This window comes from Vicugna pacos, chromosome 4, assembly GCF_048564905.1.
Source record: "Vicugna pacos chromosome 4, VicPac4, whole genome shotgun sequence".
Taxonomy (NCBI): domain Eukaryota; kingdom Metazoa; phylum Chordata; class Mammalia; order Artiodactyla; family Camelidae; genus Vicugna; species Vicugna pacos.
The window spans coordinates 15,484,006-15,556,094 of NC_132990.1; the positions used below are offsets into that span (position 1 = coordinate 15,484,006).

The 72,089-nt window shown below is 38.8% G+C and overlaps 4 protein-coding genes across 11 annotated transcripts in view; 2 read left to right on the top strand and 2 right to left on the bottom strand.

Moving 5' to 3' along the window:
• Positions 1 to 14,699: 14,699 nt before the first annotated feature.
• LOC116280223 (uncharacterized) lies at positions 14,700 to 28,375 on the bottom strand. Its single transcript, XM_072960644.1, has 7 exons — positions 28,356 to 28,375; positions 25,641 to 25,815; positions 24,823 to 24,879; positions 23,912 to 24,440; positions 23,707 to 23,829; positions 20,232 to 20,371; positions 14,700 to 15,133 (listed from the first exon to the last, which is right to left on the bottom strand). Exons 1-6 carry the CDS (start codon positions 28,373 to 28,375, stop codon positions 20,337 to 20,339), a joined length of 939 nt encoding a protein of 312 aa, XP_072816745.1. The 3' UTR covers positions 14,700 to 15,133; positions 20,232 to 20,336.
• On the top strand, positions 23,738 to 46,120 carry C9orf72 (C9orf72-SMCR8 complex subunit). 7 transcript variants are annotated; one of them, XM_072959275.1, is made up of 12 exons: positions 23,768 to 23,845; positions 26,100 to 26,306; positions 28,893 to 29,380; positions 30,515 to 30,574; positions 33,650 to 33,745; positions 34,505 to 34,569; positions 35,990 to 36,062; positions 37,858 to 37,974; positions 39,808 to 40,043; positions 43,042 to 43,099; positions 44,102 to 44,211; positions 44,319 to 46,120. In XM_072959275.1, the coding sequence occupies exons 3-12, from the start codon at positions 28,937 to 28,939 to the stop codon at positions 44,503 to 44,505; spliced, it is 1,446 nt and encodes a 481-aa protein (XP_072815376.1). In that variant the 5' UTR covers positions 23,768 to 23,845; positions 26,100 to 26,306; positions 28,893 to 28,936; the 3' UTR covers positions 44,506 to 46,120. The 7 variants fall into 7 exon arrangements, with proteins under 7 accessions (XP_072815378.1, XP_072815376.1, XP_072815374.1 ...); XM_072959273.1 differs by having other exon boundaries at positions 26,100 to 26,200; XM_072959272.1 differs by lacking the exon at positions 23,768 to 23,845 and adding an exon at positions 24,003 to 24,139.
• A 15,239-nt stretch (positions 46,121 to 61,359) lies between these two features.
• Positions 61,360 to 72,089, top strand: part of MOB3B (MOB kinase activator 3B) — a 172,076-nt gene continuing 161,346 nt past the window's right edge. For both annotated transcript variants that reach the window (XM_015248062.3, XM_072959279.1), the window contains exon 1: positions 61,360 to 61,576. The gene's annotated coding sequence lies outside the window, so the exon portion shown is untranslated. The remainder of the gene's footprint in view (positions 61,577 to 72,089) is intronic.
• Positions 66,299 to 66,916, bottom strand: IFNK (interferon kappa). The gene has a single exon (XM_006214486.3). The coding sequence runs from the start codon at positions 66,914 to 66,916 to the stop codon at positions 66,299 to 66,301; it is 618 nt and encodes a 205-aa protein (XP_006214548.1).

The window sequence follows — 72,089 nt, forward strand, 5'->3', positions numbered from 1 at the left end:
AACAGATACATTTGCTATCGTATGGGAACTAAGATTGCCATTACCAATAAGAAACAGAAATAAGACTTTAGAATTAAATAAATGGATCACTCAGGAACCTACTAACAGATTCTTAATAAAGATATGTTAACCATTAGACGGTATGGAGATAACATTTGTAACTTGAATATGACAATTTTATGTGATGAGAAAAATCATGGACTTTGACTTATTGTTTATTGGCACAATTCTAGAGTTATAATCCCAGCATTCTGTCTTTGAGATCTTTGCTTTGAATTAAATCGATGAAAGGGCACATCAGTACATTGTCCATAAAATTGTGGAACAGGTAAGGTGTGCGGTCTCCTCCTGCTTCCCCTCATTTGAGCACCCCTGAGAGAGTCTGGAACCCTCCTCATCTGGTCCTTTACTTCAGGTCCCCCCATCTGTCCCTACACTCTCTAGGGTTTCCTTCCCTTCCCCATAAACCTCCCTTCCTGCAATTTTACAAGCTAGTTCCATCCCAGTGAGTTGGTTTCAGCTTGTAACACTGTGTCTTTGTTATTATGTAACCAAACTGGGGAGCCTCTTTTTCACAGTGGGGTCTCATGACCAGGAGACTCTTGTGAGTCCTTGGCCAGTCTCTGCTAGGAAAGTGAAAAAGAACAATGGAGGCAATTACGCCATTGATTTCAGCTATAAATCCTATTTTGCCTGCGTTGTCGGAATGATGAGTATTCTGTGAAAATGCTGCTCTCTAGTGCAATAGAACTGCAAATAATGCACATCTATTTCTTATAACCCAATATGACATACCTCCAAAGGTTCAAATCTAACAAAATAGAGGTAATTTGGTAATTGAATCATTACGTACTGGGAAGAGGAGGGAAATTTTAAGCATGAGGACTTTGTAGTGGAAGTTTTACTTTTTTATGTGCCTATTGGCCATCTGTATGTCTTCTTTGGAGAAATGTCTATTTAGGTCTTCTGCCCATAAATCTCCTAGTAGAGAACATAGGCAAAACATTCTTTGACATAAATCATAGCAATGTTATCCTTAGTCAGTCTCCCAAGGCACATGAAAAGATGCTCAATATCGCTGATTACCAGAGAAATGCAAATCAACACTACAGTGAGGCATCATCGCACGCCAATCAGAATGGCCTTCATTAAAAAGTCCACAAACAATAAATACTGGAGAGGGTGTGGAGAAAAGGAAACCCTCCTACACTGCTGGTGGGAATGTAATTTGATGCAGCTACTATGGAAAACAGTATGGTGATTTCTTAAGAAACTAAAAATAGACTTACCATATGATCTAGCAATTCCACTCCTGGGCATATACCCGGAGAAAATGTTGGAAAGAACATAAATGTTCACTGACAGATGACTGGATAAAGAAGATGTGATGTGTGTGTGTATATGTGTGTGTGTGTGTGCATACACACACACACACACATATACACACACAATGGAATACTACTCAGTCATAAAAATGAAATGCCATTTGAAGCAACATGGAAGGACCTAGAGAGATTATCATACTAAGTGAAGTACGTCAGACAAAGATAAATATCATATGATATCACTTATATGTGGAATTTTAAAAATAATGATACAAATAAACTTATGTACAAAACAGAAAGAGATTCACAGACATGGAAAACAAACTTATGGTCACCAAAGAGGAAAAGGGGGAAGTATAAATCAGGAGTTTAGGATTAGCAGATATAAACTGTTATATATAAAATAAACAACAAGGTCCTAATGTGTAGTACAGGGAACTACATAAAGGCAGGCAAAGGTTTGAGGTTCCTCAGAAATAAGGCAACCCCTCAAAAGAGTTTAAGTAAGGAAGATTATGGATGAAAGCTACAGGTAAGGAAGATAACTCTAATAGTCACTTAAACCTCTCATCATGTTAGATGATTCTTACATAATCACTAAATTCAGACTCCCAAATTATACCACAAAAATATACAGCTCAGTCCCTCAGTTCAATAAAAAAATAACAGTACGTTCTCATATATCTAATTAATCTTGGCCTCTAGTCAAAGTTGCGGGGGGGTGGTGTTTGTCATTTCTAAATGCAATCTCACAGAGGTACTGTGGTTTTTAACAGGGAGCGGAATAAGAGAATGGAAAGTAAAGTAAGTACGAGGTGTGGAAAAGCTTTCAGATGACGCCATCTGAATTAACTCTCCCCTTTCATTGTCTATAAAAGAAGATGCCTTTTCTTGAAAGCCCCTTGAAATGATGAAGTGCTCGTCAATAAACATCAAGTCCTTTTAAATCATAATATTTGCCAGTTTGTCTCCCTTTATCTTGCCCTTTTTGTTGGCTTGGAATGTGATTGTCACAAATATCTGGGTGACCAAGATTGTGAAATGTAGTCATAAAATAAGCAATTATTTCTAAACTCATCTTTGTCACACATAACGCTCCACAAAGCACCTTTCCCTGGGCCACCACTCATTTTAATTGATCCCATCAAGACCCTGTCTGTATCCTGAGTGACTTCACAATAACCTCTATTTCAAGAGAAGCCAATCAGGTTATGGCTTTGTTGGTAATAAAAATTACTAAGGAGCAGTTTGTGGACAATAAGAGCAATGTAAATTCTAAAGAGAAGTAATAAGAGAAATAATGAGCATCTTCTTCATTTCTTGGAAGGGAACAATCCAATCTCCCCAAAGCAACACTTAACCTATCGTATTAAACAGTAATGGATAAATATTAGAGACATCGATGTCAGCTTTTAGAATCTGTTGGTATCAAAATGTCATTTAAAAGTTAAGTTCTTCTAAGTATTCTTTGTCAAGTTTCTCTCTGCAGTGGTCTTTTCCTACTAGGACATAGCCTTTAAGCCCCAGAAGAATAATTTTGCTCTTGTTTTAATGATTTGTTTACTGGTTCATTTCAGAGTATGAGCCAGAAAAAAAAAGGGAGATGTCCTAAGTAGTTTTTTATGTCCCATGAGTTTCCACTATGTCACTCCTGGTAGCACTGCTCACCGTCAATAAGCATTCAGCAGGTCGCTACGGAGACTTCGTTCTAGGAGACTGTTTTAGGATGGGTAATAGACTTAATGAGTATGATTTACTTGAAGTGAAAGTAAATTAAGGAACCTCTAATCATACCATTTGCCATCCCCTCATTAATATCTGAAATATTACTTTCTTAATATTTTTCTTTAAATCAATGTTAGTTTTTGAAATGTAGGAGGAAGGAAGAGGTCCAGGCTGCACTGGCGGTACTTTGCAAGATGCAACTTCTGGCAAGCAGTGAGGGCTTGCTGGAGAGGAGGCGGGAGTTAAGTGTGGTCAAATATGCAGGACCAGCCTTCTTTCCTCCCACGCTTGGGGGCAGACAGCTGGTGCTACTCAGCCCTGGCACTTTTATCACAACCCTCCTAGATAAAGTGATCCAGGCACCACTACCCATGAATGGGCATTTGCACTTGAGGTGAACTCCATTTGCCATACCTGACTAGAAGCTTAAAAGTAAAAGATAAGACCCGTTTTCCTTTATAGTTTGATTTATCCAATGAGAGAGAGAGAGAGAAAGAAAGAGAGAAAAAGAGAGAGAGAGAAAGAAAGAAAGAAAAGGAGAAAAGAAAGGAAGAAAGAAAGAAAAGAAAGGAAGAAAGGCAGGAAGAAAAAGAAAAGAAGGAAGAAAGAGGGAAAGAAAGAAAGAAAGAGGGGAAGAAAGAGAAAAAGGAGAGAGAGAAAGAAAGGAAAAGGAAAAGGAAAGGAAGAAGGCAAAGCTTCAGAGGAAAGCAAACATGAACAAGTTCATAGACTAATAGGACATAATTATAAAAAAAGGTTGTCAACCCCTGACACTTGAAATGTGCCAGGTATTACGTGTCATTCCTAATCCCCATTATAACCCTTTGCAGTGAGCGTTAGTATCATTTCTCCTACCTGTTTTTGTTGTTGTGGTTGAGGAGACTGGGACTCAGAGAAGTTAAGTAATTTTTCCCAAACCAGAGAATTCGTTAAGTAGAAGATGAGATGAGAACACTGGTCCTCTGATTCCAAATCCCAAATTCACTCTTCTAAGCCATTTCCCAAAATGGGAGATGGTTTTAAAGATATGCATTTATTTAATATGTATCTTTTACTTATGAGAAGTGATAGTAAAATCATTTATAAGTAAGTGATAACAAAATAAAATCTTCCTTGAAAACAACTTACATGTCAAAGATAAATATTAAGAAAGAAATAGCTCAGATATTTACAAGGGTATGGCAAATGACATGATTAAAGACAACCTTTTACTGGTAAGTCGAAGTGAAAAAGCTTAAAATAAATGATCTATACTGACCATTCCTTAAAGCTCACACAAAAGAGGTAAGTGCTCACACTTAGACGTACAAGCTAGGGAAATAGCTTACTTGGCCTGTTGGACTTCCTCTTCTACACTCTTGGGAAACTCCCTCTGTGTTAATCAAGTGCTCACAGGCCTTGCAGGGAGCTGTCTATTCTCAGTACACTCAGATTGCAGTCAGGAAATTAAGAGGTATCTATTCTACACTTTATTCCCTCAAGGTCAGGATCTGTGCTTTTAATAGTGACAATTAGCTAACATATACAATTAAGTCGTGCAAATGAACTACGAGAAAGCTAGGGGAGAAACCTGGGAGCCAGTTTCCCTTCCCAGACATCTTATACAAATAGTCCTCAAAGACGGACTCAAAAGGCGGGGGCTTCTTAAGATGGCAGGAAGGGTAGATAATAAGACAAGTGTTGGAGAGCAAGTAGAGTCTCTGTAGAACTCCTGAAATGACATGATGCAAAATGTCCCCTTTACCGCTAAAGGCTAACTCCTTCCTACTCCCAGTGGCAGCTGATGGACAGCAATATAAATTTCCAGAGTGATTTCTTGATTTTTTTTTCCCACTTTTTTATCTTTAGAGGAAACCCTACCAACATCAAACCACTTCTGGCCAACATCGTCTCTCAATATCATCAACAAATGGCATTAACATGATTCCTGAATTCCAAGATGCACTTTCCCCACCCACACACATGCATTTCAACATTTCTGAAACTGGATGATACCTTCTACCTCAACTGGTACATTCAATGTAGTCTTTCTTTTTCCTTTTTTTTTCTTTTTTTAATTCATTCTTTTTTTTTCCTTCCAGTTTTTTAAATTGAGTTATAATTGACATACTCTGTATACTTTTGGAGGGATTGGTAATTATTAGATGATTTTTTTTTTAATGTGGGTACTGGGGATTGAACCCAGGACCTCATGCTTGTTAGGCACGCACTCTATCTCTGAGCTATACCCTCCCCCTCTTTTTCCTTCTTCTTTGCGTATCACACTTGATCTTCCCTTGGACTTGAGTAAATACAATGCTCACATGGTTCACGGGAATTAGGGTCAGTCATAATTTTAGAAGTATGTCACCAAATATAAGCCTCTCTAGATATTACTGGCTTTGAAGTCGTTTCTTTTTTAAACTATTAAATACTGAAATATTTTGTTAGGGAAAATGCATTTGAACAAGAAACCAAGTTGGTAGAAAGAAAAAAATTTTTTAAATGATCAAAAGAAAGCTACTATGGCCCTAAGGTTAGCGTCACATTACTATCCAGAGAGAAAGTCTAGAGCAAGGAGAACCAGGTAATTCACAAATTGAAAATTCCAGCACTCATTTATCTTTATTTTTAATAATTCCATTTGTGTTCATGTGTTAGATCACAGGGTCGTGGTGTTCTTCTTCATGCTGACTTCTCATGTAAATTACAAATACGTTTTTATGATAATTATTTATGGGGTTAGCTATTCATCCTCCCAACAGAGTCGCCAACAAAGAAACAATTATTCTAGCTCTGAGATGGGATGTCACAAAAGGAATGGTTTCCAGATGCTTTGATTTAAAAAGACTTCAAGAATATATGTCACATAAAATTCTAAAGCAGGCAAAACTAATCCTGTTAGCAGTCAACATAGTGGCTACTTTCAGTGAGAAGGTGGAGGGAGGGGGTGAGTGACAGAAAACGGGCTGAAAGGTCCCTCTTGGGGTGAGGGAGGCTGGTGATACTCTTTTTTCTTGACCCGGATGGTGATTACACAGGTGTGTTTACTTTGTGATAATTCACTGAGCTGTGCACCTGTGAACTGTGCATTCTTCTGAAGATGTGCTATATTCTCCCATTTAAAAAGTTTACAAAATAAATGCAACAGGCATAGGACTTCTTAGACTATATTATTTGTTGATCAGAAGAAAAGGGCAGTGTGGAGGATTGATTCTCCCTTCGAGTAAACTATACTAGTGGCTTTAATATTACACTGATGAGGGGGTAAATGTTGACGCTAGAAACATTAATCTTGATGTTCTCCCAAGTCGTTATCTGTTCTCTAGCATTATCAAAATGGAACATAGCTCTATATAAATGACAATTTCTGATCATTCTCAAAGAATATCACTAAGCATGAAAATCAGAAATATTGATCTTGTGTTGTATAATGATGTTTCTATTGATGTGAAATTGTTTCTGTAAAATTGGAGACTTGCTGTCCTAACACACATAACTGGTCCTGGCATTGCAGTGTTCGAAGACACCCATAACTGGGAGGGACTTTCTTCAGTCAGCAGGTTCTATCAGGATAGCATAGGCATATGGATGCTGGATTTTCTGTCTCAGGTTACTCAGGTCACTGAGGACCAGGAAAGGCTCAATAAATATGACCCTCTTCCTGCCCCCAAAACAGAACAGGGAGGATTCAGCAAGTGGGGAGGGCTTTGGGCAGCGGTGACGAGAAATGGATGGAGCAGAAGACGATTTAGGTCCCTGGGTACCAGTCAAAATGGGAGCACTGAAAATATTTGTTTGAAATCCTAGCATCTGTCAACACGTGTGGGGATGTTAAACTGTCTCAAGCACCGAATTTGCCTGCTCCACCACTGACTCTGGGTGGTGTCTGTTAAAGAGTCAAACAAGGGCAGACAGGCCCCAATATCTCTTCCCACTCCCAGAGTGAGCAAATATATGTCAGTGGGTAAGGGCTATTATTCCTCCAAAAGGCTCTGTACTCTTGTCAAATAATGCCCCCCTCACCCACAAAAGGTACGTCCATGTCAAAATCCCTAGGAGCTATGAATGTTACTTTATTTGGGAAAACGGTCTTTGCAGATGTAATTAAGTTAAGGATTTTGAGATGAGGTCATCTTGGATTACTCAGGTGAGCCTTAGATTCAACGACAAAGGTCCTTTAAAAAGACAGAAAAGGAAAAGGATTGTATGGGAGTGGAGTGATGTGCCCACAAGCCAAGGAAGCCAAGGGATGCAAAAAGCCACCAGAAGCTGGAACGGACGATAGGACTCTCCCCTGGAGACTCCAGAGGGAGCATGGCGCCACCAACACCTTGATTTTGGGCTTTCAGCCCCCAGAACTGGGAGAGAATACATTTCTATTATTTTAAGCCATCCAGTTTGTGGTAACTTGTTATAGCAGCACCAGAAAACGAATACAGCTCCTAAACCCTTAAAGACATTGCCCACCAAGAAGCAGGCAATTCCTTCCGGATTGAAAAATACTCATTCTTTGGTAAGTTCTAGGTATTGATTTTGTCTCTGAGTGACAAGTGGAAGTGTATGTCTTCAGAGAACACAAGGAGACAGAGAGTGTACCAGGGACAAGTCATTGGCCCAGCTTCCCCATGCACAGACCCATGACAGGGTGTAAGTACACACTCTTTCACCCTCTATTTCATTAAACTAATCATCATACAAGTCTGATAGCTCCAAGCACCCCAGAATAGATGATAACTGGTTGCAACTTATGAAAGGAGCCTAATTGTTACTGGCAGTTACCAAGTAACATCCTTGAACTGATTTTCACTGAAAATATAACTACGGACCAGGAACTATAGTGCTCCCCTTGTCTTTTCTGTTTCTGCCCCATCCTTTCTCACTTATCTCAGGCAACACCTCCAGTCTCTGCCCTATTTCTTTGCTCACTCAGCTCATGCTGTTCCAGATCACTCATAGGAACCTTGGCATCTGCTGGGTACATGGAATGGTTCAGCCATTCTCTTCCCTCTCCCTGTCTGACTGGGCCCATGTCTCTTTCACCCCTTCCTCAACACTGAGTCCCACACACCTCCCTTACCCTAGTCCACACATAGAGTCTTTTCCAAAAAGATACATGATCTTTGGTTTGACATCAGGGAAGTCAAACCAAAACCACAATGAGGTTTTACCTCACACCCATCAGGATGGCTACTATTCAAACAAAACAGAACAGAAAATAACAAGTGTTGGTGAAGATGTGGAGAATTTGAAACCCTTGTGCTCTACCTGTGGGAATGTAAAATGATGCAGCCACTGTGGAAAATGGTATGGTAGTTCCTCAGAAAAATTGAAAACAGAATTACTAAACGGTCCAGCAATTAGACATTTGGGTATTGAAAACAGGTTCTCGAAGAGATATTTAGTACACTTATATTCATAACAGCATTTTCATAATAACCAAAAGGTGTAAGCAACCCAAGGGTCCATCGATGGATGAACAGCTATACAAAATGTGGTTTATACATACAATGTAATACTACTCAGCCTTGAAAAGAAAGGCAATTCTGACACGTGCAACAACATGCACAAACCTTGAGCTCATTATGCTAAGTGAAATAAGCCAGTTATAAAAAGACAAATACTGTATGAGTCCTTTTACAGGAGGTATCTAGAATAATCAAATTAATAGAAACAACCCACACTCATATGGGCAATTAATCTATGACAAAATAGGCAAGAATATACAATGAGAAGACAGCCTCTTCAATAAATGATGTTGGGAAAACTGGACAGCTACAAGCAAAAGAATCAATCTGGACTACTCTCTCATACCATGCACAAAAATAAAATTCAAATGGATCAAAAATTTAAGTTAAAGAGCTGAAACCATAAAACTTCTAGATGAAAACATAGGAAGTACTCTCTTTGACATCAGTCATAGTTGTATTTTTTGGAAATGTCTCCTCAGGTAAGAAAAACAAAAGCAAAGATAAACTAATGGGACCACATCAAACTAAAAAGCTTTTGCCAGCAAAGGAAACTATCAATGAAATGAAAATGCCACTTACTGAATGGAAGAAGATATTTGCAAACAATATATCTGATAAGAGGTTAATATGCAAAATATACAAAGAACTCATACAACTTAACATCAAAAAAAAAACCAAGTGTGTATATGTCCATGTATGACTGAAAAATTGTGCTGCACACTGGAATTTGACACAACATTGTAAAATGATTATAGGTCAATAAAAAAAGTTTTAAAAAAAACCCACAAAGAACTTGATTTAAAAATGGGCAAAGGATCTGAATAGACTTTTTTCCCCAAAGAAAACATACAGATGGCCAAAGGGCACATGAAAAGGTGTTCAACATCACTAATTATCAGGGAAATGCAAATCAAAACTACAATGGGATGTCATCTCACACCTGTTAGACAGGCTATTATCAAAAAGACTAAAAATAACAAGTGTTGGCAAGGATCTGGAGAAAAAGGAACCCCCCTGCTCTGTCGGTGAGGATGTAAATTGGCACAGCCACTATGAAAACCAGTATGGAGATCAAACTACCATATGATCCAGCAATGCCACTCCTACAATTTATATCAAGAAAATAAAAATACTAATTAGAAAAGATACATGCACCCCTGTGTTCGTTGCAGCAGTAGTTACAACAGCCAAGATATGGAAGCAACCTAAGTGCCTATCAATAGATAAGTGATAAGAAAGATGTGGTACACGTAAACCATGGAATATTACTTAACCATAAAAAAGAATGAAATCTTGCCATTTGCAACAACATGGATAGACCCAGAGGGTATTATGCTAAGTGAAATAAGTCAGAGAAAGATAAACACTGTATAATATCCATTATATGTGGAATCTAAAAAACAAAACAAATGAACAAACATAACAAAACAGAAAGATCATTAGACATACAGAGAACCAACAGATGGTTACCAGAAAAGAGAGGATTCATGGGAAGGAAAGAAATGGGTGAGGGAGATTAAGAGGTACAAGCTTTAAGTTGCAAAATAAATGAGTCACAGGAGGGAGCGTATAGATCAGTGGTAGAATGTGTGCTTAGCATGCACAAGGTCCTGGGTTCAATTCGCAGTACCTCCATTAAAAAAATAAATAAAATAAAATAAGTGAGTCACAAGTGTAAAATGCATGGTGTGGAGAATATAGTCAATAACTAATATCTTTGTGGTAATATATCATAACCAAACTTATTGTGGTTATCAGTTTGAAATGTATAGAAAAAAATCACTATTGTGTAACAGTAACTAACATATTGTTGTAGGTCAATTATACTTCAAAAACAAACAAACAAACATACAAACTCATAGAAAAAGAGATCAGATTTATGGTTATCAGAGGTGGGTTGGAGGAGGAAGAATTGGATGAAGGCAGTCAAAAGGTACTACAAACTTCCAGTAATAAGATAAATAATTACTATGAATGCAATGTACAAAACGATAAATAAAATTAACACCACTATGTGTGTATATATATATACAAACACAGTTAGGAGAGTAGATCCTAAGAGTTTTTTTAATTTATTATTTTTTGTTTTTTCACAATTAAATTTTTTTAATTTTTATTTTGGGGGAGGTAATTAGGTTTATTTATTTTAATTATTATTTTTTTAATGGTGGTACTGAGGATTGAACCCAGGACCTCATGCATGTTAAGCATGCGCTATACCACTGAGCTACACCCTCCCCCCTCTAAGAGTTATCACAAAAAAATTTTTTTCTATTTAATTTTGTATCTATATGAGATGATGGATATTCATTAAACTTATTGTGATAATCATTTCATGACGTATGTAAGTCTGATCATTATGCTCTATACCTTAACTTACACAGGGCTATATGTTAATTATAGCTCAATAACACTGGAAGAAAAAAATTAACAGAAATAGAAAGTAGAATGGTGGTTGCCTGGAGCTGGGAAGGAGGGTAATGGGGACTTGTGGTTTAATAGGTTCAGAGTTTCAGTTTTGCAAAATGAAAAAGCTCTGTAAATTGTTTGCACAACAATGTGACTATACTTAACAATACTGAACTGTACACTTAAAAATGGCTAAGATTGTAAATTTTATGTGTATTTTACTGCAATTAAAAATAAAAATTTAAAAAGATATCAAATATTTCAAATATACAGAAAGTACAGAGACTAATACAACCACCTACTCCCACCCTCTGTTTTCCTCACCACTCCCTCCCCCAATGTGGGTACATACATTATTTTTCTATTTTCATTTTCCTTCTCTTTACCCCCAAAGAATATGTATTATCCTGACATTCTCAAAAACATATGTTGGGATGGGAAAAAGCAAATTGCAAAGGAAGGCTATTAATTTAAATTAATTTAAAGGCATACTATTCCACAGCAACTTCAAGCATAAGTGACTGTGTCCACATTTATAGACTAGACCCTGCAGAAGCATGCTGTTCTCAGATTTACCTTGATAAAACATATGAAATAACCTGCCTGCTTCTTGGTGAGGCACCTCATTCAGAGTCCTACTTCCCTTCTCACTGGATGCCCCCCTAGTCAGCCTGGCTAAGACCTTAGTTCTCCTCCAGTTATGCTGTCACCTCTTGGCCTGAGCAACACAGTCATAGATGTCTTACCGCAGATTCAATACCCAGCCCCAAGGCCCTCCTGCTTGTGTGTTCACGGCCACAGGTGTCCCAATTCCTGGCCTACCACAGCCTAATGGGTGTGCCCCAGAGACAGATAATTCTGAAAATACGCAGTTTTATTTTAGGCTTATGCTAAAATACAGCTTTATGGATTATGGAAATACATAAACAATTCAACTATCAAAGAAAGGATCAAAACACTAAGACACAAAGCTGAGGACTGGGGTCCTTTTTATGTCAAGAAACTCTACAAGAAAATTCCAATAAATACCATTCTTTGAACTGGAATTTCTGAAAGCTATAGTGTATGTAATGAGAATTTTCATATAATTCCTTTCATACATCTTTTCACTTCATGCGTAATAAAGCAACCTATCTGGTCAGTATTAACATGATTTTACTTTTTATAGTCCCCCTTTAGTCAATGTAACTTGGATCACCCACTTCTAATGACAGAAAAATTATTTCACTTTTGTATAGACTAGATCTTCAGTTTTAATGAAGGCATCATAGTCAAGTAATCTGACCTAAAATAGAGCAGAAAGGCCCAAAAATATGTGACAAGCTTAAATGCTTTTGCTCTTTACTTTTCTACATAAGTGAATTTTCCTGAGCAAATCACTTTACTTCTCTGTGGCTCAGTTCCTCATGGACACAAGGAGGTTAACAAAACCCACCACACATGGAATTGGATGGGTTAACACACATGAAGCACCTAACACAGGGTCAGGCATCTCATTGTTACAAACAAGGTTTAACAGAACTCTAGTTAAACCATTTTGTGAAGATCAAATAGAGGTTAAGGATTTTTTTTTTGATCAATGCTATTTGGGATTTTTTTTGAGGGCGAGTAGGGAAGATAACTAGGCTTATTTATTTATTTATTTTTTAATGAAGGTACTAGGGATTAAACCCAGTACCTCGTGCATGCTAAGCACACACTCTACCACCGAGCTACACCCTCCCCCAACATAAAGAATCTGTTGATCTGGTTTTTGTTGGTTTTGTGTTTGTTTGTTGGTTGGTTTCCGATTTTTGCTGATTTGATCAGTTGTTTCTCTGAATTAACCCAATCAACATACAGGTTTGGCTATTAATATGGTCACAGCTGCTTATAATCAATCCAAATTTAGGGATTACTACTGAGTGACTTTCTTGGAAAAAACAATGAATTTGCATCCCCGCTTTACATTATACACCTGGATAGACTCCAAATGGATCAAAGATTTAAAATGAAACATAAAAGTACTATAAGAAATATGGAAAAATTTTGTAACCTTGGAGAAGGGAAGGCCTTTCCAACTATGACTCATAACTCAGATGTCATAAAATTTAAAAAAGATCAACCAATTCAATTACATAAAAATACTAAAAGAGAACACTGTGGCAAACTCAAAAGACAAACAAAATACTGGAAGATTAATTTCAACTCATGATACAAAGAGCTAATTTCTATAATATGCTGGAAATTTAAAAAAAAACACAGTCCAACAAACTAATAGAAAAAAAATGGGCAAAATATAAAACAACAAATAAAGGAAATACAAATGATGCTTAAACATATGAAAAATTTCAATTGTAGTCACAGTAAAAGGAATGCAAAAACAATACCACACTAAGTTATAATTTCCCACCTGTCAAATTTGCAAACATTCAAAAGATTGATTACACATGTGGTTAGCAAATTTGTGAAGAAATATAGACTCCTCATGCACTACCAGGGCAGCGGAAATGTTACAACATTTATGGAGGGAAATTTGGGTGTAGCTTTTAAAATTATAAATACATTTATGCTAGCCATCCTATTCTGGGGATTTACCTTAAAGATATACCTGCACACTTAGAAAATAATCTATATTTATTACAGATTATTCATGACAGAATTGTTTGTAACAACAATAGCCTGGAAGCAACGCACATGTCCACTTAAAGAGGACTAGTTTTATAACTATGGTTCAGCCACAGAATGGAATATTCTGCAGCCCTGAAAAATAACAAGGAATCCCTCTAGGCACTGACATAGAAGGAAGACAGATGGTTGAGTGAAAAAAATACAAAACTGGCCATGGAGTATTAGATTTTTTATCTAAGAAAAAAAGATGGTGATATGAATACATATTTATATTTGTTTGTATTTACATAAAGAGTTACTAGGTAGACACAAAAACTGTACAGAAGAAAGTGGTTTCCTACAAACGGTAGGAGGAGTAGAGTGGATGAGGATTAGGATGGGAGCTAAACTTCTCAAATGCATTCATTTTAATATCATTTTTTTAATCATGTGAATGTTATCTGTTCATAAAATTAAGCTTAAAATATATCTGTTGATTACCTGCTATGTAGAAAGCCCTGTGTTCAAACCAGCTACAATGAGTATTTATGAACATCAGTGTGCTCCCACAGTGTTCTGAAAAGACTGATAGTGGGTGGGAGAGGAAGGGAACTCATGGCTTATAAATCATGTGATTTTTGTCCTTTCTCTGTTTGATATGGTGTATCACGTTGCTTGATTTGTGTATGTTGGACCATCCCTGTGTCCCTGGGATGAACCACTTATAAGTCTTTGACTTTGTACCTCCCTGCCTTGGGGCCTAGCATGAATATGATCTTTGGGGAAACAGGACACACTTGGATAAAAAGATAGATACAGGGCTAAATACTGAAGGAAAAATGCTTCTAGATCAGAAGAGAAAAATGTCCCATTGCTGAACCCATCCAGAAAGGCTTCAGAAGTAAAACTTGAGCTGGGTTTTTAGTATCATAAATTAAGCGTTTTTCACAAAAAGTTCTCCTACAGGAAAAAGAAGAACTTTTTTCTGTACAAAAAGATTTTTTTTCAGAACCCCCTTGATTATACCAATTTTTTGAACGGGGGTTATGAAGTAGTGGGGGGGAAGATGGGAAGGACATGTCCATAATTCCTATTCAATTATCAAAAAGGAAATAACAGCACAACATTAGTTTTTCCTGGTCGCCTTATCCTTCCCTAAAACAAAAGTGGTGCAAAGAAATCAAGAGTTGGACTGAAACAATTCAAAAAGTCTGACTTTATTTTATTCCTTTCTAATTTAAAATTTTACATCATCCCAGGAAGTTCTTCTCTTTGACAGCTTTGATGGACGGTTTCTCTGCACAGGTTGGCCAGAATCAGGAGAGAAATTGTAAGTTTCCATTCCCGTCCAACATTTACATAGAGGTTTCACTTTATAAATGTTCATGGGGCTGCAGCGATGAAAAGGGGGAACACACCCTTGAAGGAGTCATTCATCTTGACTCATAAGAGTGGAACTGCCCAGCTAATGCCTGATTGCCCTCTTTGGCACACCTGGTCCACCCTTGAACACTTCCTGTGACAGGAATTCACTGCCACTGTCATCTTGATGCAACTCTGACTGTCAGCAAGCTCTTCAGCTGAGATGGAAAATCTCGTATTTTCAACCCACTGGTCTGAATGCTAGCCGCATATCTGCAGGCAAGACAAATTCATCTCATGTGAGTTAAACTTGTCACTCCACAAGAATCACTTGGGTTTACGTTAGTTTGGAGTTGGGATGCAGGGGTAGGGGAGGGTCAGGGAAGGAGAATGAATAATGTTTTTGTTGTTTTTGTTGTTGTTTGGTTCTAAACAAGGCTTTAGCACTTCTGCATTTAAAAGAATGAATTAGGGAACAATGTTAGATAAATTGCAAAATACGACATTACTGCATACTTTATTAAATGGACCATTTAAGCATCTGGTTGACCAAATTTACTTGAAAAATAACCCTTTTAGGAGTGCATCTTACTTAAACATGTAAAATGATAAGTGGAATAATAATTGTCTTCTAAGCATGCACTCTGAAGTATCTGATTAGCCCCCATTGCTGTAGGACCCAGGTGCTGAAAGAAATAAAATTTAGTAGTGATAAATAAGAGACAAGCATACTTATCTTTCACCAGAGTTATGGTCACACAGAAATAAGGTGTTTGAATGCTTTTCCTGGAGAATAAGAATTATTTTGAATAAAGAGCTGTCACCTAAGTTAGTAATACCCCAAGCAAGTTTTATGGCTCCGTAAGGAAAGAATTAGCCTGCCCATTTGGGAATTTAGTGGTGTTTGGAATGCAGAAAGTGACAGTGGGGTTGGAAATGGATTGGCTTTGGGGCTTGTTCTGCTTTATAAATAATAATGAACCTTTCCAACATGAAGTAATGTGAAATGGGAAAAAAAAAAAACCTTTGTCCCTAGAGTATAAAATTACCTCATAACCCAATTTGCATTTCTCCACTCCAAGCACATTTTCTGTGAGTTCTACTTAGAGACTGAAAGCTGCAGCATCATAATTAGTTTTAACAAGTACTTGGCAGACCGAGCTGGACAGTGTACAAGCTGCCCTAGACCAAGTACGAACGTGAAGTGCACTTTTTATGATGTTTTTTTCTCACAATGGCATTATTTAAACAGTTAAAATCAGCTGAGATGCAGCATTACTTTCTTCTTTTCCCCTTCATTTGGATTTTTTCTTTTAATTCTCCTTGAATACACAAGCCGTTTGTAAAAACTTACGAAATGTGGGAGATAATTGGATCTTGGTGCAGGAAAACGACAAGGGTGTTAGGTATTTGCTATTCATCAAAGGTGCCACTTGTTTTTCTTTCTTTTCTCTCCCTGTATTCAGAAAAGTAGTATGAATATCTCCTGACTTATAATGTATTGTTCATTAGCAGAAAAACTGCTTCAGAGCTAGATCCCTGTGTCATTTCCCACGCAGCATCTTCATTCTTTTCTTAAAGCGCCATTTGGTAAAAGCAGGTGATAGTCTTGAGATGCCATGAGCAGACTTCCAGCACTATTTCTCTTTTATATCCCTGCACATGGAATATGGGAAAGCAAATAAAGAGTAATTTCTGAGCAGGAAAATCAATTTGAAAAGACCCAATACTCTGATTTCAGAGTAGTAACTTGCCTCTCATGTATCCATCTAGTTTATTGTTCTATACTAAATGATTCATGCATGTCTGTATGTTTATAATTGATATGAAAAATTGCAAAATCTTAATTAAGGCAAAAAAAAAAGACATTCTGTAATTTCCCAAGCAACCTACTAAAAAGATGAATATCTAACATTTTTTAAGATGAAAAACAGTAACATCACAATTTAGTCCTTTTTACGTTTTTGAAACCAAACTTAATGCTTGTGACTCAGTTGCTTGCTCTCACAAAGAGTCCTAATTAACCTTCAAGATAACAACTCATCAAATTCCATTACTTCTACAAAAGCAATACTTTCTTATCTTTCATAATCGAATTTCAAGCTGATGATTAATGCCATGGGTAGAATTGCCAGTTAAAAATAATGTGTCTGAATCTCTTATCCTTTTCATTTAGCAATGTGTGAAATGTTTACTCTATCTAAAAATCTTGATGCTTAAATGGCTTGTTTGTGTCACCTAAAAACGCAACAACACTCAAGTTAAGCTTTTCCTTATTAACATCACCTGACCATGTACCATATTTGGAGCTTAGTAAAATTCTTTAAAGTCAAATCTACGCACTGATTAAAGGAATCTGCTTAATTTATTCTTGTTTTGGATAAAAATTCCCTTTTTAAAAAAAAAATTTATTGACGTATAGTTGGTTTACAATGTTGCATTAATTTCTGGTGTCCAGCATAGTGATTCAGTCATACATATATATATTCCTTTTCATATTCTTTTTAATTATAGGCTATTACAAGGTACTGAATATAGTTCCCTGTGCTATACAGTAGGACCTTGTTGCTTATCTATTTTATGTATCGTAGTATCTGCAAATCCCAAATTCCCACCCCTTGCTTTTCCCCCAGTGACCATAAGTTTATTTTCTGTGTCTGTGACTCTGTTTCTGTTTTGCAGCTAAGTTCATTTGTGTCTTTTTTTTCCCCCAAGATTCCACATATGAGTGATATCATATGGTATTTTTCTTCCTCTTTCTTGCTTACTTCACTTAGAATGACAATCTCCAGGTCATCCAGGTCAATGCAAATGGCATTATTTCATTCTTTTTATGGTTGAGTAGTATTCCATTATATATATACCACATCTTCTTTATCCAATCATCTGTCAATGGACATTTAGGTTGTTTCCATGTCTTGGCTATTGTAAATAGTGCTGCTATAAACATTGGGGTGCATGTAGCTTTTCAAATTAGAGTTTCCTCCAGATATATGCCCAGGAGTGGGATTGCTGGATCATATGGTAAGTCTATTTTTAGTTTTTTAAGGAATCTTCATACTGTTTTCTATAATGGCTGCAGCAAACTACATTCCCACGAGCAGCGTAGGAGGGTTCCCTTTTCTCCACACCCTCTCCAGCATTTATCATTGTGAACTTTTTAATGACGGTCATTCTGACCGATGTGAAGTGATACCTCATTGTTGTTTTCATTTGCATTTCTCTGATAATTGGCAATACTGAGTATTTTTTCATGTGCCTATTGGTCATTTGTATGTCTTCATTGGAGAAATGTATGTTTAGGTCTTTTGCCCATTTTTGGATTGGGTTGTTTGGGGTTTTTCTGTTATTGAGTTGTAGGGAATTTTCTTAAGTTAAATTGCATTCACCATTTCTTGAGAATCTAACATATGCAAGGCACTGTGCTTAGAGGTAAGGGGCAGACAAAGGTGGATCAGAGAAGCTCCCTGTCCTCAGGAAGCATAGCCCAGGGAGGAGATAAACTTATGTCGGCCTTATGTTGATAAAGCAGAAAGAGCTCACATCTAGTTGTTAGCATACAAAGGTGTTAGTTTGTATGGAACCACACACAAACAAAAACGACCCTGAATCATCAAAGCAATCTGAAGAAAGAAGAGCAGAGCTGGGGGCATCATGCTCTCTGATTTCAAACTATTACAAACCTATAGTTCATTAAAACAGTATGGTATTGACATTAAAACAGATACACAGATCAGTGAAATAGAACAGAGAGCCCAGAAATAAACCTGTGAATATATGGTCATTTAACTTACACCAAAGGAGCCAAGAATACGCAATGGAAAAAGAATAGTATCTCCAATAAATGCTCCTGGGAAAACTGGAGAGGCACATGCAAAAGAATGAAACTTGACCACTATCTTGTATCATATACAAAAACTAATTCAAAATGGATTAATGACTTGAACATAAGAACTGAAACCTTAAAATTCCTACAAGGGAACACAGGTAGTAAGCTCCTTGACAGAGGTCTTGGCAATGATTTTTATGAATCTGACACCAAAAGCAAAAGTAACAAAAGCAAAAGTAAGTATGTGACAGCATTGTTTCCTAACATCATGAATTTATGGTTAAGGAAATAGTGTAGAGAAGGGAAGTGGGAAAGAAGACACTGATGAAAAAAAGGAGAGGGGCTCCTTCACAGCTCCCCATCCACTTTAAATCTGAGTGACCCTGATCCTTAAACAGGGCAATCTTGACTCTTGAATAACGACAAAAGCTATTTTCAAAAGGAGCACTTTCACCACAGGAGCCTGACCTAAGGATAATAATAGTTGGAGTGAAGTTTCAATCAGCCACATGGCATTTGTCAATCATCTGATATGTACTGAAAACCAAGGTGTCAGAAGATAAAATTGCAAGCACTCTGCCTTGAGTCTCAAATAGCCTGGGACAAAGTCGGGGGGCAGAAGTCACACATGAAATAACTGAAGAATCTACTTGCAAAGCAACATCCTAGTAAGTACAATAAAGTACAATTATAAATGCAAAAAAATGCTGAGACTTGCAAGTAGAGGGGTAACCATATGCCCCGGGGCATACTGTGAGGTGGGTCTGGGAAAGGTATGGCTAGGAGGGAGTCATTGCCATTGAGAGTGCTGTCACTCACTCATCTTTTCCTGGTCCACTGTGACTCCGGCGAACAGTAGGGCAGGACCAAACCATCACTGTGTGGTGATTGCACCTAAATTCCATCCAATTATGACAAACTTATCAAGATAAAATTTCATTAATCTGTCTTCTATATGCAATTAGCTAATGATCTTGTCTAAGACTTAAGAAAATGGTAGGCCTCTCTTCCTCCTTTTTCTCTTTCTTGTTGTGTGTCACATGAAGCTGCAGTGAGCTAGGAATTTCTTCCCCCTGGGGACTCTTTATCTGGGGCCTTAGATCACTCACAGCTGTTGCTTGCAGATCACCCATATGGAAGGAACAGAGGTTAATATCTGGTGGACAATGTAATCCCTCCCACTGAGAGGCTTACTGACTTGTTTATAGAATGGTGCATCCCAGGAGGACCAAAAAGAAATATATATTGGATCCTAGTGTTCTCTTGCAGGGGCACTGCCTACACTGAGCATCATTAGAACAACAGACTGTTAGCTCCAAACATGGACCCACTAGAGCTTTCTAAACCATTTCTATCACACTAGCTCACAGGACTAACGTGACATATCCAGGAACCAAGATTCTAACTGGAAGTACCTCAACGGGGTGTTGGCTCATTCTTATTCCAACCAAAAGGCAATGCACCATAAACTGCATATTGATACGTCTGCAATGATTATGGCAACCATATAAAATCTCATTACTTAAAAGAAATGAAACTCACTGTAGTTTATTCAGCAATATTCTTCATCCATGTCCAACATCAGATTGTTCATGTGCCAGTCACAGTTAAATCTAATTTGCTGTAATCTTGGTAAATGGGAGGTAATCAATAAATCCTCAGCTCCAGCATATAATACATTTCTGAAATACAATAATAAAGAGAGGATGGGGAAAACGCTTCCTGACCATAACTAACATTTGTGATGCAGCAAGAAGTTTCCCTGGGCTCTCATATTATATTTATTGGAATTAAAAATATGTACATAGTTTAAGAGGTTTATAAGTCATTTGTTTTTATTATTTCTGTTAGCCCTGCATAGTTACTAAAATTGAGATTAGAGTCCTCATTTCTTTTTTTGTGGGGGGGGAGGAAATATCACTATTACTTTTTTTTAATTGAAGTATAGTCAGTTTACAATGTTGTCAGTTTTTTTTTTTTTGAGAGATAAAACCATTTTAAAATTTATATATATGGGAGAGGGTATAGCTCAGTGGTAGGACTCATGCCTAGCGTGCACAAGTTCCTGGGTTCAATCCCCAGTACCTCCATTAAAAAAAAAAGTTACAAATATGTACAGTTCATTGTTTCTAAAAACAGTTTAGAGCTTTAGCTTTTTAAACTTATATAGGTATCAAAGGAATAAAGCCAACCACAAAATAAGAATCAACAGGATGCAGTAATCCAATCACAAAGGATAGTCAAATATCCTTATACATAGTCAAGAAATCAGTCATCTAAGTTATAAATAATAAGTAGTTCATTTGCGTCCTATTTTTCTTTAGATTCCACATATAAGCAATATCATACGGCGTTTTTCTTTCTCTTTCTGGCTTATTTCACTTAGAATGACAATCTCCGGGTCCATCGATGTGGCTGCCAATGGCATTATTTTATTCTTTTTATGGCTGAGTAGTATTCCACTGCATAAATATACCACAACTTCTTTACCCAGTCATCTGTCGATGGACATTTAGGTTGTTTCCATGTCTTGGTTTTTGTAAATAGTGCTGCTATGAACATTAGAGCCCCCATTTTTTAATGTGCTGTTCTAAATTCTTAGCTTGCTTGATCTTGGGTGAGCCTCACAACAGCACTTTGAGAAATTATTCCGCTTGCCATTTTGCAGCTGAGAAAACTGAGACACAGAGAAGTATTGCCCAAAGTCTCATAATTAACCAAAGGCAGAGACAATATTTACACCAGCTCTACCAGAGCCAAGCTCTTAACCATGAATGCTTCACTGCTCCACTAGTCACATAAGTATAAGTGCTCATTAATTATATGTGAATTGGTGATTAGCACAAACATTTCTAAATAAGGCTTTAGGGGCAGTATTCTGGTTGAAAATGAGGCACTAGGAGTCTTTCCTGAAGATATATTTCGATAGCAAATTCTATTTTCACTTAGTTGGTATGCTTATTTGGGTGGTTTATTTAGGCTGATTAACAGAATTTGGAGGGGTTAAGGGTTAAAGCCCTCCCAAGCCATCCCTTAGTGCTGCTAATATGGATCACAATACTACATACTCAACATCATTTTCTCCTTGGTTCCCTGAACAAGGGATGGGTGCTAGAATGTTTGTTTTCCTATTTTACACCTTCAAGCGTGCAAATATTATAAACTACAGTTCTAAGTCATAACTACTTTTCCCCTCCGACTGGATTTTTTTGCTTTGATCCATTGAAAGACATACATGCTACTACTACACAATGCCTAAATAATTGTTCAGTTAGATGGGGGAGCCAGAATTCACATTCACTAGCATCATGAATACAGAGCCACTTCCATTGTACATCTTATTTCTCATGGTTATGCAGAATTCAGGCCTTGGTGTTTGATTATTTCTCTCTTAGGAAGCATAGTTGTTCTAGGATTGATACTGCATAAAACTAGAAACTTGTTGGGACATGAGAAATTAGTTTGTCTCTAAGGCAGAATTTTGAAGCCGGAAAAACTGTTCTTGGCTCTGTGTTCTTCTCTTGGGCACTTAATCTGGGTCCCGATTTTACTCTGAACTGGAGGTATTAGTATTATCCCCGATAGGTGTTATCTGAGAAAGGCTGTCATCAAGTCAGTACCAGCCTAGTGTTCTCAGGACTCAGTGGGCTCTGGAGTTGCAAATAACTGGTCTGAACAAGCTACCTAGGTGGTCTTGGGAAAATAATTTAATCTCTCCGAAACCCAGTCATATCCTCTGTAGAACAGGGATGACAATATCTATATCTTACATACCTTAACATTACCAACTTGGGTCCTTGGACCCTTTAATCAATAGAAATTGGTAAGAGGCCAGTGAAGAAATTCCCGGCAAGGTTTTACTGGGACTCGTGCTGCAACATGAGGGAACAAAAACAAGTAATAGGTTCCCTTGCTCGCTCCCTGAGGAGGGCAGGCTGGTTCCTTAAACCGGGTGAGGTTGAGGGCAGATCTGAGGTTGAGGGCAGATCGACTGACACGGCTGGAGGGATGGCTTAGGTTGTTGACTCAACCCCTTGTGGATGCAGGGATCACGCCCACGTACCCTTCTTTTGCTCCAGACACCTCAGAAGTAACAGTTGGTTTTTGTCCCTTTTGTATTTTATTGTTCATAATTTGCCCCTACTGCATATGCGTGCAGTTATTTTCAGTTTCTTTGTATTCTGTTGCTGGAAGAGACTCATTTGTCCAGGTGCAAGCACTGTGGTAAAGGGTCCCAGGTCTCAGCCTGTCTCATGAAGATTAAGCATGTAGGGTGAGAAGTACAGTACCAAAGACACAGTAGGAACTAGATAAATGATAGCTTTTTTGGCATTATGACATAAGCATAGAGAATAGGTAAGGGGTCTATTTCTGCAGAGGGTATAAGTTGGAGTCATTTTGTGTATTTCTTCCTCTGTGAATGATAAAGATGTACTATATGATTTTTAAAGATTAAAAATGTTAAGTGCCATTTATCTGTAGCAAATAAGCTGAATATACACACTTGTAGACCAAAAGCCTGATTTAACTCCAGGTTTAAAAAACTTTACAGCACGTCATAGAACAATAAAGTACATTTTCAAAGGTTAAAAAACCCAACCCACCCACATTGTGAAACTATCAAACAGGATGTTTAAAGGTGTGAAAATCATGCTCGAGAAAATGATTACACGTAAAGAAGACAAAAACTGTTGTGACTACGTACAGGGGGAAAGGAAATTACCTCACCAGACTTGGGCTGAAGTTACAGTGTACTAAATTTTGTCAGAAGGAAAAAAAAATCCATTCATTCGTCAAGTATTTGTTGAGCGCCCACTACCTGCCAAGCACAAACAAAACCATTCACAACCACCAATTCTGCTTTGCTTTCTCCGGGCCCAGCAGCCTGCCCCGTTAAGAACCGTACAACTTTCCGCTGACAAGATTCCGGAGCGCGCCATTGAGCAACTCGGCCCCGCCCCCCTTGCACAAGCCCCGCGTATTTACGTAACCTCAATTCGAAAACGTCAAGACGTACCTACGGTGTCCCACGAAGAAATGGCGGTGCTGCAACAGTGACTAGTTCCGCCCTCGTGAAAGATGGCGCTTGATGCGTCAGCCATCCCTACTACCCCCAGGCTCCTTTCTACGGGGGCGGATCCTGGAGACAGCAGAGGGTATGTGTTGAGGTGGTGTGTGGTTTTGTTTTTCCCGCCCTTTCTCCTCTCTCCGTGCTCTCACACTATTTGCTGAGGGTGAACGAGGAGACATGGGATAAAATTTAACCAGAAGAAGCGCACGACGAAGGAAATGACCGCGGCGAGAAGTGGGTTCGGGGGCGGTGGCGCTCGCTGGGGCCGGGCCCGGGGGCGTGGCTAGAGCCGCGGGGGCGGGGCTGCGGTTGCGGTCCCTGTGCCCCCGGCGGCGGCGGCGGCGGTGGCGGCGGCAGCGGCGCGGGCGGCGGCGAGTGGGTGAGTGAGAAGCCCCGGTGTAGGCGGCTGTTTGGGATCGGAGTGTCGGGACCGCGCTGAGGCGGCGGTGGAAGCTCTCCCCTGGGCTCAGCTCGGCTGGTCCTCTCTTTGCCCCTCTCTTCTCTGACCAACAGCCGACATCGGGTGTTCCAGCCCGGCGACTAGTGAAGTTGCCTGCATCCGGGCCCCCTGCTCCCCGGCAGCGCGGTGCAGACACAGGGGAATGGGGATCGGGCCCCTTTCCCGCTTTCCCGCCCGCAGTCCCCGAGCCGGCTTCTTCCCGGGGACCCGCCGTGAGACCCTGAGGGACCCGTCAGAGCCCCTGTGCTGTGGGCTCGAGGGCGAGGAGCCTCGGGCACCGAGAGGCCTGGCCGGGGGAAAGCCAGGGGGCGGGCGGCGCGCGGCTGCTCCGGACAGAGTCGGAGTCCGAGACGCGGTAAAGCGTGTAGGGCGGGGTGGGGTAATATTACACGCCTACAGAGTTTGAAGTTTCTAAGGATTGCTGATGTCTTGTAAATTTGGGCGGCAATTCTGTACTGGGTTTTGCTCCCATAGTGTTTGGCACGATCTGCTTACTTCACTTCTCCGAGGTTACACAGAGTTACTTAAAGGAAGTGACTAGTATGACTTGGGCATCAGTCTTGATTGATGATATCGGTCGCAGAAGGAAGTGCACTGATTACGCGTTTGCGGTATCCACACAGGGTCAGACTGGCCCCGAGGAACTCCACCAGGCTTCTCTGTTTAGAAGAGAGGGAGTTCATGCACTTGCCGCAGAGAGAGATGGCCCTTTCGGCCCCTGGGGACTACCAGGCTTGTCTATTCAGGAGACAGGGAGGTCATGCACTTGCCCCAGAGAGAAATGACCCTTTCAGAAACAATGGAGATTGTTAGGCTCTAATAAAAACAGTCTGGTTGTGGCCCGCGGATAAATTTCGTTTTAAACTTTTCTCATCTCTCATGTGATGCGAAGCAAGAAGACACAATACATGTGGCAATTTAATTTGTACAGAGAGACTGGAAAATACTGCTATATACCATCTTTCTCAGACTTTGGAAAACTTTTAACATAATGGAAACATCACAGAAGCAAGAATATAGTATATGGGAAATTAATAATATGGAGTCAATACTCGAAATATGACTGTGTTATAGCAGTCTAGGAAAGTCCGGAATCAGCGGGAAACTACCTCATGATGACAGTACTCTATACATGAGACAAAAACGGGAGAAATGATAAACCACATTGCAGATCGTGCACTTAGCCAGCACTAACCTGCTCCAGGAAACAATTACATAGGGGCTAAAACTTGAAATCTTTTTTTCCCTTATAAAGTTGATGAAATAGTCTCTTTATTTGGCTCTGTTAGCAGTCCAAATTTTGCTTTCAGACAAAGAACTAAAAAGCCACAGACTCCTCTCTTTCAAGCCTGCCCTTAGGCTCTATTTTAATTTAGTTCTAAGGAGCAGTAGGTTAGCAGTAGGTTTCTCTGCCTATTACCTGAGAAACTGGAGCTATGAGAGATGGTCTGATAATGAGATCATCAACTTTACCTCTGAGTCTTGGAAAGTGTTGTAAACTGTCTGATGTTACAGGCACTTCACTGTCAATAAAGTTGGTCTGGGCAGCTGCTGTTTTGGAAGGTGGGCTGGTTTCAGATTCTGCTTCTCTTAGGCTGGGAGAAAAGAAACAGAAAACATGATTACAAGAAGTATGGGCCTTTTGATGGTTGAATTCTGATTTACAACAGCAGTGGACCAACCAGCTTTCTAAATATCAATCAGAGAAGACACGGCTGATTTTTAGAAAAGGTTTAAGAAAAAGCAAAACTTCAAACCTACCTCTGTGCTAATAGTTTTAATAGATGATAATTAATATAATCTTTATGTCTGCATATGTTGGATTATTTTCAAAAAGTGTATTGGGTACATCCTCATGAACCCTGTTCTTTGTTTACAGGAGTGTGGCAGGCCACTATGTCACCCAATTTGGATCCTGGCTTCCCTCAAAGACTCTTACGGCTTTTGTTTGATAACCCTCTGGTGTAGCCAGCACTGCATGTAAATAAGAAATGTAGATAAAAGACTCTTGGTTTTGAACTGATTTTTTTGAGCCATGTTTGTATGTATGGTTTTTCTTTACCATAGATGATGACCTGAAGTGTTGGTAAACTCATTTTTACTACTTTCCTAACTATACTGCCCTGTGATGTTTCATTTCTCAGGTTATTTCTTTTGGCAAGATTTAAAGCTAAAAAGTTCAACATAATCCTTGTCCCTTATTTTCTTTCTAATGGTACAAGCAGTGAGCTTGAATGTAATTAGTGGTCTATAATAATTGGATTTTCACAATCAGGTAAAAAGTTTTCCCATAATCTAACCAGATTTTGCTCCAGGGCTCAATTCTGGTTAAGGATGTTTTTTATTTTCAATGTAATGATGAAATGTTTGAGTTGCAATATTGCCTTTATGATTATTCACCTTTTTTATCTAAAAAGGAAGAACAAAAGAAGAATAGTTTACAATATAATTGTATGGCTCCATGTTTATTTCATTCATCTCCTTCGCCTCCAGTTTGCTGTTGTTAATGATAAGAGCATCATTACAATTTCAGTTCAAATTATAGTTCTATAGTCTGTCATTGTAAATTGACTGTTTAAATTGTATCCATAACAGTGGATTATTTTAATCAAGCTATACAGTTTATACCCCGTGTAGTCTCTTAAGTCTGTTAAGTTGATATAACACATTAAAAAAAGTGGATATTCCCTAAATGAATTTCTGAAATTAAAAATACACACATAAAAACTGTCTTTTGTGTTAAACCATTTCTGTACATACTTACGACAAAGCATTTTGCCAAGCACTGTGTACCTATTCTTGACATTATGATAAATGTGCTATGCAGTCCTCTAAAATTAGAGTATTTTTTCTGCTTTTCATTAGTCTCTGAACTCTCTTGCAAGACGTAGATGGAATTCCTTAAGTAAAAGGTTTGACTTTGACATGAAATTAGTTATAGGTCAAATGTTATCTCCCAAAGCAATCATACAGGCAAAGATAGGTATATCATGGTTCATCTATGAACTGCTACCCTTTACCATTATGATGAATAGATACCACAATTTTAGACTTGCTTAACTGAAATTGGCTTTTTTTTTTCATTTTTGATGTTTGGATACAAGTATTCAGTTTTAATGTTAGGCAAGAATAATTCATTTTACATTTTTTTCTTTTTCTTTACCCAAATTTTATTATGAAAAATTTCAAACATAAAGTTGAAAAATTGTTACTATTTTACTATACTTGCTTTATCTATCCATTTACCCATTTATCATTTTTTTTTAAATTCATTTTACATTAATATCACATTGAATGTACACTTTCAGAATGATACACTGGGGTGGGTTAAGATATACAAGAGACTTGGATTCTAGCCTGGCTCAGTGACCTTGGGCAATTCACTCTTCTGTTTTCTCAGCTGATTGAAAGGTTGAAAGGGCCCATTCAATTGAAAGGTTGAAAGGGCCCATTTAATCCTTTAGTTCTCTACATGTTTTTAATAGCTAAAACTTTTTTACTTTAGCCCTTTAGAATAGAACTCTCTTTGTAATGACGAAATGCTCCACTGCCTTCTTGAATAGTGTATTAAATGTATTTCTCCATCGTTTGAACACCAGTATTGGGCTTTAGTACCCTGATACCCAAAGAGTGTGTTAAGAATAATTGAGTGAATGGAGGACTTTGCTCGTTTTCTGTTAGGGTTCTAGATTGTTGTGTTCTTGCAATCTTTTGTCTTTCTTTTTTCTTTCTTTCTTTTTTTTTCCCTCCTCTTAGTGGCTTTTAAGGTTTTCTACTGTCAAGTGTGAACTGCCATAACAAAGTACCACAAACTGGGTGATGCAAAACAACAAAACTGTTTTCTCTCTCAGTTCTGAAAGTCGGAAGTCTGAAACACGATGACAGCAGGGACGTGCTCCTCTAATGGCTCTGCGGAACAATCCTTCCTTGCTCTTCTTTGCTTCTGATAGTTGCTAGCAGCCCTTCACATTCCTTGGCTTATAGCTGCATCACTTCAATTTCTTCCTTGCTCTTCACATGGCCCTGTTTTCCCTGTATCTTTTTGTCTCCAAATCTTTCTCTCTTTATGACGATTTCAGTCATTGGATTAGGACCCACCCTAAACCAGTATGACCCCATCTTACCTTGATTATACCTGTTTCCAAATAAGGTCATATTCACAGATATAGGGGGTTAGGACTTGAACATATATTTTGTGGAGGACACCGTTCAGCCCACAGCAAGTGCCATGGTCTCTAGCTGAGCCCTCCCCGTTCCAAATTTGCTTCTCTTTAGTTCCTATGGTTTAGGAACCAAATAGCCAATCATGAGAATTGCACATAGACTGGATATTTAGAAACAGTGAGGCTCTATTGTATGAGTTTTAGTATATAATATTTCGTATTAATGTTCAGAGGTTATTTTTAAGATCATCATTATTTTGGAGTTCCAAGTTTGTGCCCTGAATATCAGTGACAAGTTACTATGTATTGTAAGATTTATCATCATATCAGCAAACACTTACTGTGTACCTGCCACGCTAGTTTAATGTGTATTTCCTGGTAGGAGACATGCTTCCAAATCTTTTTGACTGAAGAGAAGGAAACCATATATGCCTAAAGCTTTTGAATTTTTGATGGATGACTTTTTAAATTGCTGAGCCTAATCATTGGTTGTGTATGTCATTGTTTAGATATCCTTGGAGCTTTTGGATAATGTGACAGTTGGGATGCAGTGATGTCGACTCTCTGTCCACCACCATCTCCAGCTGTTGCCAAGACAGAGATTGCTTTAAGTGGTGAATCACCTTTATTAGCAGCTACCTTCGCTTACTGGGACAATATTCTTGGTCCTAGAGTAAGGCACATTTGGGCCCCGAAGACAGAACAGTTACTCCTCAGCGATGGAGAAATAACTTTTCTTGCCAACCATACCCTAAATGGAGAGATCCTTCGAAATGCAGAGAGCGGGGCTATAGACGTGAAGTTTTTTGTCTTGTCTGAAAAAGGAGTAATTATCGTTTCGTTAATCTTCGATGGAAACTGGAACGGGGATAGGAGCACATACGGACTATCCATTATACTTCCACAGACGGAACTTAGCTTCTACCTCCCACTTCACAGAGTGTGTGTGGACAGATTAACACACATCATCCGGAAAGGCAGGATATGGATGCACAAGGTGGGTGGTTTTGAGCTTATTGAGCATGCTCACCTTGCCCCTGAAAATTTATCTTCCAATGCATTTATATTTAATTTTTTTAAATTGTGTGCAATTAACTCAAATAGTAGCTATTATTTGCTTCTACTCTATCAGGTACAGATAGATCTAGTCTGATATCTGTGGTCTTTGTAATAACCCTGGAAGCTAGGCAATGACAGCTCCACATTGCAAATAAAAAGCTAAAACTTAGAGAAAGTAAGAAACATAATAAGTCTTAGAGTGTGAATTTGTCTTGGGAAACTTTGACTCTCAAAGCTTTTTCTTTCTGCATTGCATGACCGTGTCTTTCCCTTAACACTGTGTGAGGGTCTAAGCAGTTCAGAGCAATTGTTGGGTAAGCCTTTGACCATATAGCCTTTGGGCCCTTTAACTTCTTTGTCAAGTTCCCAAATTGGTAAAATGAAGAAATTGGACCAAATGGTTTTTGGGAGATAATTCCTTTTAATTTTGCAGATTGAGCTAAGGAAATTATTGTTATCCCCTAAATCCTGTAGTTTAATATATAGTGATATTTATATTTCCACATATTGTAATTTTGGCAAAAGAGAAGAACAAATTTAATTTTCCTTTCTGCTTTGCAGTTTGATACTAAAATGGAAGTCCATTAAAGCATTATTAATTTTATAAGGCTTTTACCAGATAGTAAGGAAAAATAGAATCTTTTAAAAGAAGAGTTTTTCTGCCTTGTTTGAAAGCTTGTCTCCTTATCTCTCACATGTTCATGAAAATCATTTAAAATCTGGAAGCCAGATTCCCTAGATTGCTTTTGATCTTATGTAATTTGGAAACTGCCAATCATTAGTTTCCTTTGTGAAACTATGCAGATGTTACATTGACTGTTTTCTGCCAAATTATCTGTTTTAACTGTGGACGAAAAGGGCATTTTTATTTTATTTAGTATTGTCTATGAGAGCATGGATTTGTTGGGTTAATCCTCCCCCACCTTTTTTTTTCTACCCTTAAGTGGAAAATATTTTTCCCATGAAGTAAATTACCCAAGAAGATGCCTGCCATTTAACTGTGTGGTGAAAAAGAAACAAGTACCAAAATGTGGTAGTTTTTTTTAACTTTAATGAATTTTCTCTTGCTCAGGAAAAGCAAGAAAATGTCCAGAAGATAGTCTTAGAAGGCACAGAGAGAATGGAAGATCAGGTAAGGTGCAGATTTCATACTATCAGACGCCACCAAACCCATGGCCTATGTCTCTATAAAGCTAAGGACTGCTCCTGTTAAGGCCTTGAAGACATATTTGTTTGAACACGAACAGAGCCTTTATGAGATACATGGAATAAACTGGATGAAAATTTCCATATCTTAGACCTAGAAGACTTAAATAAATAAAGGATTTTGGTAATTGCATCTATGAATTAATATTTTGCTACTTTTTTTCTGTTTGCATAGACTAAGTTTTGGATAACTTGTTCACAGTAAAAATTAAAAACTCTAAATGAGATTTTCTTTAAGGTATTGCTTCTCAAACATTTCCACAGAAGTAGCTGTAACAGGAGGAGAGTGAGTTCCCTAAAGTATCTGGGGGTGCAGGCACAGCTCTAAGTGTAATACTTCTTTGAAGTCTCATGCTGTATCTTTAAAACTCATGCAATTTACATTTTATTCTGTGATTTATCTATTTGGTTTAATATTACAATTTGCAGGTGATATTCCTCACCCATCAAATCTCCAGATAAAAGTATGCTGTTTTTCCCATGTCTTGGAACATCCTTGGGGAGCAGGCACTAGATTTTGAGAAGCATCATTTGCAAGAGTATGGTTTCCCTTATGGAAATTAACTGCAAAGCATTTCAACCTAGAGCAGGGAAATTCTGAAGGGGAATCCCCAGTGGAGAAAGAGCATTCTTTGCTGTTACTCTCATGGCCTCTGGCCACCCTCATTGCTCCTCTGTTGAAACTCCAATCTAAACAAGCCTTTTCCCTGTTCCTCCTTAGCATTCCTGAGACAAATGGTACTTTAAACAATGACTTATTCTAAAATGTTGTCAAAATAGAGGAACATAAACAAGGAAACTACAAAACCCTATCACACAACCTTCTTTATAATAATGTTATGTTTGTGCTTTTGTAAATAACTTTTACAAAAATCAAAAGGAGGCAGTTTGGGGGAAATGTTTGCCTTTACTCAGAGAAGCCAGGCCTTCATTTGCTGGTCAGTAAGCAGGGTGCCAAGGAACAGGGTGACTTTCACTAACCTCTTGACATAACTGCTTAGTTACGGAGTAATTAGTAGAGTTATCTCAAGATAAGAAAATCTAGGAGCCAGGAAAATTCTACTTTTGCAGGGATATTTTTTTTTTCAAACTAGAAACCTATGCTTATAAAGTTTACCACCTAACATTTAAGTTTTTTTTCTCTTTTAATGAAGGGCTCTTTCTGAAAATGTTATCCTACCTTTTTAGTCAGGAGGAAAGTATACTTGGACAAACTGGAGGTCTTTAAAGGAGAAACATTCTCCTGCTGAGAAGTTCAAGTTGGAGACGTCCAAGGAGGAAAAAACAGAAGGAATTTTCTTTTAGAGCCTCTTCTGTGTTCAGCCTTGTGGGATTTTTTTCTTGTTGTTGTTAAGCCTCAATGAGGATATCCACTTGTATGGTGATAAACGTCTGAGATGCAGCGTATGACATACTATATATGTCTAAACCCAAGGGAAGGTATTTTCCCGTAACTATCCTTTCTAAAAAGGAGTTGCCTGCTAATTGAGTTCTTGCAAATCTCACATCACATGCTTGCAATGACTTTATTGTGAATAAATAGTTTGGAGACGACACATTAGTCTGAAACAACTTTTAATCAGTGCTAGTTTTGGATGCTTATATATAGCTGTCATCTGATAAAATCATTTTACAAGGAAGCAAATTTAACACAGCTTCAGTCATTAATCTTCTTGAATTGCATGTGTTGATTGTTGCAATTGTAAACAAACATTTAAAAATTACTTTAAAAAGCAGAAACAATAAATGGTTTTATGTTTGCAAGTGATTACAGGATGAATTTTTTAAAAATAGTGAAACTTCCTGTGTCATGCACGGGGGCCTATGACTTAGGATAAAATTTCCAGAGACAGCATCACATTTAAATTCTGAAGCAGCTTACCTAATCAGGGGTTCTGAAAACAGAGTTAGGTCACTCAAAAAAAGGGCTGACCATAGCAATGACTGAGGATACACGTAAAGAGTTTGAATAAAATCATTTCGTAAAATGTGAGGGGGGGGGGAAAGACTATTATTAGACTGATCTTAAATAACATGTGATTTTAAAAACATGTTTAGGGGGAGGATATAGCTCAGCAAGAGAGTGCGTACCTAGAATGCAAAGATCCTGGGTTCAATCCCCAGTACCTCCACTGAAAAATAATTAATAAAAACCTAATCCTGCCCAAAATAAAACATAAAATAAAAAATAATAAATGAATAAAAATTGTAAAAAAAATCATGTTTCGCTAAAAGTTGATAGGCATATGACGATTTCATCTGCCTCTCTAAAAGTTTGCATATTCAGGATGGGCACAACATTTTGGAGGAGTGGTGGTGGCAGTGAATAAATTGAAGGAGCACCCATGTTTGAGACACTTTAACATGTGTGATGCTCTCTAGTGAGTTTTTAGTGTCATTCTGGAAACTACGGATTTCCAAATTACAGTTTTGAGATGTAGTAAGTAGTAGTGTTCTCTTAAAAGAACCCTAAAGGAAACTTGTCTATTTTATTGATTGTTGACAATATATGTGATGACTTTGATTTGCATTTGGGTAGATTATCCCTTATATGAATGTAGAGATTGATCCAAGCTTTACTACTGAGTTATTTGCTAAGGATTGCAGTCTTTCTATGCTTGGCTTTCCTCATTTTTAAATATAAAATGCATCAGTGACCTTTGATTAACAAGAGTTCTTCTACCTCAGATAAAATGTCGAAGGAGAGCCTTTCTAAATTTGGCATGGTGACTTAATTATTGCATGTAGATGATAAACCAATGAATCCCTTCTGACCAAAGAAAATTGTTCCTGGAAGAATAAAAATGAGTTTTAGTTAGCATGTAGATCCTTTAGAAACAAATGTTTGGGAGTAGTAGACTTGTTTGAGGCTATGTTTGAACCAGTTATCAAGCATTTCTATCAAAGGGTATTATTATTTGCTTTCAGTTTTTAATTTTTTATTGCCCGGTTTATCCTCTACTGTGTGATTTTCTTCACCTCATTTTACTTTTTTGTGCAGGGTCAGAGTATTATTCCAATGCTTACTGGAGAAGTAATTCCTGTGATGGAGCTACTTTCATCTATGAAATCACATAGTGTTCCTGAAGAAATAGATGTAAGTTCTTGCTTGTAATATTAAGTAGGAGCAGGGTACCCTTTCTCAATTCCCTTGAATTCTATTACTATAATGTATATTAGTAATGTTCTAATTTTAGTAATATACTTTTTTTGTCATACACACTACTCATATGAATTATTAGCCACTTTCATAGAAACACTTAAAATCCTGAATGTTATGGCCAAACAGAGGCTTTTTTGATCAGTAATAGTAATGTGATAAAATTAAATGTATTTAGGCAATTTCCCCACTTTTGTATTTCCTGGAAGTGGGAGCATTTCAGACCTTACAGAATCAATCAGTATTTAACGCAGTACTTTCTGTAACAAAGCAGTGTACAAATCAGTGGCTGCTAATGGAATTTACTTATCTTCACTTATCTGGTTTCCTTGCTCATTCATTGGTTGAGGACATTAGGAATTACACTCTATGCGTGTGTAGAGAAATCTTGAGGCAGCTCTTTTTGTTGTTTCCTGACTTGGTCATTAAGGTTTGTCCCCTGATTGTGACAGCTCAGAAGAGGAAGCTGTGCTTGTAAAAAGTGATTGCTTAACTTGTCCAACCAGCTTTCACATCATCTGTTCTGAAAGTTTATAGTAGTGCACACAGATTGTTTTATGGGGATTCAGAATGGTCAGAAATGAGGGCAGTGTTTTATACTGAACCTGGACTCCAGAAAACTTGTGTATTTAAAGTGTTGTTTCAGCACTATATTATAGTCAGAATAAATTTTTTTTTCTTATTGGTGCATTTTAGATAGCTGATACCGTTCTCAATGATGATGACATTGGTGATAGCTGTCATGAAGGCTTTCTTCTCAAGTAAGAGTTTTATTTCTTTTCATAAAAGCTGGATGAAGGAGATCCAAATCTTATGCTCACCTATGAGAAGATTTGGGAGGAAGAAAACAGTAATAGAATGCCTCCCTAGATTATTCTAGGGTCAGCATTGCATATTTGAACTGTTGCTTCGCTTTATGTTACTTCTTCATTTATTCCATGTCTGTAATATATTTAAAGTTAGTCTTTTTAATTTTTAAAGAAACTGAGTTTCCGTAGCGCCCAGACAAGAATTTTTGGTCCCTTTTTTGGTTCTGATTTCTTGTTTTTCTTCTCATTAAAGCTGAAACTAAGAACCCTTCCAAATTAAGTTGCATTCTGGGTGGACTTATTTAGGCCTAGAAAGGAAAATTATTCATATCTGTACTGATCCTTTCCATGTTACAGTAGATTTTAGTATTTAAGAATGTGAGCTCTAAAGCCAGACTTCCTGGATGACTGCTATGTAACCCTGGACAAGCTACCTGAAATCCCTGTGCCTCCATTTCCTTATCTGGACAATGGGAATAATGATAATACCTCCTTCATAGGGTTATTATAAGCATAGAGTGAGATAAATCATAATAAGAACTTAAAACAGTGCATGGCACATATAGGCACATGATAAATGGCTGATAGCTAGCATTTTCTATATATATTTCTTCTACAAAAATGATAATACTAGTAATAATGGCCAATATTTATTTAGTTCCTATGTGTCAGTCCCTTAATGAAATGCTCTATGTGTATAATCTCATTTTCTACTTTAGGGTTTCTTTACAATTACAGATTATCATAAAATTTTATTTTAAAAAATAAAGAGTGAAAGGAAAAAATATTTGCTTTTATGTCTACAGTCTTCTCCTTTAGGTTCATGATGGAATCTCAGAGACGTGAGTGTATTTAGTCTCGAAGTCTTACGTGGCTTAAATCAGAAGGTCTTTAGTCCTGATTCTGTTGGTGCCAGCCTTTCATAATGTTATTTTTAATCCCATTTGACTTTAAGATTTTTTTTTTTTTTTTGGTGGGGGAAGTAATTAGGTTTACTTCTTTATTCTTAGAGGAAGTACTGGGGATTGAACTCAGGATCTCAGGCATGCTAAGCATGTGCTCTACCACTTGAGCTATACCCTCCCCCCACATATGACTTTAAATAAATCACTTAACCTCTCTACACCTCAGTTTCTTCCACTACAAAATGGTGATGTGCTAACTGCATTGTATTATGGTTCAGGTAGAATCTGTGAAGGCCATGTGGTAGAAAATGCAATGTACTATGGAAATAAAAGATGACATTACAATCATAGCTTTGGTGTTCATCACGTAAAACTATTCAAGCTCACTTGTCTTTAGTTTAGTTTAGTTTAGTTTGTGAAATTGTTTTGCAGCCAATGTTTTTAATCTTTTTTTCTTCAATTTACAGTGCCATCAGCTCACACTTGCAGACCTGTGGCTGTTCTGTTGTAGTAGGGAGCAGTGCAGAGAAAGTAAATAAGGTAACTTATTTTATAACCCAGCAAATGATCTGGCTTTTTAATACTGCTAACATATCATGGATTGTAATTTAAAGGTTAAGTTGGTAAATCAACTATATTTCAATTTAAAAAATACATCTTTTCCCAAAAAAAACCAAAGGTTAGGCTGCAGTCAAGATGATCTACTAATACAAGAAGGCAATATAGTCTGACTAAATTACTGTGACATCCTGTGGCAAAAATGGGTGTAAAGTAAACTGTTTGACTAGGAAGTCATTCAACAGTTTCATTTTGATAATTCATATATATCATTATCAGTATTATATAAATAATTTTGAGAATATTTTAAGATCAGATTTTTAAAACAACATTTGTCTTCTATTTCCTGATGTTATCTTTAATAAATATGAAGATAGCCATGTGCTTTTGGTACTAATTCCAGAGAAATGGTATCTGATCATTCATCTTGATGTCATTCTCTCGCTTTCCTTCCTAAATCTATTCCTTTCAGGGGCCTATTGCTGCTAACCAGTCAGTGGCATTTCTGACCATTTCCTTTAGTGCTACATGAGTTAATAAAGATAATAAACAGCTGCCTTTCCAAGCATTAGGTAATAAACTAAGAGATTATGTACTTTTCTTCACTGACCATTAATTAGAGATAAGGGCACGTATCTATCAATTTAAGCAAACCTAATTTTTTTGGTAAGTTTTACACAGGAAGTATGTTAGGAACGATCATTTACTTCACAAATATATTTGTATTTTTTTCTGTAATAAGCTACCCTGTATACTTCCATAACCCTTGATTTACCAAAATTATCTCTCTTACAGCCACTTATGAGAGATTAGGTTACCTCTATTACTACATTGCACCTAGTGATTTATTATTGTTTCTATTATCCCAAGAAGGCAGCTTTCTATTTGTGTCCTCCAAAGCATTCTGGTTCCCCGGGGACTTTCTAGTTGCTTCTTGGGGAGGAAGAAAGTCTCTGGTTGGGGCTCTGTGTTTTAAAACGTTTTTCTCATCCCACTTCTTCTTCTGGCTCAATACCTCTCTTGTATCTTTGTAATTTGAGAAAAAGGTTGCCATCACTAGTTTGAAACCACTGCTTTAATATGAAAAGCCTGAATGTAGTCTGAATTCCAGGCTAGATAGATGGCTTTTTATTTTTCCTAATGGAGCTGTGATCAAATCCTGTTAGAATCATAGGTTTCTAAACCCCAACCAATTGCTTACTTATTTTAAATTAAATTTGATAGAATTGATTCTCATTCTATTGAAAAATTTGGCCTTTCTTTGATAGTCATCATAATGGGATTTCACATGCAGAGCTATTAAACAGCAGCCATAATTCTGCCTAATTTAACTGCTTTTAGTTTTCTTGTCCAAATTATTTGCTTATTTGAAACATACTTGCTGCTGGATGGAGATGCAATCAATCATTAGATTAGGTTATTCTTTCCCAATGTAAGACTAAGATATGGAATAAGCATACCATGGACAAATAAACTTGAGGAAGTCTGTATATTGTATCAGTCACCTGGAGAGTCACAATATGTATTCAAATGGTAAAGGTCTTGAGATACTATACAGTACATTTATTAGCATTTCCCAAACTTATTTGACCACAGAATGCCTATTTTAAGCAATAGCTGTTTATATCCCATAGACTATTCCAAATGACTAAGGAATACTTATTTCTTAGAATAGATTTGGACAATAACAATTGAAATTTCTATTCAGGTTTCTTTCATAAGCAGACCAGTGGCTTTTTTACTTCATATTTTAATGCTAAAATATTTTCATTTACAGATAGTAAGAACACTATGCCTTTTTCTGACTCCAGCAGAGAGAAAATGCTCCAGGTTATGTGAAGCAGAATCATCATTTAAATACGAGTCAGGGCTCTTTGTACAAGGCCTACTAAAGGTATAGTTTCCAGTTATCACCAGTGAAACCAATTTTTTAAAATCATTTTTGAGGCTTTTTATAAATGTATTTTGAATATTAGCATTTAATGCATCTCATGTTTATATGCCAAGGATCAGATTTCCTTTACACAGGTCTGAGCATGGAGTCTATGTCTAATGAATTTGTAGTTAGTATCAGTGAAACATCACGGAATAGCTTTCTTTGTGTTTCTCTTTGGCTTCCAGTAGCTGTCTGTCTGGCCTCAGGATTCGTTTTTCAATATGTGCTTGAATCAAGTTGTGCAATAAGGGGACATTTCTTTTTTTAATTAAACAGATTTGAATTTTTGTGTTACCATTTTATGTTTATGTACTGTATTCATTTATTGAAAATAAAATTTTGAGCTGCTTCCTGTCTTAAAAAGTATATAGGATTTGAAGATGCCTATAAATATAGTGAAAAAATTATGTTATATTTTTCCTTTATTTGCTTGAATCTGCTTTTCAAGGAGCTAAATAGATAAATATCAATCAGCAACTATTTTCAATAATTATAGGGAATAGTTATTCACTTCATTGAATCTATTACGAATGTTTCAATTATAGTCAAAAATGTGAAGAAGTAGGTTTCCAAATGGTTATGTGATTCATAGTGAATGCTTTCTTGAGGATGTAGGCATAGCAAAATGAAAGAAAAAGTATAAAAAATTGTTGCAAATAAAAATGATATTCAGCTTTTGCATTTTCAATAATGTGTATGCTATGAGCTCAGAATACTAGTATTTAAATACAGAAATGGCTTAAGGGAAACTCATTGCTGATTTAAGTTGTGCAAATCTGAAACCCAGAACTTATCCTATCAAAGGCATAATAAGCTACTTAGTACTTTTATTTCCCCAATACTGTCTCATTTAATTGTATAATTTTATCCCTAAAAGGGACCTAAACCAAATGCATAGCAAAAACTTGAAACTAAAATGAAAAAATATCTGTTAAGAGTTTTCCATACAAGTATACATTGTATAGCCTTCCAGAAAATATTTTGACATTATATGTCAAAAGCCTTAAAACTGTTTCAAGATTTAACCTACTATTTCTTCTTCTGGGAATCCATCCTAAGGAAGTAATTATGTATGGCAAAAGATTCACTTACAAATATGATTATCGCAGTAGTATAAGTGAAAAATTGAAAATAGCCTCTGTTGTTCACTTCACATACCACGTGCCTCACACACAGGAGGTCCTTGTTATATGACCATTCGCTACCCACCTGACTCTACCTGGAAAGAAGTACATTTTTTTACTTATTATAAAAATACATATTCATTGAGATTTAGCAGAACATATGAATAATCAAGAAGAACATAAAAAGTCACTTGTAATCTCATAATCCAGTGAATAACCCCTGTTAATATTTGGCATGTATCATTCTGGTCCTCTTTTCTTATGTTAGTATTTTTTCATATCTTACTCTCCCCTCCACCCTCCCCCCAAAAAAAGTTGGATTATACTCTGCATGTTTTAACCTCCTTTTTTCATAATATATTGTGAACATCTTTCAATATCAACACATAAACATTGGCAGCTTAATTTTTAGCAGCTAATTAAGAAACCATTTTTATTTACTTAATCACTTGTCTTTCTGGATGCTTAAGCTGTTGCTGGCGTTCTACTGTTTAAACCAGTGCTGTAGGGCACACGTCACTCCAGTTTGGCACACAATCATGATTGATTTCCTAGGATACATTTCTAGAACTCGATTTGCTAAATCCAAGCCAGTTTTTTTAATTAGAAGAAACTCCTTCCTATCTGTTGGCATATAAGACAGTACATTTTCTTTCCATTGTGACAGGATTCCACTGGAAGCTTTGTGCTGCCCTTCCGGCAAGTCATGTACGCTCCCTACCCCACCACACACATAGACGTGGACGTCAACACCGTCAAGCAGATGCCACCCTGTCATGAGCATATTTATAATCAGCGTAGATACATGAGGTCTGAGCTGGCAGCATTCTGGAGAGCCACATCAGAAGAAGATGTGGCTCAGGACACCGTCATCTACACAGACGAGAGCTTCACTCCCGATTTGTATGTTGTGCCCTATCTTTTGATATTCTCATTAAGCAATATTATGAAATTGTATCTGTTTTGTAATTTTATTTTTTATTGACGTGTAGTTGATTTACAGTGTTAGTTTTCAGGCATACAGCAAAGCAATTCAGTCATACATATACATACATATATATTTTTTCTTTTCAGGTTCTTTTCCATTATATGCTGATATAAGAAACTGAGTATAGTTCCCTGTGCTATATAACAGGGCTTGTTGTTTGTCTATGAAATTGTATCTTTTATGAGTACAAAAGAAACAAGTCAATGTTTAAAAGGAAAGAAATATTACTAGGAGAATTATGTTTGAAGAAATAGTTGGTTAATCAAGCATTTTTTTCCTGTTTCCTTTTCTTAGTATAATTGTGTTTCCCGTAAGATAGGTTAGGTTAGTCCTTAAAAATAAGTATTTAAGTATTTATTTAACAAATGTATATTAAGCCCCTAGGCACAGTACTAGGTACTAAGGTTAATAGTGGCCAACCAGACAGCCCCGGCCCCAGCTCCTCACTTGGCTTATAGATTAGTATATAAGAATCATTAAAAGGCTTATTAACTAAACCAAAGAAATAATTCTGAGTCTTTTTTTCCTTGATGTAGAAATATAAAATACAGCAAAACTGTCAAAATATATTAATAGAGCATTCTATTATATTTGCATTTTATTCTGTTACTCATTTCTTACCATAAAGGCTGATGAGTAAATTCACAAGGTAAAAACTAATGATAATAAAATGTTGAATGGGGACCCAATTAGAAAAAACATTTTTGATAACTCTGAATTATAAAACACTCAAAAGATGCTCTGAAATCAGAAAAAGAATTGTAGTAAACTATTATGGTTCTTTTTCATCAGTTTAAAGTGCCTGGTATATAGGGTATCCTCAAGAAGTGTTAACTAGTATAATCCACGTTTGAGTGTATAAAGCAGCAGTAAAACTGGAGCAAGCAACCCTGTCCTGTGTCTTTGAGAAAACTTTTGAGCTGAGGCAACAGACATATGAAGCATCAGTAGTCAGACAGAAGGTGTTGTCCAAAAGCACAGCAGAGGAACACCATGTCCGAGGCATCCCCAGCCTCAGTGGCTCTGGATGCAAGAAAGATGGCTTCACTAAGACCCAGCTTTTCCCAGCTCCCCAGTGTTCTTGGCGGTTCCTTACAAAGTTTTAGGGGGATTGGCTTAGAAAACAAATTGGTCAAAATAATAATTCCAGGTCACTAAGTTTTCACACATAGGTAATTTTGGTAAATGTGTCAAAATTGTCAAAATTAATATGAGCTTTTAAACATTTTCTTCTTTCCTAAAGTATTCAGTGTTTGTTTTTTTTTCAATTTTTTGATTGGTTGCTGGAGAGCTCTTTGGAGGGGGATTTAGTGAACTTTAGAATGGGTCTGCAACCATCTTGTATTTTTTAGAGGAGATACGTGTATACTTTTATCGCTTCTTACTCATTTCAGCCAGTTCTGTTTGCTTCACTAATTTGACTGTGATTAGCCAGCTTTTCTTGCTTTGCTGATCATAACAAAAAAAATGCCATGAATTTTTAAAGTTTGTTTCCAGCTCTAAGTAAATTTTCTAAACAGAAACTGTCCCAAAATATTTTCAACCACTAGATTGTGTATTATTAACTTTTATGTTTTATAGACAAATTTTAGTTTTGTTTTTTAAATAGTATTGCTTATTTTTAAGATATTTTAAATTTTAACTTCTAAAAATAATTTCCCTAACTGCCAAAATATGAAAATTCCACTGCTAGAAATAATTCTTTTTTGACACTTTGCTTTGTCTAATTCGCTTATGACCAAGACAATCAATTTATGAAACAGGTATATTCAGAACACTAGACTTAAATAGTTGAATGCTCTCTCCAAAGTCAGAGAATAGGTGCTGTCAGTGCCCATACTGGCCACCAATTGGATAGCCAGTAATCATAAAATGCTGGGTTTTTCCCACTCTGGGTTTCCTTCTTATGTAGTAGGGTACACCCATTTCTTAAAACTAGGAAATTTTAGGTACTTTCCTATTGACCTCTGCGCACACACCTCTTTCCCTGACGCTCCTGCCAGTTGTATGATGATCCCTACTATTTTCAGTCTTTCTTTTCAGTTAAAAATTGCTTACCTTCCTAAATGTTACATTACCCCTCTGACTTGAGTATAATCTAGGATCCTAGTAATTCCTTAGGGAAGTAGAAGGCGAGGAGAGGAGAGGAGAGGAAAAAGAGAAAAGGTCAAAGGGGATAGGGACCTGGGAAGGGAACCATTTTTTTTTTAAGCACCTACTATATCCTAGGTTGTGTCGTAGATGCACATTATCTCAAATGTGAATTACAGCTTAACTTCTTATTCTGATCATTGCCAATTTAGCTAACATTTTCTTGGGTAGCTGATTCACGTTACTTGCCAGATGATGGGCTTGTGGACGCAAACCCAGTGGGCAAGATGTTGCAGATAACCATCTGGGTGTTCCTTAATCTCACTTGAGTGTTTTCTTAGCATTCCTCCTTTTTACCTTTTTTCTTCCTAAACTGCTTATTAGAAGCCATTAGTACATGAAGTTAATCTTTTATATTGTTTTGGTTTTTGGTAGTAATAGTGTGTGTTTATTTTTGTTCTTGTTTTATGTTTTTGAGATGGCAGAAATTGGTAATTGTATTTATTAATAGCCTAAGGCTCTCAATAGTTTTTTATAAGGTCAGGGCACTAATATACATTGGTATTTTCATACAGACCCTTCCTGGAACTGCTTATACTATTTAAGAGACAAATTACATTGTAGCCTGATGAACTCTTATAAGAGACTAATGTATCCTTAAGTTAAAATGTAATACATATTTTATATCCAAATACACACATCTAATTCTTACAAATATGTGTATAATCCCATTTGTAAGAATTTACTGTATCGGCTGGCGTGAGAGACTGTGGAAAGTAGCATTGTATAGCCATTTCAACATCTGGCCTGTTTTCTTCATAGGAATATTTTTCAAGATGTCTTACACAGAGACACTCTAGTAAAAGCCTTCCTGGATCAGGTAAATATTAAACCCGAGATTGTCAGAGTGAATGACACGATGTGTTTTCTTTTTTAATATATCCCACAATGCCTGTACTATATATAGAATTTCACATTAAGTCCTTTTGTAATGTCTCTGATCTTTCTAAAGTGTCAAAATTATTTTTCTTCTGAATTATACAGAGGAGTAGCCTGTACGTTAACAATTAAAGATGCAGCATCCCCCAGTTCAAATGTTTTCATTTTAAGCACTAACTTATAACCCAAGAGTGTTTTCTTTTGGTGAAGAGGGGTATGTGTACAAATTTTTTTTGCCTTAATTGTTCCAAACATGTCTTTAAATTTTATTTAAATAATAGCATCCTTATTGTTTCATTCCTTTAAAAAGATCTATAGATTTTTGAAGAAAATTATAGATTATATAGGTCTTATTTCTTCATATAACAGAGTTTTCTTATAATACCACTCTGGGGATCAGGCCAGGAAACAGTGTAGCTTTGAAATAAGATCTTTAGATTAACTAGAAGTTTGGGATCCAGGTCTGTGTGGTCTGTGACATATTGCAAAGGTCAAGAATAATTGGTAATCATGTAATTCAGTGCTCCCCAAGCAGAAATAAAATCGTCTGACCATTCCGCATGTACCCCACCCCCAATGTAGAAAACTATGAATATCTCAAAACCAGAGTCTAAGCCTGGCTCAGCTTCTGGGAGCTCTAATTTTATTCGAAGATGTGGGCAGAAAGAAGTCAAGTATCCCAATGGAGGTAACTTATATTGGGATTTTTAATAAGAATAAATATGGACCTAGTCTAAGGTAGAATGAAAATTTGAGTCCATTCTTAAAATAGAACTATCAGATTGCTCCCAGACCTGGTCTGTCAGGGCGCGTCTGTGGAAAGGATCGAGGGTCACTGCTCTAACGTGGATATCTGCCAGGCACTGTCAACACTCAGACAGAAACACACTGTCCAAGTACAACGGGAGCAGGTTATTTGTTTAAACGTTTCGTCTTCCTGCAGGTCTTCCATTTGAAACCTGGTTTATCTCTCAGGAGTACTTTCCTTGCACAGTTTCTGCTCGTCCTTCACAGAAAAGCCTTGACGCTAATAAAATACATAGAAGATGATACGTAAGTCAGACTCCTCAACGGGAGAAACCCCCCCCCCACATTGTTTTTGGTTTTGTTCCCTTTGGACATTTTCTGTATCACAATTTCTTTTTTATTATTATGTGTAGGCAGAAGGGGAAAAAGCCCTTTAAATCGCTGCGGAACCTGAAGATAGACCTTGATTTAACAGCAGAGGGCGACCTGAACATAATAATGGCTCTAGCTGAGAAAATCAAACCAGGCCTCCACTCGTTTATCTTTGGAAGACCCTTCTATACTAGTGTACAGGAACGAGATGTCCTGATGACTTTTTAAATGTGTAACTTGTTCAGTGCATTTTGTCACATCATCATTGCTGCTACAGTAGCTCAGTGGTGTTGGGAAACATAATTCCCTAGAGTCCTACTCGGCACTGGCAGTTGGTTAGTTACACTACAGTTGTCACCAAGAGTCTGTAAGGGGATGTCAGGTGCATTGTTACAGCAGGTGCACCTTTTCTTGGATGTGCTCTCTTGGGATACAGACTTATGTTTACAATTATAATAAATATTATTGCTATCTGTTAATGATGTAGGGTATAAACTTGACCACAACTACTGTTTTTTGAAACTTAGGATTCACGGTTTACATGTATCTAAGTAAAATCTGTGTTAGCTTTCACAGATGTAATACTATTTGACTTTCCATCTCTTGGTGTTTCTTGGTATGTGGGATTACTATAATACTTTCACAATCAGCTGAAAATTAGAGCATCAGAATCATTTCAGTTCCACAAAAGGAAGTTGGCTTGGACATAGGTTAAGTTTTAGAAAGAAAATGTTTATCAAGTAGATGTTTTGTTGAAATTAATTATTAGATCCTACTTTGCAGACAGTCTTTCGGATTCAGTTAGTGTAGAAATGTCAGACAGGGTATAGAGTCTTGATGATGGTGAACCACAGTCAGAGTTTTTCTTTGTGTGTTGAGCTCTGTCAAAGAATATTTAGAAAATTGGATGTCATGTTTCAGTAGTTATTGCCAACTTTTTAAATTAATTTCCATTATTTTTGAGCCAAATTGAAATGAGTACCTCCTGTGCCTTTTTTTTTCCCTTGGAAAATAGAATTGCTTGGAAGAAGTGCAGGTTTCACTTGTCAGTCATTTTTATCTTGTTTTCCTCTTGTATAATCTTACTCTGATTTAGCAATCAGTATAACTCCCGAGATTTTTAAATGCAATAGAGAAATACTGACTAGTTAGATTTTTTTTTTCATGAACAAGAATAGTATCTTCTTCCTTAAACTTCTGCCCATATTTTTGAAGTTGTTGCCATGTCTCTTTGCCTGCATCATGTGAGGACTAGCAGGAGAAACTTTATTGATGTGCTGTTTTTCTAGGTGCTACTTTGGCAGAACTAAGTGGTCAATTTCTTTTCTTAATGTGTTTGGACCATCTTGCTAGCTATAAAATAACCAACTAACATAATTCTGTGCCAGAAGAGTGTTGACATAATAGTACACACGAGCATAAAAAATATTTTTATTTAAAACTGTGAAAGCAACATAAAAGGGAAAAATATTTATAAGAAAGGGATAAAAGTGATGGAGCCCATCTGCCCAGGCTCACTAGATTTAACGAAAACCAACATAGGTCCTGATAGCCTTTCACATCACTAATTAGAAAGGTGTCCCAATTTTTAGACACATACTCAACTAGATGATGGATGCTCTGTGGCTCAGTCATGAAAATTACAGATTGCACCTTGTACCCCTTCTTCAATGCTATTTACATGATGGATTATTTAAGTGCTAATTATTTTGTGTTGCTCATTTATTGTACTGTTATATAGGATGCAAGTTGTATAGGGAAATAAGTTATTAAAAGCATGTGTGCACATTGTTATATATCTTCTCCTAGATGGAGAATTTTGAATAAAATATCTTTGAAATTTTGTGTCTTTCAATTATTTATTCAGAAAAGTGGTGCTATGATATTGAAAGACTGATTGGCTTCCTGCTCAGCTGACCGTCATGTTGGATCTAAATGATTTTTTAAATTGATTTTCTCTTTTGAAAAAAAAATATTTAAGAGTTCTCTATGATGCTGTAATCTTATACATATTTTTTTTAAAAGGCTGTCTACTTAACTCCCAGAATTGCATGTTGATTTTTTTGTTTATATGTTACTACTTCAGATGAAAGATAATGCTTCAGTAAATTATTTTATTTAAATTACTGCTATAATAATATTAATACAACCTAAGCTGAAGTTACTCCTTCCAGGTCCCCAGTAGAGGTGTCCAAAATGAAAGTGCAAGGAATCTAAACCTTTTAATCTGGAAAACAAATAAGGTTGGTATTTTTATTCCAGTGGGGGGAAAAGAACTAATTCATAAATATGACTGTTGAGTTGAAAGATTTCCGTAGAAAAAAACTGATTCATTGCATTGATGAGTTTCTCAAAGAAAAAACCCAAACTTCATATAATGCTAGGAAATAAAGATGAGACAGTTACTCCTATGGTCTGTTTCTGTAATGCTTCAGGTCAAACAGGAAAACAGTGAATGTTTCTCTTCTCTAATACTGTTTTGCTTTTGACATGCAATTGCACAAATTGATATTTTTCCTGTGATCTTCAGGTTTTAACAAAGTACCAAAAATTGTTTACCCCTACTTAACACACACTACCCACTGGACTTTCTGAATCTCTCATCATCAGTATGAGGCATGTATTTTTATTTCCATTTTACAAATGAGGAAACTAAAGCTTAAGGAAGTACAAAGATCCATGATCACTCAGCTTGTTAAGCTGAATTTCATCCCAAAGTTACAGGAGCTGTCATGTGGCACAGCACCTGGTACAGTCCCTCCATGTAGCAGGTACTCAGTGTTACTGAATTAGAGGGACACACTCTAGTGCCCAAATGTGAGTCCTTGCTGTGCTACTTGAAGAAGTTACTTAACCTCTTGGAGGCTCACTTTTGAAATATTTGAAATGCGGTCATGATGATAAGAAGATTTAATGAGACTGTCTAAGGTACTTAGCTTAGTACCTGACCAGTGTTTCATAACTGCTTTTTTATCCAATCTGACAATCACTGCCTTTTAATCAGGGTAGAACATTAGAACATTGACATTTAATGTGATTATTGGTATGATTAGGTTAAATCTATTGTTTTGTTATTTGTTTTCTATTTGTTCATTGTTTGTTTTTATTCTTTTTCTGCTTTCTTTGGGATTGAGTATTTTTTATGATTCCACTTTTATCTCTTTTGTCAGCTTGTTAGTTGTAACTCTTTGTTTTTATTTCAGTGGTTGCTTTAGGGTTAGTGTAGATACATCTTTAACTTATCCATCTACATTCACATGATATACTACTTGAGGTATAGTTTAAGAACCTTACAGTGATAAACTTCTGTTTCTCTCTTCATGCCTTTCTGCTGTTATGGCCTCACATTTTACTTCTACATATGTTAAAACCTCCACATTTTATTATTTTTGCTTAAATAGTCAATTATCTTTAAAAGAGATTTAAATAGAAATAATCTAAACACCCCAATTAAAAGGCAGAAATTGTCAGATTGGATTAAAGTAAACAAGATCCAACTACATGCTACCAACAACAAACACATCTTAAAGATAAAGGACAAACAGATTAAAAGTAAAAAAGAAAAAGATACACCATACTAACACTAATCAAAAGAAAGGAGTAGCTATGTTAACATCAGACAAAATAGATTTTAGAGTAAAGAATATTACCTAGAGGTAAAGATTATTTCATAATGTTAAATGGGCCAATTAAGCAAGAGGACAAAAAATCCTAAATGCTGGTTCACGTAATAACAGCTTCAAAATACTTGAAGCTAAAACTGTAAGGAAAAATAGACAAATCTACAATTAGAGTTGGAGACTTGAAGACCTCTTTCAGTGTTTAATAGAGCAAGAAGACACAAATTTTAAAGCTAGATGGTGCATAGGCTCAATTTTAATGAAAGATTTTCCAGGAAAAAAAAATCTATATATAAATCAGTAAGGATATAGAAAACTTGAGGAAGACTATCAACCAACTTGATGTAAGTGACACTTAGAGACCACAGCCGTATCCAACAACGGTAGATTACACATCCTTTTCAAGAGCACACTGAGCAGGTACCAAGATAGACCATATTCTGAGCCATACAAGTCTCCATAACACAAAAGGATTCAAGTCATACAAAGTGTGTTCTCTTGACCATGACAATAAACTAGAATAACTAGATAAATAAACTAGAAACTAATAACAGGTATCTGGGAAAACCTCAAATAGTTGTAAACTCAATAGCAGCTTTTAAAAGATTAGATAATTTCTAAATTATGTGTCTGGAGAACAAGAGGAAATGGATTGGAGAACAGAAAGGGAGGTATCTGAATATTGTGGAATGATTTTACGAAGAGTGGAACTCATCCTGCCTTTGATGTCTCCCCACTATAACACATTCTTCACATTGATAACAGCATAATCCTTCTTAAATTAAATCTGATGATCACTTCCGTTAGACAGCTCTGCATCACTCACAAAATTAAATCCAAAATCTTTGTAACAGTTTCTGTTCATCCCTCTAACGTCACTTCTCACTTTCTCACTTCTCAGGAATTTCTTCTTTTGCTGAATCTATTACACTGTTTCTTTGCTTCTCTGTCTCAGGCTAGAGAACAAATACATGTCTTTTTCATTATTGTATCTCTGTGTCTAGCATGGTGCCTGGCACAGGGCGTGCTGCCAAAAAACTTAGTTGAATGAATATAATGAGTTTATTAAACATTATTTTCTTTGTCCTCTCCAAGAAAAAATTAGTTCCTGCAAAATAAGGAAATTGCCTTCTTTATGTCAGCAGAAACTAATTTTTGCCCCCAGAAAGCTCTTCATTAAAATTGAGCTTATGTACAACCTAGCTCTAAAAGTTCAAAAGATCTTTAGGCAGTGATTTTTATTCTTTTTAAAGTAGTAAGACCCTGTCATTTTCTGTTTCTCCATTTATTCCTCACAATCTCATTTCTCCATTTATTCCTCACAATGTCATCTCTGGCTGAAATGTTCTTTTTAAATTGATAGCTTGATAAATTGCTAAGCAGTTTTCATCAGACCCATTAGGGCAATAGTTAAGTATCCATTTGTGGAGCTGGACATTTAAGAAATCTGATCCAGTATTTAGAAAATCATTCCTGAGCTCAGACTTGGCTCAAACTGGCACCTTCTGGCACATGCTTGTGGGTGGGGAACGTGGAATGCTTTGAAAGCTGAATGGATTTGTCAAGTTTTAAAATTCCCTTAGGGCTGAAGGGAAACAACATTCATTGTTTAAAAACACCATTGTTTGTTTTTCTGCTTTTCTGTTCTTTGGAACCCGAATCTGCAAAAACACTCACGCCCAGCATTTTGCTTCATGCACCTCTCCTACTATGTGTCTGGAGGATGTGAGTGGCGTGGAAACCTTATTACTGTGATTAGAATGTTCAGAACAAACTGAAAAACTCCATTTTAATGCTCATACTGAATTTTATGGGAAAAGACCTATTTGCCATTGTAGGCAGAGAGGGGAGTTGATAGGAGTGTGAGTCCTAGAATCAGACTTCAAAGGTCCAAATCCCTGTTTTTCCACTTCTTGGCTGTGTGACCTTGGACAAGGTATTGAACCTGTCTGTGCTGCCTTAATATCCTCATCTATTCCATGGGGGAAAGAATAGAACCTACACCATAGGGTTGTGTGAAAAAAAATAATTGGGTTAATCCCTGCAGAACGCTTGGAAGGGTAACCGGCACAGAGTAAGCAAACAATAAAATTAAGTCGTGGCTGTTGTCGGTGTCATCGTCATTATCAGCATCATTAAGCAGCTGACTATAGACTTCCCATGTCTGATTATTAAACCACAACAATTCTACAGCCGTGATTCTAGGTGATAGCACCTCAGTAGCAAGATTATTTTATTCATGTGAACCCATCACTACCTCATTTCTCAGAGCAGAGAGCATCGCCCCAGAAGAAGGGCATTCTAAGGGCATGAGACATCCTACCTGGAGGCTTCACCCTGTATTTCAAATCTCTGCTCCAGCTCCACTGCCGTTAATAGGACCTCATCCTTTCTCATCCATATGAACTCAACAGACTCCTCCCTTCTAGTCCTCTCACCCACCAGCCATCCTCCTTTCCACACCCCTCCCCACATCCATTTTCCCCATAGAGGGCAGACTGAGCAGACTTTCCAATATCATCTCCTCTTTGGTCTCACTCACTTGCTTTAAAAATCCCTCAGTGACAAAAAAAAAAAAAAAAAAATCCCTCAGCAACAACCTCTGACACAATAGAAAGCCTGCAATCCTTGGCGAAATACAAGGGCCTTCGGGATCTGACCCTAGAAAACCCCTCCATGCTTTCCTTTCACCACTCATCCCCTTCTACAAGGCCCTGATGAACTGTCTGTGGTTCCCCAACCCACCTTGCTCTCATCACTGGCCTATCCACATGCTGCTCTCACTACCTGGAATACCCACTCCTTCTCCTGGATGTAAGTCAGGATTCCCCTGTGGTTGGTGTCATGTCCCACCAGGCTTCCCCCTCAACTTTTGATCTAGAGCACCTGGACTTTAAGCTTCTGGAGGCAAGGACTGTGTCTGTGCTCTAGTTTATACCTTAATTGCCTGGTACATAATATGTTTATTAAATAAATGTTGAGTTAATTACCCTCTATTCAGGACTCTTGTAGGTTTCTATGCTTATAGTCCTAGCCTAGCACTTAACTCCTAATTTTGAAACTGAGCAGGACCTTGTGGGGTCCTTCTGAGCAAAAAAGCCGTTAGTGTCTCCCATTTCTCCTTTGCCAGGAAGGCAAAAAAAGGCTTCAGCCTCCTAGACCTTCCTGAATTCAGATAGAGCAGATTCAAACAGCTGCCAATGAGGAAAGTAAGAGAATGCAGAAACAAAGGAGGAACAATCAAGAAATGATAGTGCAGTGATTAAAGCGGGATCCTGGTTCCTCCTCTAGTGATATACGTAATAAAACCTTTGAGTTCTTCTGCAGCACTAAGGCCCCCACCCAGGTGGAAGATGGCAACTTCAGGCTGAGCACAGGACTCCTGGAACACCACCCTGACACCTCGCCACCAATCAGTCAGAAGAAAGTCACACACCCTGCAGCCCTCACCCCAAGTTGTGCCTATAAAACCTTCTCCCTGCAAACCATCAGGAGTTCAGGTTTTTTGAGCATGAGCAGCCCGTTCTCCTTGCTTGAACCTGCAGTCAACCTTCCTGTGCTCCAAACTCCAACTTTTCACTTTGTTTGGCCCCACTGCTTTGGGCACACGAACTTGTATTCAGTAACATTAACATCATTATTGTGGGTTGTTGGTTTGTCTCCATTAGACTGTGAGCTTCACCCACAAGGCTGGGTCCCTGTCTTATGTATCACTGTATCCTCAGCTTCCAACCTAGTGCCTACCATCAAACAGGAACTCAGTAAATTCTGAAAGAATGGATATTATCCACATACCATTAATCTTAGGTTTAAAGTTTCCCCAAATTCTGAAGCAAGGGGATTGACTTATGGGTGCCCTTGGCAGTTCTTGGATGTTATCCCAATGATGCCACTGACATTGTAAGCAAAAGCTGTCCTGTGTGTACATTTCCCTGAGTGCTGGGGGCCACAGCCTTCATTAGATTCTTAAAGGGGTTTCTGATTCCCCACAAAGGTAAGAATCTATGTCCTAAAGAGTTCTATTTAAAAGCGAGGTGTGAGATAAAATGTTTGCAAGATAGTTTAATGAATCAGTCCATTGGACCTGGACGAAGGTAGAGGTTTTGTGCCCCCAGGAATCTCCCTGCAGCTGGACTGTGGCTCCAGTTGGCTGCAGCTGGTGTTTCTCCTGGGTGAATGCCCACTTGAAAGCCCCCTCCACACATCTCTAGGAGCAGTTTGAGACTCATTTGCAGGATCCCCTTGGTCCTAGAAGCATCAAGGATTTCAGCCCCTGGAACCAGCACCACTCAGTGTTTTAACTCAGCGCTCAGGGAGGAGCGGCTCTTCTGCTCAAAGCTGAGAACCTCCTTTGATCTGCTTTGGCTGGACATTTTCTGTGCCTACCATCAATAGACTTGGTATTTCGTTCTGGCCCAGACCCACACAAACAAGAGACCAGAGCTTCTCTAATAACCTAAGAAAAACCACATTTGAAAAATAACTTGAGCAAATGAATTCATTCTGGCAAAAGCCACTCAGCTACGTGAAATAAACTTTAGGGTTTTGCAATAGCAGGTCCTGAAAATGTCAACAACCCCAGGGTCCACGTGAGCTGAGCTGTTTGCTAAACAGAAAGAGTCCCTGGCCCAAATTCTGCCAGAATAAAGACTACCTTATAAAACTAGGAGTCAGTGGCCATCATGTGAAAACAAAGTGAGGAGTGGAGGGGTGGGACTCAATCCCAGGAAAATGAGAAAGTCTCATGACTAGACATTCAAAATGCTGGCTTTCCAAACAGAAAGCTAGGATGATGAGGGATGGGGGTGGGAGGGCTGTAATCTGTGCCTCAGGCCCTTGCTCAGACCCTACCAGGCCCCTGCCTTCCCTAGGGAAAGCCAGAGACTACTAACTCTCATGAAGTCAGAGGAACCCCCTGCAGGTTTTACCATGTGTTCTGTTGACAGGATAATGGTTCCATTGAAACTGTAATAACATACTTGGCCAAAGAAGCCCACACTATTATAGCAACTTCACACCCAGCCTGAGTTTTCAGAGCATAATGATAATATGTTCTCTCTAATGAGACCCATACTGTTCTAAAGAACTTATGTAGAGTGTAATCTCTATTAGAACAATACTTGCTATAAATAATAAATATAGTGATCATCATTTTATAGTTGAATAGAGCTCTTTCCAAAAAAGTACTTTCTCATTTTTTTAAATTAACTGCTTTTATTTTTATTTATTTTCTTAATGGAGGTACTAGAGATTGAACCCAGGACCTCATGCATGTTAAGCATGTGCTCTACCACTGAGCTATACCCACCCCTGCTTTCTCATTTCTTAGTGAGGTCCTTTTTATGCTGGGAGCACTGTGCTAGAATCCACATCTTAGAATGGCCAGAATTTGGAGACATTTGGAGAAAAAGCATAGGAATCATTTTTAAAGACTAGAAAATGCAATGCACAGAAAAGTACTGAAGAACTTATTATTTGCAGTAAAACTTAGTATTATATTTCAGTTATACAAAGGATCCTGGTCAAATTAGCAACACATATTGAATAATGGCTACGTTCCAGGTGCTCTCTGAGCAATTTCTCATTTAACTCTCCCACAACCTCGTCAAGTGAAGGTCCCTGTGGTACACCACGAGGACACTGAAACTTAGGTTAAATGACTGTCCAAAGGTAATAGACATTTTTCACAAACATTCTGCTTTTTTTCTTTCTTTTCTTACCTATAAGTTGGATAGTACTTTCCCTTTCGGTGGGACTCAGTTATGATCACCCAACTCATCAATGAAATTTAAGCAAGAGACAGGTGCCATTTTCAGATGGAAGGTTAGAGAACCAGTACGAGCTTTGCCTCCTTTGCACTTTTCCACAGCAACAATTAACATTCTGGAAAGTTGCTGCTCACAGCCTTGGCCCTGCAGTTGGGGCTACAGGAGCAGAGGCCCCTCTCCCCCCCCCCAACCAACCCAACACAAGCATGTTGCAGGAGTGAGACTTGACCTTACAGTTTTAAGCCGCTGAATTTGGGATATTGTTCCTGCAGCAAAGCCTGACTGCTAGACCAAGTCACCCAGCTGACTAGAACTTGAGCTGACTCTTGCCCACAACTTATTTTAACTAACATGCTGTGTTACTTTCCAGGTAGACAATGACAGCTGAGTGTCTTCTAAGGGGTGCGAGGAGCAGGGGAAGAAAACATCATTATTTCAGTGACAGAAATTGAGATTCCCCAGGGGGCAGTCAAGACTGATGGAGAAAGAGAAGTGAGTCAGATCAGGAGAACTTCTACTGAAGGTTAATTCAGAAGAGAAAAACAGTTAATGTTTTGATGTCTTTTCTTCCAGGCATATTGAATGAAACACTTTGCATAGATTTTCTCAAAGAAAGCTCTACTTAAGGGAAATTTTCTTAACAGAGCTCCTGCCTTGGGATTGTTTACTCTGCTTCAGGGTCTGTCTCTGGTTTAGTCTATTTTCTTACAGATCTCACAGCAATAACCATCTCTCTCACTAATCAGCACACAAGATGGTCCTCATTTCCATTCTACCAAAAACCCAAGTATTTTGGTTTGGATTCCCCCCAAATCAGAGCCCAAGACAAGGACTCGAGGGCAGTTAGTTTATTTGGGAGGTGATTCCAAGAAGCAGGAGTGAGAAAGCAAGCTGACTGAAAGAAGGAGAAAAGGCCAATATGATGAATCATACCTACTGTCCAAGGTCATTGTGAGGATAAAATGAACTAATAAAGGTGAAAATACCCAGCACGGGTCCTAGCACCTAACAGGCACTCAATAAAGGTGAATTCCCTACCTTCCATCTCCTGTAAATGCCCTGGAGACCGACTAGACACTAAGGCAAATCGACTCTGAAGTCCTTCCAGCTCTCTGCTTGTGCTTTGCTTGGAGTTTCTGGTTCTGACTCTGCCTCCAGTTTGAGCAGCAATGAGGCACAACTTCAAATGAAAAATCTGGTTGAGCATCTGCTGAGACAAACAAAAAAGAACCCAGGAAAGCAAAAAAGCCAAGGAAAGGGAATGAAAGTGTCATTCAATTTTATTTTTAAAAAGGAGGTTTGTTCTTCTGGGACGTTGAGTGGAAATCTTGATATCACCTAGCTGTCATAAATCCTCTTTGGAACAAAGTAACAAACGAAGGAAGGGAAATAAAGAATGGAGGAAGGAAGAGAAAGGGATAATGGGAGAGAAGAAGGAGAGAATAAATAAAAGAAGGAAGGAAGGAAATTACCCAACAGAGACTCTGCTGAGCATTAGGTGATAAGACTCGGAGAAAATTTAAAATGAAACTTTCCCAAAAAACATTTCAGAGAGATGTTTCTCCTCAGAAAAGCATCATCAGGGCTGTTCGATGCCCAAGGCAAGTCTCTTTCATATGATTAGACATAAAACTATCACATTTGAGGCTGGCCAGAGGCCATTTAGAAATTCAATAATTATTCAACCCAAGGGGCTTTCCAAATGGTGATGTAGCTTCTGAGGAGGAAATTAATATGGGGCATTGTATCAAATAGAGTCCTGAGTAGCTAAAACAGCTGGGGGCTGAAGTAGGACAGGGTGAGTGATACACTTACTTTTGTGTCTTGCCTTCATTATGAGGTAAAAAGGAAAATCTTGTTTATTTTTCAAATGGATAGAATTTTCACCAAATTTCACCTCTCACCAAATCTAACTGAAGTAGCCCTTGAACTCTGAGCACCACTCTCCAGAGCAACATGGTTGTGGGTCTATGTTCATCAACAACTATGCAAAACACGCTTTCTTCATTTTCACTCTATTGCAATCTGTCTGTTATGACATTGCTATGGTGACACCCTTCCGATATCCTTTGCTCTTTTGGTACCCTCTCAGAGGAAGCTGTAATGAAGTGGTTTGGCAACAGAATCTTTCTGGGACTTTTCTCATACACCACTGAAGACTTTACAGGAAATGTAGAAAGCGTGAACTGAAAATGATGAAAAATGATTTGCCCTGACTTGGCTAAGGAATGTGAATGTCATTCACTCTATGTTAAACTAACCAGAAATATCCTCTTTTTGTTCCCAATTCCAGGAGATGTCCTCCCAAGGGACAGCGAGTTTTCTGGATTCCATGTGGAATGTAACACACACTGGGTGCTGGGATCTCTTAGCCTCATGGGGGAGGGACTAGTGAGGGTGGTTAGAGAACTACGTGCTGGAGAGAAAAAGAGGTGGAGTTTCTTGAGCACTTACCTGTCAACACTTACAGTGACAGGCACTATGCTGAGCATGTTACACGCAATCTTTCACTGAGTCCATACAATTACCTATGTTATTTACCCCATTTTATAAAACGAAGTAGCTGACTCAGAGAGATTAGACACAGCTAATATGGATCTTTCAAACTCTGAAGTCCATTCTTTTAATTACCATGCCACCTTGTCTCTCTGATTCATCCTTCAGATGAACCCGGTTTCTCTCTTTTCCCTAGAAGAGCCTGGAAATAAGATTCATGAGTAGCTGCATCCAAATTCCTCAGACTTACCCTTAGTAACCAGGAGAGGATTATTTGAAACAGCCTAAAAGCTGACAACTTCATCTGCAACAAGCACACCCTTGTGGCCTTTTCCACTCACGTGTTAGGATACACAGAACCCTAATGGTTGTGAGACCCAGAGTTAACCTCCCAGTTTTGCTAGTTATGTAATCACTTAATCCTTCCAGCCTTCGTTACTTTAGCTGTGAAATGGAAATGGTAAAAAAAAAAAAAATCATGCTTGTCCAAAGGTCAGGAATGGCCAGTTGCTCTCATTACCCATTTCTGCCCTCTTTTGGAACCTTCTGAGTCTTAGATATCAGAGGCTGTGCCCTGGACCCAGAATTAGGGGTCCATGATTGCCCTTTTATAAGGTGGCAAATAGAGTTAGTAGTCTCTGAAAGCATCTTACTCAACAAGAAGTTCATTTTTCTTTTCTACTTGTTGCCTTTTAAGTTACAGCTTCAGACATGACTTTGGAAGCTCCTTTAGGTAATTCTTCTCCATTAATCATTGTTAACAAAAATCATTTAATTCCTTTGATCTCTAGGTGAGTTTTTGGGATCCCAGCCATTATCGTCTAACTGCATGACTAGTCCCCATACAACTATATTAATCTTGGCTTCCAGAACACATCTTGCATTTCTCTCCCTTCCTGTATCTTTACTCCTGTGGTTCCCTCTACCTGAACAATCTTTCAATCTAACTCCAGCAACGTCCACCATCTTAAGTCCAGCCCAAATGCCACATCCTCCCTGAAGCTTCCTGCAATCAGCTCCATCCACAATTAATCTATCCTATCTCTATGCTCCACAAAAAGTATTGGCCTTTTCTATACTACCCACCATAGACTTCTTTGTGTTATTGCTATTTCTGTTTCTCTTGTCATTTTAATAGATTGTAAGCATCTTGAGGGCAAGATCCAGGCTTTCCCTTTGCCATGTGATAGTGGCAGTGGCTGTGAGGGGTACAGCTGTGGGCTTCAGTCACACTGCCCAGTCTAAAACCTGCCTAGGCGATGTAACTGCTGCGCGACCTTGTGCAAGTTACTTCAACTTTCTAATCCACAATTTCTACACCTGTACCTACCACATAGGGATCTTATGAGAATCAAATGAGATATCCCATGTAAAGTGCTTAGCATAGACATGGCATATTGTAGGTGCTTACTAGATATTAAATATTTGCAATGCCTACAGTGAGGTCTTTCCATTAATTATTTCAATATATATTTCTTGAGTGCTGTGTTAGTCTGTTCAGGCTGTTATAACAAAACACCATGGACTGAATGGCTTAAACAGTAGACATTTACTTCTCACCACCGGAGGCTGAGCAGTCAAAGATTACAGTGCCAGCCAGTTGGGTTCCTGGTGCAGAATCTCTTCTTGTCTTGCAGATGGTTCCCTCCTCACTGTGTCCTCACATGGCAGAGAGACAGCAGTCTCTCTCTTTTCTTTTTGTGTCATATAAAGCCATTAATTTCATTATGGGGGGGTCCATCCTCATCACCTCCTCAAACACTAATTGGTTCCCAAAGTCTGTATCTTCAAATACTATCACATTGAAGGTTTGGGTTTCAACATATGAATTTGAGGGTTGGGGGTGGGACAACAATTCAGTCCACGGCAAGGATCTATACATTTTCTATACATTTATTGAGCTAATCTAGAGATAGAGCAATAAACCAAACAGATGAAAATCCTTGTCTCATGGAGTTTATATTCTAGTGGAAAGAGTAAGGCCGTATGTAGACAGAATAATTGCTCCCACAGATGTTCACATCCTTATCTCTCTAACCTGTGAATATGTTACACTACAAAGGGGAATCAGGTTGCAGATGGAGTTAACGTTGCTAATCTGCTGACTTTAACATAGGAAGATAATCCTGGATTATCTGGATGGGTTCAATGTAATTCCCTCGTCAGTACAAGAGGAAAGCAGAAAGACCAGAGAGATGTGAAATGGGAAAGATTCCACCTGCCCTTACTGGTTCTGAACAGGGAGTGGGGGATACACGCCAACAAATGAGGGTGGCCTTGAGAAGCTAGTAAAAACAAGAAACTGATTCTCCCCTATAGATTTAAGAAAGGAATGCAGCCCTGCTCACACCTTGATTTTAGCCCACTGAGACCTGTGTTGGACTTTTAACCTCCAGAACTGTAAGATAAGAAATTTATATTATTTAAAGCCACTGAGTTTGTGGTGATTTGCTACAGCAACCACAGAAAACTAATAGAGGCAGTAGATATATTACACTAACCTAGGAGGTTTATCTGTCATATATCACATGGCAATAAGTGCTACGGGGAAAATTGGAGCAGGGCGTGTGGAGAGGTGGGCGTTGACTAATTTCAAATAGAGTTGAAAGGGGAGGTCTCTGGTGACTTTTGAGCCAGAGCTGCAGGAAGTGAGGCAGTAAGCCATGAAGTGTCCGAGTAAAGAGTGTTCCTGGCAGAAGGCACAGCAAGTACAGAGGTAGGTGCTCACCTGGCATTTGTGGGAATCAACCAGGACAATGTGGATGGAGCAGGATTTGTGATGGGGAAGGTACTGGGAGACCAAGTCAGAGATGAAGGAGTGCTTATTTGTGCTGGTTTTACTCTGAGTGAGACAGGAAGCCCTAGGAGGATTTGGAGTAGCAGAGGGACAAAATGCAACATACCTTCTATTGAAATTACACAGGTGGCTGTATTGAGAGTAGAACATAAGCAGGGCAGGAGGGAAGCAGAGGAACCAGGTAGGAGGCCATTGCAGTCATCCAGGCTCCAGGTGTTTGTGGCTGGACCAGGGTGGTAACAGTGGAGGCGATGGAAAGAGGTCAGCTTCTGGATATCTCCTGAAGACAAAACCAACAAGATTTGCTGATAGATTAGATGTGGACTAGACAAGGAAAAAAGTCAAAGATGATTCATAGTGGCCTTAAGCAACTGAAAGATTATAGAGACCCTTCACTGAGATGGAGATGACCACAGTGCCAGCAAGTTTGAGGGGGAGGATCTGTTCGGTGTGGGTGAACTTTTGTCATCTGACTCCTCCCCCTCCTCCCCTGCCTTCTTTCCCTTCAGATTGCTTTCCCAAATGAGCAAAGAGATGTGCACATAAGGAAGAGTAGCCAGCGGAAAATAGCATCTAGTTCAAATCATGAAGGGGGCAGTTTGCTGTACAACACAGGGCTCGATAAAAGCTGGATTGAAGAGGTGTAGCCCAAGATGCTATAAATTGAATGTTTGTGTCCCCCCAATATTCATATGTTGAATTATAACCCCCAAGGGGCTTTTGGGAGGTGATGAGGTCACAAGGGCAGAGCCTTTGTTAATGGGATTAGTGCCCTTAGAAAAGAGGCCTGAGCCACTAAGAAGATGGAAGTGGGATGAAAGTTCTTTTCTCCCTACAGGCAAAGCTGACACCCAAGGAGAGAGATGGAGACAGTTCCATCAACGCTCGTTCATTAGAATCCAGTGCCTTCTTTGCCCTGAGTATGCCCTGCTCATCTGCACCCTGGAGCTTGAACCCTATCTCCGGGGGCAGAAGAGGGATCTCAATGTTCCGCTCTGGGTTCTGAGACAGGGAATCTTATTTTTCCTCTCTTCTTGACAGAACAGAAAAGGTCATGTGATGAGAATTCTTGGGCAGGCAACAGCCTCTTCCCAATTAGGGATTAATGAGTGAGAAAGAAGGACTATTAAAAGGTAAACTGTAGTAATTAAGAGACACTTCCATTCTAATTATTCGGGATGATGAAGAGCTGTCTGATTGCCAAGAGGCAAAAAGGACAAAAGGAATGGGGTTTGAGGCAGTTTGGAAATGAGTTTGTATTACTGAACGATGAAGAGAAACATTGCTTAGTGGCTGGGTTTTGGTATCTGATCATTCTTTCTTCTCATGTTTGAGTCTTGTAATCACAATCTTCAATATCTTTGTATTGCTCAAGTGACAGAATTAAATGGAATCATTTAATCCAGGATTGATATCATTAGACCATGACGATTTATTAAATATTTCTTGCCATATCAGATTTGACTCGATATTGCAAAAGATGTATGTGGTCTTAGAAGTTCTCACTTAACTAGTTGCAAAACCACTTCTGGGGAGGGTTGTTTTCTCTGTGTATTCTAATTTCTACTTAATATATTTCCATACTTCCTATTAATTTATTTAACCTTATTTTTTTTAATGGAGGTACTGTGGATTGAACCCAGGACCTTGTGCATGCTAAGCACATGCTCTATCACTGAACTATATCTTTCCCCCATGTCCAAAGTGTGTAAGAATTATAAAATGCAATATCTAGTCATTTGTTACTTCTCAATCAATTTGCATTAAGATGCTATCAGATAGGGAATAAAAGTATGTGGAAAACTCATTCTTTTCCTCAGGAAGCTTATATTTAATGACTCCTACTCTGAACTTACCGTTTACAAACACGCTGCAAAGTAGATACTGCTCTCTCCAATTCGTAGAGAATACTGAGGTTTAAAGGTCATAGACCAAGATTACACAAACAGAAAGTGGCAGGCTGTGTGTGGGCTGAGCTTCCAAGTCCATGCTCATTCCATTACTCCCAGCTTGTTCTAGTGAATCTGCTAGAATTTCGGAGTCTTTCTCAGTGATTAATGCTCTCCTCTGTCAGGCAGTCCAGACAATTTTTAACAAGTTGGAAAATATTGAAGAAGGTAAGCGATTTCCCCCTCTCTAGGTGCCAGGGATGTGGCCATGGTGGACCTAAAACGCACCCTTTCAGATCTGGTATCTTCCTTGCCGCCATGGCCGGAGGATTAACGTCTTTTCCGCAGGGCTGGGGGCCCCGCTAAGACTGTCCATTCCCCACCACTTTCTGGATGGAAAATGACCTAAAGGTGACCGGACCTCTCTCCCAGACGGAGCTGCCATTCCGCGGGCGGCCGCCAGGGGGGCCTCCGCTCGTGTCCCCTCACGAGAGCCGCGCGCCGGGTGCCTGTGGGGGCTGCTGAGGAGCCGCGGCGGCTGCGGCCGGAGCCCCGCGTTCGCTCGCCCGCGCGCTCCCTCAGACCGCGCGCGCTGGCCCGGGAGCCCCTCGTTGGATCCGCGAGCGTCGCCCCTCCTGTCCCGAGCTCACCCTCTTCCTCCCGCGCCGCCTACCGCTGCCCCAGCGAGGGGAGCCGACAGGGCCCCGGGGCTGAAGGTAAAACCCCACGGTGAGTGAGAAGCCGCTCCAAGCGAGGGGAGGTGGCGCAGCCCGCAGCCGCTCACGCCGGGTCGCGTCCAGGCGGCTAAGAGGTGCGGGGCGCACCTGGGGGCGGGTGCAACAGGGGGGCGGGAGGCCGCGGACCCTGTTTCCCCGCCCGCTCTCCTCAGGCTTCCGGGGCTGGAATCTGCGTCAGCCCCCTGCCCGCGTCTTGGCTTCTGGCCGGCTCCTTCCGCGCCCTACCCGGGCAGGAACAAGAAGAGTCCAGTCCCGACCCTGGGTTCCCGGGCCTTGATTTTAAAAGATATATCAATAAAAATCGATCTTCTTTCGGGGTACAAGTCTGTCTCCGAACCCATCCTGAATCGCATATGACTGCAGGGTGCGTGCTGGGTTGTGGGTGGCGGGAAGACAAACTTTTACAGAAGTGCGCCTGGGCAGGGGGACAACGTTTACGGCGTCTTAATATTGAAGGAGGAGGCTCGGCTTGGGGCTGTGAAGGGGAACTTCGCTTCGTCGGCCAGGTCGCGCCGGGGACTGTTGATGCTTCGCGGAGGGAGAGGGTGTGTAAAATCCTGCTAAACCCTTGGGCCAACAACTGTCAAACATCTGGAATCCCAGCCCCTCCTTCACCCTGCACCGAGGAAGGAGGTGGAAACCCTTCAACTTTCCTTTGATTCCGCCTCCCTGCCTTTGGACCCCTCTCGAAGGGTAAAAGGCCGACTCTCGGCGCCTGGCAAGTAAGTACCAGAGACCCCCAAACTCCTCAAGATCCCCCCTCACCCCCCCTTCCTGACCCCTCCCTGACGTCCTCCCTGCCGGGACCACGCGACAGAGCCGATTGAGATCGTGGCGAATGGCCTTTTGTTTCTCCGCGTTGTCCCTATTGTTTGCCTTTCTAACATCTGGCGGGGATTGAGAGAGAAAGAAGCCCCTCTCGTCCTCCTCCCCCGCCCCCCAAGCCAGCCACCCGGCCAGCTCGCGCCCGGGATCCCGGCTGGGGAAGGAGAGGAGCCCAACCCCAGCGGGGCCGCCCCACCCGAGCCTTGCGGTTACTGGGCGGAGGGAAAGTTGTTCCGTCTCCGCCTCCTCGGCTGCTTGTGGCTCAGGGCACATTTCTCAGATCTTATCCCAACTGCGCCGCAAAGAGCGCAGATCCAGAGGGGCGCCGCTTTCGAGGGAGTGGAAGCGAGGTTCCGCCCCAATCTGGGGGTGTCCTTTGGTGAGTTCCAGTGGATTCCACCTCTCTCTGCCTAAAGGCGTGTGGCTGGGCCGCTGCCTGGCAGTGGGACGGGATCAGGGCAAGTCTGGTAGGCAGACAGCTCTGAGGTCTGCGAGTTCCCAAGGGCTGAAGGGCAGGCAAGTCGCCTTAAAGGGAATGGAGGCGGAAGTGACCTAAGAAGCCTCAAGACTTTGCCTAGAAATAGGGGTGAGGTGGCTCCCTCCTGAGTGAACCTAGAGTCGGGCTCCAAGTTTAAGTCCCAGGTCCCCTACCAGCATTTAGAAAAAGCAGGCTTGTACACAGCTCAGACGCCGCCAGGGCTGTGTTCACGTTTCCAAGTCCCTGTGAATCAGTGTCTGAGGACAGGCTCTGAGTTGGCCTGTGCGTGCGCCTGGGAGGTGATAGGTGGCCCTATTTCTCTGCCTCTCCTATTAAGTTGAATACTTACACATGGTGCTTATTCTTAGTGACTGTGGATTATCAAAGCGCTAGGGCTTACACCTGAAACTAATATAGTATTGTAAACCAACTATACCTAAAACAAACAAACAAACAAACAAACAAAAAAACCTAGGGCAAAAGCATAGTAGCCACTCTGAGAAAGTAGGGTCGCCAAATGGTGCCCGGAGAGTCCCTTTGCCTGTGAGAGGAGACGGTGTCTGTGCACCTGTTGGAATCTATACCTGCCATAATCTTAACATATACTAGTACCAACTTTTTCTGTCTGGCTGACTCCCCATCAGTCCCTCTTCCAAGGAGACTCAACTGTACTCTCTCTCTCTGTTTTTTTTTCAATCCTCCACCTTTTGATCCTTGCCGCCAGAGAGGGGAGAAAGGAAGCTTCCATCTGTACGCTGTGACTGATGTACCCACTCAAGCTTTTTAATTGGAAACTGCATTTGCCTTTGCAGAGTTCCAGGAGTTCCTCTTTAGTGGACTTAGAACTTTTGTGCTTCCACTTAATAAAGAAGAACAAAGGACACAAGCACAGGAATGTGGACACATAGAGCACTTTGTGCAGTGATTTTTGGGTATTACCAGTGGGACCAACAAAAGAAAAAAGGCAAAATCGTTGAAGTACCAGAAGGCACTTTACAAACATTTTATTATGAAAATGATTCCCCAAGGAAGGATTCCTTTAAATCTCCAGCAGCAGCAGGAGAAAAGCAGGAAGGACCCAGGTTGCTCAAGAAGTGTCCAAAGGCATCATTAACAAAGTGAAAGGGCACTGCCTGTCCCAGCCTATCCCAGTAAGGAAAACAGGGTAATTGTAGTGAAAGATAAGATTGCACAGTTTCTTCAATTTTAGAATTAAAAATAACCCCTCCCCACCATTGTAGAAAAAGTAGAAAATACAGAGGTGAAAATTAAAACAAAAGGAGGAGGAATATTACAAATAAGGCCCCATCGAGCACACTTACTCAGTTATTTCCTTGGAATAAATTTCTGGAGATAGGATAGTTAGGTCTAAGGAGTTAATACACTTTTTTGGGATATTTAAGATTGGCATATTGTCCCGTAGGAATCGTGTGCCAGTTTACCCTCTCCCCATCAATACACAAAGGGATATTTTCCTCTATATTCTCCACCCCATTAATACTTTATATTATTGCTCTCTCTCTTTTTAAAAAAATCTTTGCCAGACTGATGGGAGGGGGAGTATCATTATCTTCTTTTGATTTTTTTAATCATAAATGAGATTAAACATTTTTCATATTGTCTTTTGCTTTTTCTTTGTGCTTATACCAATTTGTGTCCTTACCTATTTTTCAGTGAGCACGCTCTTTTTCTGACCAGTGGTGCCTTTAATAAAAGCATCCCGTTCTGACTTCTGCGCCTGCTGGTACAATCAGACAATCTTTATTGACTTGAAGTGCCAATTCTCTTCCCTCTTGCACTGCAAACATTTGGCAAGACTGCAACCATTAATGACTAAAGTAACTACTGACATGGTCCCAGTAGAGTTATTAGGGAGACCACACGAAGGCATTATTAGAGAAATTCATGGAGAATATCAAGTGTATACTTTCTACTTAGTAGCTTGCATGCCCCAGCTCCTTTGTAACTTGTAATGCTTCTTTAAAAATTTAGAACAACTATGGATGAGTTCTTTTTACTAAGTGAATTATACTAACTCTTTTTATTGTATGATCCTCCCCGATAACCACTAGTTCTTGTTTTTTTAAGCATCTTCTAACGTTTGGACTGAATTTACCTCAGTTTTATCACAAGACTTTTCTTTTTGACCACACCGTTTGAGCCCTGTACTTGGATGAATCTTGAATCTAAACAGTTCAGCAGCATGCTATTAAAGCCATAGCAGGGGAGGCCTTACAGGGGCCCAGCCAGGTACATTTCATCCTCTTTGATGCATTCGAATGGCCACAATCTCTTTGGTAATTCTTGCTTGAAGGTAGATGATTCTGAAATGGGGTAGAGAAGAGAGAGAGGAAGAGAAAATTAATTTCAGCTAGAAGATGAATGAATACAGATGCAAGACCATAGCAGAAAATTTAAGTAAATAATCTGGGTAATCTAGGAACAGAATAACTTTCAAAAAGGTAAAATATTTTAAAGTGTCATGTGTTATTAGGATGACTAGTTAAATTAACAAACAAAGTGGCCCTCTGGGAAAATCCAATGTCTGACTGTAGATGTTTCATTTCAGGCACAAAATAAACAAAAAATAATGCAAGGCATTTACTACCTTTTTCTGTGGCATTTTCCATGCCTTTAGATGTCAAAATTTAATATGCGTTAGGAATGAACTGTGCTTCCTGCATTAGAATCATAGGCTCTCAAAGTTTGAACAAAAGCTTACTGGTCATCTAACTCAACCCTCCAATATTACTGTGGATCTTCACTCTCTTAAAATAATAAAATGCGAACCTACAAACTTAGTGTAATTTCAAACAAAACAAATTGAGAAGCATATGGACCAGAAATTTCTTTTCTTTCTTTCCTTTTTTTTTTTTTTTTTTTTGCTGCTTTTTCAGAGGGTAGGGAGACAGGAAGGATTTTAACTCTATGGGAGCTTGTATAAGCCCTTTTAATGTGAACTTTCCTAGAATTAATAACCTTGGCACCAAGAGGGTTAAGTCTTTAAGGTATTACATTTTGCAATATTCTCTGATCCATATCCTTTAGCCATGGGCTTGGTGGCTTTCAAAGGTGACGGAGCAAAGCGAGTACAAAATAGCTAAAGGAAAGAGGAACAGAGAGTAGAAGATGGAGAGGGAGTCTCAGTCCTTTTATAGTGTCTTCAGGATTTCCTAACAAGATGCTTGGTCACCCAGGGGATGGTTGGCATCAGCTTTCTTAAGACAGGTGAATGGGGATGATGTTGTAAGGTCAAACTTTAGAAACAGTGAGCATTACATAAACTACCACCAATGCAACCGAGGGGAGGCTTCTAGGAAAGCAAACAATCCTTTAAAAGAAGATGAAGGAGGAGGAGAAGGAAAAGGAGATTTTTGGAGAGAAATGGAATTTTAATTCTAAGAATATACCTTATTTCCTGCTGAGTAGTGCTGTGAATTTATAAAAGAAGTAGAAACATCTTTTGAGTTCCGCTCGGACGATCTCCCAGGCACAGTGACTGTATTTCTTATCTTTCAGGAACTTGTCTATCCTGTTGAAATATCTCCTCAGTTCGAGGTTACTCAGCTGGGAGACCGTATCTCTGGAGTGTTTCCTCTCCTCCTCTTCCATCTCTTTCATGTCTTCATTTTCCTCCTCCTCTTCTTCCAAGCATTGTTCCAGGTACTGTAGCTGCTCATCGAGTCCGATCTGAACTTGTCTCAGGTGTTTCTCTTCCCAAGTGGATTGGAAGGTGTCTTGAGTGAAGATGTTGAAGGCCTGGATGGCCATTTCATAGAAGGCTTCCTTGATATCCCTCTTCAGAGGCTGGGCATCAGATAGGATCTCTAGGGGCAACTCAAAAGCTTTGCTTTCGCTTAGACATTCTGTAGGAAATGAGTTGCTCATCCTGCTCAGGAGTCTCAGGTTTTGCCAGATGACTTTCCTCTGGTAAACATTCAGCAGGGTACAGTCCAGAGAGAAGATGCCAGTGAAGAACAGACCCACAAGGCACGCTGGCCACAGACACTTTCGAGTCACATCAGGCATTTTTTTCCCCTGTCCCGAGCTGAAAAATCCACAAGACTCAACGTTGACGGTGATGTTTTAGGTCTTGCGTATTCTTCCATGTGCCTTTTATACACCTGAGGATCCTTAGTGGGGAGGAGTTTTCTCATTCATCATTTCATGGTTCTCAGGAATTCGGCCCCTTTCCTTTGCCTCTGAGGCTTTTTTGACTTCAGGTGACTACGCTGGCTTTGGAAATGTTACCTTGTTTTTTGTTTTTGAGAAAAGTGAGCAAAGCATTACCATTGCATTATCTTAGATGCCTGGATGATCCATCCCAGTACCACAGAATCGTGAGAACAAGATGATGCAGACTCTTTCAGAAAGAACTGAAAGCTGTGACTCTATACGCTTGCTCACTCATGCAACGCTATTACATAAGAGAGAGAGATCTTCCAAGAAAATATTTTTTTGTACCTGGCCCTATCACCAAACATCTTCTCTCATTGAGTTAATCATAAACATTGGCCAAATGACTATGATTATTTGATTGCAAGGCCACTAGAACATAACATAGCTTAGATTTTTTCCAATCTTGTTAAAATCAAACTCCTATATTTGGAAATTTTCTTTTTATTTGATTTTTGGGGTCTCCAAAAAGAGGAAAAACAGAGTTGGTCATTGAGCACAGCACTTATTACATAGAAGGCCAAGCAGCTTAGTTTTCTGTTGCCATTTAGAAAATGTTGAAACGCTCCAACTAGCCTTTCCTTTAGTTAAACCTGAACCAGCATTTAGCATCCCCGCCAAGCATTTTGTTTGCCGCTGTTCTCCTTCTTAGAAGTCCTCCAGGGGGTTGTATGTGGGGGAATATTTTTCTGTCTCACTGACCTCTCTTTTGTAGTATCATGCATTAAAAAAAAAACTTAGATATGGCTTAGGCAGTATTTTAAAACTTTTGCTTGGCTATCTTTCCTTCTTGCTTGGAGGTTCTGTGCATGGCTTTTTTTTTTTTAAAGATTTTTTTTTCCTGTTTTTAAAATTGAAGTATAGTTGGTTTAAAATGTTGTGTTAATTTCTAGTATACAGCGCAGTGATTCATTTATACAAATATGTATTCTTTTTCATATTCTTTTTCATTATAGGCCATTACAAGGTACTGAATATAGTTCCCTGTGCTATACAGTAGGACCTTTAAAAAATTTTTTTTAATTGAAGTGTAGTTGATTTACAGTGTTAGTTTCAGGTGTACAGCAAAGTGATTCACACACATATACATACATATATATTTTTCTTTTCGGATTATTTTCCATTATATGTTATTACAAAAAATTGAATATAGTTTCCTGTACTACACAGTAGGTTCTTATTGTTTATCTATTTTATATGCAGTAATATGTGCCTGTTAATCCCCAATCCCTTATTTATCTCTCCCTGCCCCTTTTCTTTTGATAACTATAGTCTATTTTCTATGTCCATGAGTCTGTTTTGGTTTGTAAATAGAATTCTTTTTTTGGATTCCACATGTAAGTGATATCATATAATATTTGTCTTTCTCTGACTTACTTCACTCAATATGATAATCTCTAGGTCCATTGATGCTGCAAGTGGCATTACTTCATTTTTCATGGCTGAGTAATATTTCATTGTATATATACAGTAGGGCCTTATTGGTTCCTGTTTGTTTTCCACTGAGGAGGTATATGATCAACTGTTCTAGCCAAGCTAATTCACACCTGGCCCAATATTACTGTGGTGGTGATGGCCATCCATCATTGATGGTTTTCACTCTGTTTGACCAAATAACTGTCTTCTGGTTATGGCCAAAGAAAAAGCATTTCTTTCTCCAGGAATGTGAAATGGGGTGTTATTAAACAAGGCTAGCTTAATTATCACCTTAAAAAATAAATGCATTAATTTTCAATAAAGTCATTTTGGAATGATGAACAACCACAGTTCCACAAACATGGTTGACTTTGGAAATTTGGCTTGAAATGTTCTTGTCTAAATCAGTTGGCTGCACCAAAGGCTAATTGTAGACAAGTGAGACCTCTTAAAATCCTGGCTTTTCAGACTGGTTCCCTATAAAAGAAAACTTACTACATATGTTACTCTATATGCTCTCTCTGTATGAATTCTGAATTCACAGAGATATTTTGTGGGATGACTAAGTTAGGAAAATAATTAGGAAAATGGGCCCTTTTATAAATTGACACAACCTTCCTGAGGAGAAGGATGGTGATACGTATCAATAACCTTAAAAATGTACATGATCTTTTGACTGAGCAGTGCTACTGCTAGGATTTTATCCCTGAGAAATAATGATGGATGTCTTTAAAGACTTAGCTGTCAGGAAGTTCATCTCAGTTAAAAGCTGAAAACAGTTTAAATGTTCAGCACTAAGTACTTGGTTAAGGAAACCATCAGTAGAAAACTTCTGTGCAAGCATTAAAAATTGTGTTGCTAGGGGGAGGATATAGCTCAGTAGTACAGCATGTGCAAGGTCCTGGGTTCAATCCCCAGTACCTCCGTTAAAATAAATAAATAAATAAATAAAAGCATAGAAAAACCTAGTTACCTCTCCCCCCCAAAATAGTTATGTTATGGGAATATATTTGGTTACTCGGATAGATACACTTAGTAGCTTAAAAACAAGCTTATGTGATAATATATAGAATCTGATACCATATTTGTTAAATATAAACATATGCGTACATGTACAGAAAAAAACCCAGAAGTATATATGCTATAAATATTGAGCTATATGCTATAAAAGTCTAACTGGAAAAATAATGGATGATTTTTATTTTTGTATTTTTACTTACCTCAATTTTTAAAGTTTTCTATAGGCAGCAAGTGTTTCTTACTTAATAAATCAAACTGTTTTCAAATGAAGTACATTAAATAAAAGAAGGAATATTATGCATCTACAGTAGGATCAATACTTCTTTATTTACTTAAACATTTCTGTTCTAGGGTACTTTAAAAGGAGATGTGAAATTTCCCCAAGATTCAGTTCTAATTCAGTTGATAAGAATAATACAGAGAATATGGGAGTTCAATGTACTATAATTGCAACTTTTCATTAAAAAAATATGTGTAGGTTTATACACACGCACAGACACACAGAGTCTGTAAAATGCAAAGCTCTTCTGAGGGGCAGGCCATCTTACGTACCTCAAACAACTCCTTATACCTAAGGCTTTTTGAATTGTCCCAGTCAGAACTGCTTGGTCCTCTTTTGGGCAATGCTTTGTCCTCCTTAATTTTGGCTTTTTAAAATAAATAGTTGCTGAAAGTGTTGATCTCCCAGTTTTGTATTCTCCCTAGCCACCCATGGTGCTTAGCATACCTCGCACTTATTTGAGATAGTTCAGTCATAATAAGCAAGCTAAGAGATGGTTCAATTGAACTCCTTTGTTAAAAGGTTCTGTCCATGGGTGATGGAGGTGGCTGGAGATCTGGCTGTTGTCAATCATCTTGAAGGTCCCTGTATTTTCTGCTATGAACATTTTGTCATTTTACCCTCCTCACCCCAAATTTCGTTTATTGTCATTCCATATTACACCCTCATTTATTCAAGACTGTGTTTTTAGCATCTACTGCATGCCGATCATGGGGCTAGGTCTTCAAGGAGAGATGTATGATCTCAAGGCATCCACAATTGGAGGAACAGTCATGTTCGTTCTGAGTATTGTAGGTGGCAGGAATAATTCATAGGTCTTCCCTATAGCATTCACCTCATTCCTCATGGGCTGTAAATGTTAATTGATGATAATGTTGACAGTATTCATGACAAAAAAGGAAAGATGATTGACATGCATGTCTTCCCCTCTTCCACCATTAGAATTGCTTGATTTAACAGATAAAAATACGGAACACCCATGCAATATTTCGGATGTACCTATATGAAAATATCATTCATTATTTATTTAATATTCAAATTTAACTGGGTGTCCCATATTTTATCTGGCAACCCTACCCACTGTGCTGTCAGAGCACAACTTAGACATGGAGTCCTCTATGGGAAGCATTTCCTCTGCTAGCTGTCCACCTTGTGCAGACATACATTCGATTGCATTTCTGTGTGCACACCTCCCTAATAAGTGTGCACACTTTGAAGGGGGCACCTGCTGTACGAAAACAAAATAGTACATACACACACACGTATTCTCTCACACATTATTGCTCTGGTCAGAAGCATTATTGGGTGATCAGTCATCGGTCATGCCTCTGTTCTGTAAAAGCCATGCCATCCAACTCTATCTCAAAGTACAATCAGAAAATTGAAAAGAATGACAGTGTAAGGAAATGTTTTTATCCCAGAATTTGTCTGTCACAACTGCCCAGTCCGTTACTCTGAGCTGTGCGTTCACGTGCTAACACTGTCCCCTGATACCTGCTCTTGTTTCTCTAGATGATTACTCTGTGGTCGGGCTTTCCTCCGAGGGAAAGCTGATGAGCAGGGGCTGCCCTGCTGTTGGTGGAACAGTGTGAAGTAAAGGTGGATTACGAGGCTGACAGTCATGGGCAAGACCCAGTTTTTTTTTACAAAATGGAGATGAGACATTTCAGTCTAGACGACATAGCTGTGATTCAGCTCACGGGCATTTGGCATCTGGTGGTAAGATTCATGGCTCTGTGTGAAAAAGCAGGTTTTGAGCCAGGGCGAGAGTCACATGTGGCTCATCCATGTTACTCAGGACATGGAAGTAAGCCATTCCATTTGCGGGCTCAGAAGGTGATGGAGCCCAGGAGGGAGCTCAGAGGTGGGAAGCCTTGTGTCCACGCCTGGCAGTGCTTTCCCTACGGCATGTGGACCACGGTCACCACAAAGTCGTGTGCAGCTCTGTTAGCCCAGACCAACGCTGAAGCTCCAACAGCTTGTCATTTCATTCATTCCCACTGCCTCCCGCCTTGGGGTCTGCCTCTCCCCTGGTCCTCTGGTCCCTTCCTTGGCTGTTCTTCTCCTAATGATGTACCCGATGTAGCGATTTAAGTGACAAGTCATACGTGGATATGTTCATATTATAACAATTTAAACACTTCAGGTAAAGTGAAAGCTTTGCTTGCCAGCTCTGCCTCACCTCATGCCTCTCTCCTCCCCTGCGGTAGCTACAGTTACCAGTTTGGTATGTCCTTATTTGAGATCTGTCTCCCCATGAAACGCTAAGGTCTGTCAGTACAGGTGCAACTGCTGGCTTGTTAGCTGCTT

Coding starts and splice junctions, on each gene's coding strand:
- LOC116280223 (XM_072960644.1), bottom strand. CDS start 28,375: ATGACCTTATTTGGAAACAG. Junction 24,880..25,640: donor TCATAGCTCCAGTTTCTCAG/GTAATAGGCAGA, acceptor TCTTCTAAACAG/AGAAGCCTGGTGGAGTTCCT. Junction 20,372..23,706: donor TTCTTCGTGGGACACCGTAG/GTACGTCTTGAC, acceptor ATTGTATTTCAG/AAATGTATTATATGCTGGAG.
- IFNK (XM_006214486.3), bottom strand. CDS start 66,916: ATGCCTGATGTGACTCGAAAGTGTCTGTGGCCAGCGTGCCTTGTGGGT.
- C9orf72 (XM_072959277.1), top strand. CDS start 28,937: ATGTCGACTCTCTGTCCACCACCATCTCCAGCTGTTGCCAAGACAGAG. Junction 36,063..37,857: donor GTGCAGAGAAAGTAAATAAG/GTAACTTATTTT, acceptor TTTCATTTACAG/ATAGTAAGAACACTATGCCT. Junction 37,975..39,807: donor TTGTACAAGGCCTACTAAAG/GTATAGTTTCCA, acceptor CCATTGTGACAG/GATTCCACTGGAAGCTTTGT.